General features: G+C 34.1%; 2 protein-coding genes and 4 long non-coding RNA genes across 8 annotated transcripts; all 6 read left to right on the top strand.

Annotated features, from left to right (window-relative positions):
- Positions 1 to 3,953: 3,953 nt before the first annotated feature.
- On the top strand, positions 3,954 to 5,141 carry LOC107944154 (receptor kinase-like protein Xa21). Its single transcript, XM_016877984.1, has 2 exons — positions 3,954 to 4,527; positions 4,783 to 5,141. Exons 1-2 carry the CDS (start codon positions 3,954 to 3,956, stop codon positions 5,139 to 5,141), a joined length of 933 nt encoding a protein of 310 aa, XP_016733473.1.
- Positions 5,142 to 25,741: 20,600 nt separating this feature from the next.
- LOC121204616 (uncharacterized) lies at positions 25,742 to 26,898 on the top strand. Its single transcript, XR_005899791.1, has 2 exons — positions 25,742 to 25,904; positions 26,321 to 26,898. It is a non-coding gene; the product is annotated as an uncharacterized lncRNA (long non-coding RNA).
- A 2,763-nt stretch (positions 26,899 to 29,661) lies between these two features.
- On the top strand, positions 29,662 to 30,697 carry LOC121202985 (uncharacterized). 2 transcript variants are annotated; one of them, XR_005899789.1, is made up of 2 exons: positions 29,662 to 30,088; positions 30,373 to 30,517. XR_005899789.1 is itself a non-coding variant. In XM_041074816.1 (2 exons), exons 1-2 carry the CDS (start codon positions 29,782 to 29,784, stop codon positions 30,680 to 30,682), a joined length of 645 nt encoding a protein of 214 aa, XP_040930750.1. In that variant the 5' UTR covers positions 29,666 to 29,781; the 3' UTR covers positions 30,683 to 30,697. The 2 variants fall into 2 exon arrangements, 1 of the variants encoding a protein (XP_040930750.1); XM_041074816.1 differs by having other exon boundaries at positions 29,666 to 30,088; positions 30,345 to 30,697.
- A 7,244-nt stretch (positions 30,698 to 37,941) lies between these two features.
- On the top strand, positions 37,942 to 38,978 carry LOC107933061 (uncharacterized). Its single transcript, XR_005899783.1, has 2 exons — positions 37,942 to 38,367; positions 38,650 to 38,978. It is a non-coding gene; the product is annotated as an uncharacterized lncRNA (long non-coding RNA).
- A 9,301-nt stretch (positions 38,979 to 48,279) lies between these two features.
- LOC107954846 (uncharacterized) lies at positions 48,280 to 51,294 on the top strand. Of its 2 annotated transcripts, none has more exons than XR_001699722.2 (3): positions 48,280 to 49,909; positions 50,712 to 50,783; positions 50,876 to 51,294. It is a non-coding gene; the product is annotated as an uncharacterized lncRNA (long non-coding RNA). The 2 variants fall into 2 exon arrangements; XR_001699721.2 differs by having other exon boundaries at positions 50,859 to 51,294.
- A 2,711-nt stretch (positions 51,295 to 54,005) lies between these two features.
- On the top strand, positions 54,006 to 55,354 carry LOC107956773 (uncharacterized). Its single transcript, XR_001700250.2, has 3 exons — positions 54,006 to 54,138; positions 54,497 to 54,713; positions 54,896 to 55,354. It is a non-coding gene; the product is annotated as an uncharacterized lncRNA (long non-coding RNA).
- The last annotated feature ends 16,735 nt before the right edge of the window (positions 55,355 to 72,089 follow it).

Genomic DNA, 72,089 nt, shown 5'->3' with positions numbered 1-72,089 from the left:
TTATTAAAAGGTTGCAAATTGAGTAGAAATGATCCCTTTTACAGTATTATTGTAAGTAAGAACATACGCATTGGAACCAGTAGCAAAGAGATCCCAAAGATAAGCAGAATAAGCAAATTAAAAAAAAATTAAAGACAGCATAACAAGTCTCTAAGGATAAACAGCATAAGCAAATTAAAAAAATAATCAAAGGACAGACTTGAAATAAGTTAAAAACATGATCCATTAATGATCCATTAAAAAATAATCTTACGATAAACAAGAATGGTAATTTAAAAAAAAGAAAATAAAAGAAAATAAAAGAGTAGCTAACCTTCTAGTTATCTAGGCTTTGTATTTGAGTAGTATTTGTACTTTGTATTTGGTTTCTTAGATCTCGAGTGGTAACTGATAGAGCAGTTGAAAGCTTCGGCTCTTTTTGCTATTGCTGATCCGGTCTTGCCCAATCTAACAATTCCAACTGATTACAATTATTACAAACATGATTAATTATTCAACATATAGCTATCCAAATGAAGAAGAAGAAGCTGACCTGAAGATAATTATTAGTACAACGACCAAATTGATTCAGACTTCCTCTACTGAAGTGCTGTCATCTACATCTATATTATTCTCCACACCTTTCTCACCCAGTTTGAAGCAGTTGGCAAATCTGTTATAAAAAAGCATATTAAAAATGCAAAAAGCAACTGTTACTTATAAACGCAAAAAGCAAAAAGCAAATCTATAAACCTTTTTTTATTATTAATTTTAAAACTTGCATGTTTTGATGGTTAATTATTTGAGTTACTTTGACATTTGACATTTAAATTTATTGTTTGAATAAGATGTGGAGTGTCACAAAATGATTCCTTCCCATACCCAGAGTTAACTTGTACTTAAAAACATGGATAATGAGAAAATAACAAGGTAAATCTCTCAACCTTGAAAAGGAAATAAATAAGGTAAATTGCTCAAAATTTAAAAAGAAGTAACATAGTAAAATTTATTAAACTAATAAAATATCTATTCTTTATAATGGTGAAGTAAGTCAGATATTTATAAACTCTTAAAAAATAATTAAAAATCTCCAAAATAAAGATAAAATTCTAAATTAAACTAAGATAAACATATAAAGCTACTTATTTTATGGCATTATTAGTTCTCGAAATCTTTATCTTAACATTAAACTGTGTGGAAACCATGTTATGAAAGGGTAAAAGCACAAAAGCAAATCACTTTTTTGATTCATCAAATAAACCCAAGTCATCCTAGTGCAACAACCAATGAAAGTAACAAATCATCGATTATCGGATAATTAGGTAGTTTGAATAGGATCTTAAACATTAGAATGAATAGTAAAAAAAAGACCACTACTTCTATTATTGCATAAAGGATTAGATTTTTTAATATGTCTAGCATACTGATGAGCCTCACAAAGTAATCTTTCATGTACAGAAAAAGATGGATGCCTTAATTGTAGATGCCATTGTATAATTTCATGGTTGACATCCTTATTTCCTCCAAAACATGCGTGATATGGAATAGAACCACTACTCCCCTCCAAATATATAAGTCATCATACAATCTATTGCTGTCAATCTTCCTCCTTGTTTGAAGGTTTTGAAAAACATAATGATTCAGAAAAAAAATTAGTTTTACAATTTAAGACTTCTGTGAAGGCACTAACAAATAAAAGGTTAACAGGGAACATAGAAACGTGGAGTACGTATGATCGATTAATATTCGCTGCACAATTAACAAAACCTATTCCATACATAAGAGGAAAAAGAACCATAACCTACTGTCACTCTATCCTTTGTTTGACATAGGGATTAATTAAGTAGACCTTTAGAGGATCCTGTCATGTGCCTATATCTTTCTTTCTCTTGTTTAGATATCAATTTGGCAGCTTCTTCTTAATCAGGAACATCCCAAAACACTTGGAGTAGAATTAACCCAATAAATCACTTGGTTTAACGATTGGTTAATTTTCACTATAGGGAGCTCGGATTAGTTTTAGTGGCAAGTTAAAAATTACCAACAGTGTAATTATTCAATTGGATTAGGTAGCAACGATTACCTTAAGCTTTCAAAAAAACTGAACACATACCTATATGAAATAACATGAAGAATAAAAACGCAAACAAGATGCTAGATTTCAGTAAATATTAGGAAAAAGAAAACAAGTTTAGAAAAAAAAAGAAAAGAAAAACCCAAATGATTTAACATGAAGTGGAAAACAAAGTACTCATCTGCCATGAACACTCTCAAAACTAGCAAATATTACTGATAAATTTTAAACCAAGTACTGAAAGTTACCGATTGGTTGTGGCAGAGAAGAGCGAAAGTGACGGTTGCAGTAGAAGAGACGGCGATGCAGCAGGTCGTCCACTCGGAGTCTTCAACGGAAATCGAAGTCTTCAACGACGGAAGGATATTTTGATTTTGATTCGGGGAAATATTTAGGGATTAGGGGAAAAGTTAGGGATTTGGGGAAATTTGGGTGGGGGAAAACTAAGTTCTTTCGGGTTTAACATTATGGATATACTGGATGGAAAAAAACGACGACGTTTTCGTATAAAACTGAATCAATTTGCGGCATTTCTAATAAAACGCCACTAAAAACAAAGAACAAAACACAGATGTTTTGTAAACATTTAACTCATATTTGTGGCGTTTCCGGATAAAACGCCGATAATGTATAGCTTATTGCGGCGTTTTGAACCAAACGCCACTAATAACATTTCCAAAACGGCGTCGTCTACTGAAACCTTAATACAAATTTGCGGCGTTTTATATAAAACGCCACTAAAAACAAAGAATAAAACGGCGCCATTTAGAAAACACATAACACAAATTTGCGGCATTTTTGTCAAAGCGCCACCAATAACAAGGATAAACGGTGTCATTTCTTGAACTCGTAATACATTTTTGTGGCGTTTGTACAAAGCGCCACTAAAAACAAAACATAGAACGGTGCCGTTTTGCTGCTAATATATAACCTATTGCGGCGTTTTGGAAATATGCCACTAACAACAAGGATAATACAGCATCATTTTTTGGACTCGTAATACACATTTGTGGCATTTTGAATGAAAATGCCGCTAAAGCATAACATTTTGCGGCGTTTTGGGGCAAACGCCACTAATTACGCAGCATTAAACGGTAGCGTTCTAATATCTTTTTAATGCATATTAGTGGCATTTTTAATAAAAACGCCACTATTGTTTAACTTAATTAAAATTTGATTCACGTTATACCCTAATCTAGATAGCCAAATTTTAATGCCCAAAGCTAACAACTAAAATGAAAGAAGAATATGATTGTTAAGACACTTGTTATTCGATAACTCAAATAAAATGTTTTAAAAGAACTAAATTAGAATGCTAACCATAATTTAAGAGAGATAATTGTAAGGCCCAAATTCTGCCCGGGCCCAACAACCAAAAAATCAAAATTAAAAACAAATAAATAAAACCAAATATAAAGTCCAAGTCCCAAGTCACAAACCCAATTACATAACCTAGACCCAATAACTAAAACCCCAAACAGCCCACTAAAATTAATACCCTAGCCCATTTACAAAACAGTCCAAAGCTTCAAGGCCCGATAGGCCCAAAAATACTAAAATTAGACAGAGCCCTAGCTGTCCGCTTGCGCCGCAACAGTCCGAGCCCCCCAGCGCCTCCGTCCACGCCAACCCTGGCCTCCGTACTGTCCAGCACAGCCTCCGTACGCCAACACTATCTCGTACCCGAGCGCCACGCACCTGTGCCTGCGAAGAAATGGAAAAAATGACAACAGACACAACAACAAATAGAAAGAAAGAAAAAACAATGTATTTTTTAGCATTTGGCTATAAAGCCCTACGGATTCTGATTGAAAAGGGGGTTCCCTTTTTAAAAACATACAGAAAACATATGCAATAGCAAAGAAAAAAGGCAATAGGCAAATTGCCAACTCAAGAAGACATGATACCTTTAGGAACGTGGAGACGGTTTTCAGACCACGAGCTTCGTCAAGCTACTGATGGATTCAATGATAGTAGGTTGCTTGGTAATGGAAGTTATGGTTCAGTATTCCAAGGCACTCTCCAGGATGGGACGGTAATTGCGGTAAAGGTCTTCAAGTTAGAGTTAGAAGGAGCTTTTAAGAGCTTTGATGTTGAATGTGAAGTTCTCCGCAACACTCGTCACAGAAATTTAGTCAAAGTAATAAGCAGTTGCTCTAATGATCTTAATTTCAAAGCCTTGGTGCTTGAGTTCATGCCTAATGGGAGTCTTGATAAATGGTTGTATTCCAACAACCAATATTTGGATATCCTACAAAGGTTGAACATAATGATAGATGCTGCATCTGCATTGGAATATCTCCACCATGGTAATGCAACACCAGTGGTTCACTGTGATTTAAAACCCAACAATGTTCTGTTAGATGAAGATATGGTTGCGCATTTGAGTGATTTTGGCATCGCAAAACTCTTATGTGACGAGGTTTCAATGATACAAACCATGACAATGGCAACATTTGGATATATGGCACCAGGTGATACTTCTAATCGAACTCCATGTTTATTTTTCCATTTTCAATTTAAGTGTAGCATGTGCATAACAAAAGGGATCATATATATTAACATTTGAGTTTCAAACACATTGAATGTGACTTTTTAAGGAAGCAACTAGATTAAATCCTAGTTTAATTATAACAGGCAAGCATATAATGTTTCAGATATTTTATAAGAATTTTTCATTATCAGGATATCTTTGAATGTTTATAATGTTGTTTTATATTTATACACAGAATATGGAATTGAAGGAATTATTTCGACCAAAGGTGATGTGTATAGCTTTGGTATTCTTTTGATGGAAATCATCACAAGAAAAAAGCCCACAGATGAAATGTTTGCAGGAGAAAAAAGCTTGAAGAGTTGGGTGATAGAGTCGATATCATCTTCGCTAAATCAAGTTGTAGATCCCAAGTTGTTGAGCACCATTCGAAGGGAACATTTAAAAGTCAAGAATTATGCCTTATCCATTTTGCAACTGGGCTTAGAATGTTGTGTAGAGTTACCAAATGAGAGGCTTCATATGAAAGAGATTGTTACAAAGTTAAAGAAGATCAAAGTGAAGTTATTAAGGGATATGGAACGAGTTCGATGAAGAGGCAGTTGTTAATTTGACTAAAATAAGCATGAGCTTTGCTTTCTAGCAATGTCTTTGATAAATATTTATACAGATGCTTTGTTTTCCTATAAAGTTTATTAATAGTTATTTTTGCATATTGTGAATTTTTAAAAAAAGAAACAACTTCAAGGAATTAGTTACAATAAGGTTGATGGGAGTGTATATTAATCATTGCTTGATGAACATTTTTTTTTAAACAAAGATCGAGCATGATTAGTTGGGTCTTCAAAAGTTGATAACCTGTTAAGACAACTAGGAACAATTTTGGCCATGCAATCCGTTAGTCTATTATGCTTTCGTAAGACATGTAGAAACTTAAGTTATCAATTTTGCTTGGATAAATTATGTATTAAACGAAGTTTAGAAAGATTATTATTAATTGCAAAACCGTTCCAAATTATATCAATTTACACTGAATTTTGATGATCATTTGTATCGGTACAAATTGTTTTTTTAAATAATATAGGTACAAATTATTAAATGCCCAATATCAAAACATAGGTAATTTTGATCTCATTTTTCAGTCTTTGCATAAGGTTTTCATTTATTTTATTTTAATAAAATTATTTTTTATAAGCCAAACAAATCTTATTAAAAGAACAAAAATATAAAGCAATAAATAAAAGGGATATCAACATAAAACACACTCGAAATGTATCTTTTTGGTCTTCAACCAGTATGAAATAGTCTAGGTTCCATTATAGTTAAGATTTTGATGCATTTTGACCATTGCAGTATGTTTCAACTCGTTTTAGTCAATACCAGCTTATATTGATTCATATCAGCTTGTACCAATTGATAGGAGCTGCTTGTCTTGAAACATTGTGCTGTGTGTCTAGAGACAATTGGTAGATTGTCTTGAGACATGGTTTGCCAACAACTATAAAACAACTATAAAAGCAAGGGGGAAGGTTGTATTTAAGCCTTAAGAAAAAAATAGTATTGTAAATATTATATCTTCTCCTTCAAAGGTATTAATTTTTACAGTGAATTGGGAAATCCTTGATTGAAGTATACTAAAATAGTGGATGTAAGCAATTAAAGGTGAACTACTTAAATTCAATTGCCTAAACTTTCTTTTCTTTATTATTTTGAAAAGTTTACATTTTATAAGAAAGATGATCGAGTTATCCAAAGAGTACAATGGGAATTGTTATCTAAACTTTTGTTTATTGAAGATCGTATTCTTCCTATTTTCACACACCTTCACATAATTTGTTGATTGCCATGAGATTTTTAAGCACTCTAACCTAACTCAAAATTTCCACCCGATGAAATATATTGAGAATCTTTTTATGGCAGAAATATGAAGATAACTCCCTCCATTGAATTTGCCACAATAGAAGTAAAAAGATTACTTGTTCAACAATACAACACATTGAGAATGTTTTTTCATAACAAAAAATATCAACAAAAAATATCAATAAATTTTTTTATTTGGAATTGATAATTTTATATATAATTTCTAAAAGCGAACAATAAATACTTGCATTTTCTAGCTAGCAAAAAATATTTTAAAAATAACACAAAATTGAAACATAATATCATTATCAATTTTCTAGTTGAGCTAAAAAAGACTTTAATCCCTTATAACACATTAATCCATCAATACTTAATTATACTTAGATTCCTATAGAATCCGAGAGATGATTATCAATTTCTTCAAGGCTTCCAATCTCAAATGGTACTCCATATTGAGGTAAGAAGACTTTGAGCTATGTCACTATTATGTCTAACTAGCCAAAAAATTTACAAACTACTAGTCAAATTTCAAACCCAAAGACCTTCTGCATATTAACCACGACTTCTTTTCCCTAATACAACAAGTTGTTTCTTTCTTTTCTTTTCTTTTTCCCTTTTAAATTCAACTTCTCCCTTTAGTCATCAATTTAGCATTGAAAAAATTGTTGAAATCGTTTTATGAACATAAGTGTTTTATATTGAAAAAACATTTTTTATTTTGAAAATATTTTTGTATTTAATAACACAGTAGTAGAAAGAGTACCTAGTGTATCTCAAATATATTTGAAATAATATAAATTGAAGAGAAGTACTTCAATATTTTAGAAACTATAAGTTAGAAAAATTGGTATATGCATTATTAATTAATAGAATTTTAATTAATTTAATAGCTACTGTTGAGACCATTTTTAAATCGAGTTTTGGAAAATGAGAATCGACTTCAAAAAACAAAAACAGGAGTCGCCACCAATCTTTTTAGGTGTGATTGGATCACCTTTAAAACATTTTGTTTTAAAATCATTAGTTCTGGTCTACGAAATAAAAGAACGGGTTCGGGAGTCGGTTACGTACGAGAAAGGATTAGCACCCTCGTAACGCCCAAAAATTAGTACCTAATTAATTATCAAATGTCTTTAAGGTCGGAAATTTAAAAAATTTTAAGATACAATCCTTTTTAAAATATCTTGATTTTGAAAATTGAAATTCACTTGTATCAAACATTGACACTAAGTTAACCTTTTGGAAATCCCTATCTCGAAACAACAAATCGCCACATCCAATAAGTTAGGACACAACGTTTTGAAATTCCAAGACAGTTGCTAGTATTTTGGAAATCTTAGAAAACTTAGAAGGGTACTTGACTATTCGAACTCAACGAGAAAAGTTGCAACCCAATAAGTTAGGGCACTACTTTTCTCGAAGCTTCCAAATACTAAGTGTAGAAGCCCAAATTGCCCGGGCCCGATTATATCAAAACCCAACCAAACCTCTAAACCCACTAAAACCCTTAACCCTTGACCCATTTACATCTACCCAAACCCATTACAAAACCCAAATATTAAACCCAATTCAAAAGCCCATTAAGCCTTCCCCCAAAAAAACCTAACCAAAAAAAAAAGAAAAAACCTAACCCAAAAAAAAAAAGAAAAACCTAACCCCCCAAAAAAAAACCAAGAAACCCTAGCCACCTAGCCACTTTCCCACTTGCCCCATTTTTGATATCCATTGCCTACCACCGCCACCTACAAAATAGAAAAAGAAATAATAGAAAATCATGTAAAAGATGGCTATAAAAAGCCATTCAAAAATCATGTAAAGAGGGGGGATTTTTACAAAGATTGAAAAAGGAGACAAACACAAAAATCCCTTCAAATTTTGAACACAAAAGAAACATCAATAAAAAGGTTGCATTTTTTTATTTTTTCCTCTTCTTTCGAATCTTTTTTCTTTCTTTTTTTTTGTGTTGCTTTTTTCTTTCTTTATATATACATATATTGTTAAGAAAAAAAATTTTACCTTTTCCGGCCACCGTGGGCGGTGGCCGGCGGTGGCCGGCGCCGGCGACGAGCGGCGGCCGACGATCGGCCGGTGACCAGCCCCCCTTAGTCGGATTTCCTTTCCCCCCTCCCTTCTCTCTTCTTTCTCCCTTCTTTTTTTTTCTTTCTCTCTTCAAAATGATTTTTTTGTCAAAAATTGGCCTTAAAGTATGTAGCGCTTTGTGATTTAGTCCCTCTTGCTATGTTATGTTTTGAGGGGAGGATTAATTGTGTTTTGGCCCCCCACTATTTCCGCGCATGCTCAATATAGTCCTTTCCTTTTATTTTTATTTCAATTTTGCCCCAAATATTTTGTTTTTAGTTCAATTTAATTCTTTTTAGTTATTTTACTATTTAAATTAATTATTTTAGTATTATTATTATATTTCATTTACTTTTGTAGTGTGTTAATAATTTTTTTATCATTTCTAATACGTATATATATATATATGTATTTTATATATATTATGTATATATATATTTTTAATGCCATTAGTTATATATTTCTTATGTGTATATTCTTAAATATTATTATATATACATATATATATATTTTAAATACCATATTGTGTATATATTATTATTACAAATTATTACTATTGCTAGTATTATTATAACTATTATTATATTAGTGTATATTTTATGTACATATGTATATATATATATATTTTTGTACATATCATTATTTTATATTATTGTTGTAAATTTTTTATGTATATATATTTTTTATGTATGTTTCCTAATATTTTCTTTTATTGTAGATATTATTATTATTACATACTTTTATTATATGCATATATATATGTATTTTTCTGTACATATTATTATTTTATATTATTATTACCAAATATATCATTTTTCCTATTTTATTATTAGTACATGATTTGTTTTTATTTTGTAAATATCATTATTACTGTTATTCTAATATTCTAGTATTCCATGTTAATATTTTTCATTAATGATATCATTTTTTTGCGTCCTTTATCTATTTTTAATTTCTCACTTTAGGAATATTTTTTCTCATGTTTTAATTAATTTCAAAAATAAGGCAATGTACCGATTTAATATTAAGCCATCGATTTCATAGCTATATTGGGTGAAATTCGTCGGCTTGTGTTAAAAAATGGGACACCCTTTCTAAAAAAAAATCGAAAACTAAAAATTCTCATTTTTCAATTGGATCACGATTAAATATTATATTGAACTCGTATTTTTGAAAATCAAGTCAACACATGTTTATGAGATACCAATTTTGGGTGTCGCGAGGGTGCTAATACCTTCCTCACGCGTAACTGACTCCTGAACCCCAATTTTCTCTGGACTTTCATGTAGACCTAAATTTGGCCTTTTTTTTGTTTTAAAATAATTTTATTAGGTGTCCGATCACACCTATAAAAAAGGATCGGTGGCGACTCCCTTTGTTAATAAAATCGAAAGTTGGTTTTCAAATGTTTAATAAATCGCCACAATTAGCGACCAAGCGAAACTAATTTTTTTTTACATCGCTACAGCTGGCGACTCCACTGGGCACGCTTTTTGAGAGTCGAGTCGAATTAAACTCGTGTTGTCAAAATTTTCAAAGTCAATTTTTAAATTAACATTTAGTCGTGATCCTCAAATTTTTTGTTTTAAAAAAAATCATGCATTTGCATCGTGTTGTATATATTCTAACTTGTTTTATCCGGTTGTTTTTCAGCTTTAAATTTTTGTGATTTTGGTTTTGGTTTAGTTTTTTAAATAAAACGTAAAGGTTTGCAAGTTTCTCCCCACACACCGTGCACATGCATTTTTGTTGCATAACATGAGCTCTATACCCGGGCTCCGTCCCTGTTAAGTGAAAGTAAACGCTACGCCTTTGTGAGTTAACTCGTTCCTCCGCATAGGCTAGTGAATACTTTTGGGTTACATATGACTTATGCTTTCGTGAGTTAAATTGTCCCTCCGCATAGGCATAAGTAAATGTAATCCCTCGAATTGATCTCGTAAGCCTATGATGGGCCATGACCGAGGCTCTGTACTAATCTTAGTAGATGACAGTGCAGACGATTCGAGTACCCATCTAGAACCAAAACTGCATATAGTGAACCATACGAGCCACCCAACTAGAGCCATGCCGAACCTCCGCTCGTTTAGTAGTCACCGAAATAAGTACACGGGAAAAGCACATTTTACCTTCTATTTCTTTTACATTTGTGCTTTCTAAGCAAGGGAATCGAGTCCACTGGATCAAGTAGCTTAATTTGTTAGATTTTCCACAGTTTTTCTCTGTTTATATGTGTTGCGCTAACCAATGTCGTTTGTCTGTATTTCTATTTTTCATCATGCATCGAAGGCATCTTGTTAGGAAGGTGTTGATTAGAGATTGGTTGCCAAAAACGAGTTTCTAATGGAGGAGTCAATTATACGAATGACCGAAACGTTGTGTAATAGACTCCTTTGATTAAGGAAATGCCTAAATAGGGGCTATCTTGAAATTAACACCAAATTTTTACATTCCTTGCATAACTAACATTTTGACATTCATGCATTCATTCATGCATTCATTCATACATTGCATATCCCATACTCGGTCGCTGAAGATAAAATATATAATTCGCAGTTGTAATACCACAAGACTGGAACCACGTCATCCGTATAAAATGCGCCGACAAGCTAGAGTAATGGAGGCTGAATTCAATGAGAGAATTGAAAGGATGGAAAGGGCTCAAAAGGAATTATAAGAGCAACTGGCCAAATCGCAACAAGAAACGAGAGACTTAATGGTGAGATCTCGAGAGGAATCACTCGAGCAAAGAGATCAGATGGCCAAAATGATGGAGATGATGACAACTTTGGTCAAAATAAAAGGACCCGTGCAAAACCCCGATGTTATGGAACCTCAGTCAAGAATTCACCACGATCAGGATCCACTCTATCCCTCGGGATTCACTCCACCACCTGCATATACAACACAAAGAGGGTATACTCAAGGGCAACCCACAGTCTTGGAACAACGACCTATGCCACCTGCTCCACCCACTAATCTGGGGCAAGGAATATTCGTGTCAAACCCAAGGGCAAGCCCTGCTGATCCACTAGTTCCAGATCTGGACGACCCAGTAGAGGTAGCCAAGTTGAAATTGGATAATCATGATGCAAAATATAGAAGTCTAGAGGAAAGACTGAAAGAAATAGAAGGCACTGAAGTCTTCTCCGCACTAGGTGCCAAAGAACTCAGTTTGGTACCTGATCTAATCTTGCCTCCGAAATTCAAGGCGCCTAATTTTGAAAAGTATGATGGGACAAGGTGCCCAAAAGCACATCTCATCATGTTCTGTCGAAAAATGACAGGTTATGTGAAGGAGGATAAGCTACTCATACATTGCTTTCAAGATAGTCTAACAGGGTCAGCTCTTCGGTGGTACAACCAACTTAGTAGAGAAAAGATTCGATCCTGGAAGGACTTGGCGTCTGCATTCTGCGAGCAGTACAAGCATGTATCAGACATGGTGCCAGACCGGATGACCTTGCAAATGATGGAGAAAAAGCCATCAGAGACCTTCAAACAGTATACGCAGAGATGGAGAGACGTCTCGGCCCAAGTGGAACCCCTACTAACAAAAACGGAGATAATCGTTCTCTTTATCAACACCTTAAAGGCGCCGTTTTATGACAAACTAGTGGGAAGTGCCACGAAGGAGTTTGCGGATATTGTAATATCTGGTGAGCTCATAGAGAATGCCGTCAAGAGCGGTAGAATGGAAGGTTCAGAAGGTTCAAAAAGGGCAGCGCCTATGAAGAAGAAAGAACCAGAAGCCCATATGGTGGGAATGGGAAACCGTTATGCCCCTAATTCATATCCAAATCAACCCCGACTCGAAATTATCCACCTCCAAATTTCTATTATCCTCCTCAAACCCCTTATTACCAAGCACCACCTCATTCCTTTCCCGTTTACGCCATGAACAATCAAAGACCCGTCACCTCATTCCCACAAAACACGGTACCCGCTCAAAGCCAAACCAGAAATGAACCAAGACCAGCAAGGCCTAATCCCGAGAGACTCAAGTTTAGTCCCATCCCTGTGTCGTATGGGGAATTGTACCCAAAACTTTTGGAGAAACAACTGATTTCTCCCCATTACATGGCACCCCTTAAACCTCCATACTCGAAATGGTACGATCCAAACGCTAGTTGTGTATACCATGCCGGAAACCAGGGGCATTCTACTGAGAACTGTCTTGCTTTCAAGAGGAGAGTTCAAGGGCTCATTGATGCAGGCATTTTGCAATTTGATGGTACTGGCGGTACGGCCGGGAATCCATTCCCAAACCACACCGAAGGGAATATGAGCGCAGTAAGAGAGGAGGACAAACGACAAAGTAGAAGATGGGTTACTAAAATAAAAACACCTCTGCAGAGAATCTGGGAGGTACTAGTTGAAAAAGGGTTGCTCTATCGTTTTAACGGAATATTTGAAGGAAAAGATGCAAAAGGTCACAGTTTTTGTGAGTTCCATGGCATTGAAGGGCACGACATTCAGTCCTGCGAGGAATTCAGAAATTTATTGTAAAATATGGTGGATAACAAGGAGATTGGGATTTTTTGTAAAGCCAAAGAGGTCGATAGTGGAGAAATATGTGCCTCTGACAATCAATCATCAGGTTTCCCATATAGTGCCGATCGACCGTTAATAATTTATTATGACGCGAAGAAGGAACCAGTGAAACCAAAAGTGATAATCGAGGTACCATCTCCTTTCCCCTACAAGGACAATAAAGCAGTACCATAGAAATATGACGTTAATATCGTCACACCTGAAGATGAAAAACCCAAAGCCATGACTGGAAGCGTTGGGGAAGTAGGTCATTTCACTCGTAGCGGAAGATGTTATTCAAAAGAGGTCGAATCAGTAAAGAACAGTGACTTGAAACAGAAAGGAAAAGCACCGATGCATGTGACTGAAGATGAGTATGAAACTGTGCCTGAATAAGAAGCTAAAAAGCCTGTGGACGAGGAAGAAGCACAGGAATTTTTAAAATTTATCAAGCACAGTGAGTACAACGTGGTAGAACAATTGAGTAAGCAGCCAGTGCGAATCTCGGTATTATCTTTGCTGTTGAATTCAGAACCACACCAGAACGCTCTGCTGAAAGTGTTAAATCAAGCTTATGTGGCAAACAATGTATCCGTTGAAAAACTGGATAGGTGGGTGAACAACTTGAATGCGGATAATTTTATTTCTTTTAATGATGATGAAATACCGCCCAATGGTAGAGGCTCAATGAAAGCATTGCATATCACAACCCGTTGTAAGGGCTATATAATACCGAATGTGCTCATCGACAATGGATCGTCACTCAATGTCATGCCTTTAGCCATACTTTCCAGGATTCCGATGGATTTGTCCTATCTAAGGCCTTGCCATTCTACAGTAAGGGTATTCGATTGAACAAGACGAGAAGTTATGAGAAAAATTGAGATCCCTTTAGAAGTGGGTCCCTACATATACAATGTTGAGTTTCAAGTCATGGACATTACACCATCATACAATTGTCTCTTGGGAAGACCTTGGATTCATTCTGCTAGAGCGGTCCCATCATCCATTCATCAAAAGGTGAAATTCATCATGGATGGCTGTTTGGTCACTGTCGAGGGAGAAGAAGACATTGTAACATCTATTTCTGCCGACGCACCATATATTGAAGTGAGTAAAGATGCTATGGAATGTTCCTTCCGATCTCTTGAATTTGTCAATGCCACATTTGTCGCTGAAGGAAACAGAATTCCCGAGCCAAAACTGTCGAGAAATACCAAGATGGGTGTCAAGTTGACTGTAGGAAAGGGAGCCCGAGCAAGGAAAGGTTTGGGAAGGTACCTGCAAGGAATAGTCAGGGCCCTAAAGCCAGTGCACCACAAGGCCCGATACGGTTTGGGGTTCTAGCCGGACATGCGTTAAAGAAAAAAACAGTGGAAGAAGGATCAAGAGAGAAGGATCACGAGAACTTTGGGCCGAGAAATAGAATGGGAGCCCATAACGTACCCTCCTTTGTCAAAAACATTTACATCTGCAGGAATGATATACCCCAGACAGGATAATATACAAAGCACGCTGTTATTAATTGAAAGGGGTCTTCAGAATGTCAGTATAAATGTCATTGACAAAGAAGCTAACGCAAGTAAAAACGTCTCAAGGATACGCCCTTGTCCCCTGGGTTTCAAGTTGAACAATTGGACTGTCGAGGATCTTCTTATAGTTTATAAGTCTTCAGAGTAATGCTCAAACGTTAACATTCTGTTATGTCCTTAGATATAATAGAATTCTTTTGTAAGAGCCTGCATTCGCTCTTTATCATTCAAATGAATATCAATGAAGATGCATTTCGTCATAATCTTTCACATTATCACTAATTTCATAATCATTTTCTCATGTCATAGCCAATCCTTACATTTGCCTCATCTCATGCCATAAGTTTCAATACTTGGATGCCCCTCTATAGTTCCCTTTTCCATTCAACTTTCAAGTGCTCAGATGTCAACAGCATGAACAAACCCGTTACGAGTCCTGAAATCGATTTTGAGAAGGCTGTTTGTTTAGGAGAATTCGAAGCCGAAGAAAACGCTGAAGACTATGTCTCGTCTCCTGATTTGCTAAGAATGGTGGAACAAGAGGATAAACAGATTTTGCCTCATCAAGAATCTGTTGAAACAATAAATCTGGGAACTGAAGAAAGGAGGCAAGAAGTGAAGATTGGAACTTCTATTTCAGGGGGCACCAGGCATAATTTGATTGCTTTGCTCCGCGAATACAAAGATGTATTCGCATGGTCATATCAGGACATGCCAGGATTGGATGAAGATGTAGCGGTCCATAAGCTCCCATTAAAGCCAGGATGCAAGCCTATTCAACAAAAGCTAAGACGGATGAGGCCTGAGATGTTGTTGAAGATAAAAGAGGAAGTCAAGAAGCAATTTGATGCTGGCTTCCTACAAGCCTCCAAATATCCAGAATGGGTGGCTAACATAGTCCCGATACCAAAGAAAGACGGCAAAGTACGAATGTGCGTGGATTATCGTGACCTGAATCGAGCAAGTCCTAAAGATAATTTTCCCTTACCACACATTGATACGTTGGTGGATAACACGGAAAAACATTCATTGTTTTCCTTCATGGATGGATTCTCGGGGTACAATCAGATCAAAATGACCCCGGAAGATATCGAGAAAACGACCTTCATAACGATGTGGGGAACATTCTGCTACAAGGTGATGCTTTTGGGTTAAAGAATGCAGAGGCAACATATCAGAGGGCTATGGTGACGTTATTACATGATATGATGCATAAAGAAATAGAGGTCTATGTCGACGATATGATTGCTAAATCCCGAGGGGAAGAAGAGCATGTAGTGAACCTGAAGAAGTTGTTCGACAGACTGAGAAAGTTCCAGCTAAAGCTAAATCCGGTCAAATGTACGTTTAGAGCTACCTCAGAAAAATTGCTTGGTTTTATTGTCAGCGAGAGAGGTATTGAAGTTGATCCAGATAAAATAAAAGCCATTCAAGAGTTACCACCTCCGCACACGCAAAAGGAAGTCAGAGGATTTTTAGGGAGATTAAACTACATCGCCCGATTTATCGCTCAACTTACCGACCAATGCGACCCAATCTTTCGACTCCTTTGAAAACATAATCCCGGAGAATGGAACGAGGAGTGCCAAGTGTCTTTTAACAAGATAAAACAGTTTTTGTCTAGTCCTCCAGTACTAGTACCGCCAACTCTGGGAAGACCATTAATTTTGTATCTGACAGTGTTCGAAAATTCAATGGGTTGCGTACTGGGGCAACACGACGAGTCAGGGAAGAAAGAAAAGGCGATCTACTACCTCAGTAAAAAGTTTACTAAATATGAGGCAAAGTATTCGTCCATTGAAAAATACTGTTGCGCTCTGGTTTGGGTAGCTCGGAGACTCAGACAATATGTGTTGTATCACACGACATGGCTAATTTCAAAGCTAGACCCAATAAAATACATGATGGAATCACCGGCACTCTCAGGAAGAATGGCACGATGGTAGATCCTCCTATCAGAATATGACATTGCCTATGTAAGTCAGAAGTCGATAAAAGGGAGCGCAATAGCTGATTTCTTAGTGACTCGAACGATGGAGGAATATGAGCCCTTGAAATTTGATTTCCCAGACGAAGACTTAATGTGCATCACAGAAATGGAATCCAAGTCATCAAAAGAGAAGTCATGGAAGATGTGCTTTGATGGTGCGTCAAATGCTTTAGGGCATGGAATTGGAGCAATCCTGGTATCACCAGACGGGAATCATTATCCGTTCACTGCAAGACTGAATTTCTTCTGTACCAATAACATAGCAGAATATGAGGCCTGTATCATGAGACTTCGTGCAGCTATTGAACGAAACATCAAAATCTTAGAGGTGTACGGGGACTCAGCCCTAGTGGTTTACCAAATCAGTGGAGAGTGGGAAGTGAGGGACCCAAAATTGATTAAGTATAGTGATTTAGTGGCTGAATTGATCAAAGAATTCAAAGAAATAACTTTTCATTACTTCCCGCGAGAAGAAGACTAATTGGCTAATGCCCTGGCCACATTGGCTTCAATGTTCAAAGCAAGTAAAGAAGCAGAAATAATGCCCCTCAAAATTAGCATATACGAGGTCCCTGCACACTGTTGTAGCATTGAGAAAGAGGCAGACGGACGGCCATGGTTCCATGATATCTTAGAATATCCTGTATAAAAGAGGAAATGATCAAGTACTTTTGAGATGCGTGGATGATGTTGAAGCCAGAAAGATACTTGAAGATGTCTATAAGGGAATCTGTGGGACACATGCCAATGGTTTCAGTATGGCCAGAAAGACTATGAAACTCGGTTACTACTGGTTGACGATGGAAAGCGACTGCATTAGTTTTGCCAGAAAATGCCACAAATGTCAAATCTATGGCGATAAAATTCATGTAGCCCATTCGCCCCTTCACGTCATGACTTCTCCGTGGCCTTTTTCTATGTGGGGCACGGATGTCATAGGGCCTATTTTCCCGAAAGCTTCTAATGGACATCGATTCATTTTTGTGGTCATTGATTACTTCACAAAATGGATAGAAGCCGCTTCGTTTGCCAATGTGACCAAGACTGCAGTTTGCAGGTTTTTGAAGAAGGAAATCATTTGTCGATATGGTTTGCCTGAAAGAATCATTTCAGATAACGCCATGAATTTGAATAACAAGATGATGAAGGAAGTATGCGAGCAATTCCAAATAAAGCATCATAACTCCTCGCCCTATCGCCCAAAGATGAACGGGGCTGTTGAAGCAGCCAATAAAAATATTAAGAGGATCATTGGGAAAATGACTGAGACGTTTAAAGATTGGCATGAGAAGCTTCCATTTGCTTTGTTTGCATATCGCACATCTGTACGAACATCTACGGGAGCAACTCCTTTCTCTCTGGTTTGTGGAATGGAAGCTGTGCTACCTATCGAGGTTGAGATCCCTTCTCTACGAGTCTTAATAGAATCAAAGTTAGAAGAAGCAGAATGGGTACAAGCTCGATATGATCAGCTGAACCTCATTGAAGAAAAGCGTCTCAGGGCAATTTTTCATAGGCAGATGTACCAAAAAAGAATGATAGCAGCCCATGACAAGAAGGTACGACCAAGAGAATTCCATGAAGGAGAACTCGTGCTGAGAAAAATTCTCCCAATACAAAAAGATCTGCGAGGGAAATGGGCACCAAACTGGGAAGGAACGTACGTCGTAAAGAAGGCATTCTCAGGAGGAGCTTTGATCCTTACCGAGATGGATGGGAAAGAGTTGTCGAATCCAGTGAACTCAGATGTTGTGAAGAAATATTATGCTTAAGATGAAAACCCGAAAAGGGCATTTTAAAAAAAAGGGGGGGATCAAGGCGAAAACCCGAAAAGGGCGTCTTGATTAGTACAAAAAGATTAGGATGAAAACCCGAGAGGGCGTCCTAATGAAACAAACCTGGCGGTCAAACGATAGGTCAAGCAGTGAGGCTACAGTATTTGAAGCATTTCTGAAAGCTCGAAATCTTCTACGCAAGAAGCCGCGCTCGAAAAGATTTTTGATTGAGGAACGAGGAAGAGTTCATGTGTTGAATATCTAGAGCATTTGTATCCGTTGAATACGATCCTTTCTTTCTTTTGACATTTTTTACTCTCATTGGTTAACTTGCTTTGTTTGCCACATTTGAAATAGATGAATATGAAATATCATTTTTGTCCCTATCTGACCTTTTTCATGCATCTCATTTTGTGTTTATTTACATGATAAATGGTGAAATGACATACTCTAAACAAAAGAAATGTTAAGCATTACCTGGATGAAAATTTGATAAGCACAAGAGTCTCAAAGTAAGAACAAAGTTCAATCGGGGGCAGAAGAGTGATATCTGAGAAACGTCGATTACTCGTGAAGCTTGAAGACAGGTATAAGGCCTGAAGAGAAAGTCGAGAATCAAAGCAATGAACACAGATCCTCAACAATCGTGGCTAAATAGACATCCGACAAACATGCTTAAGGAGCACTACATAATCATGTAGGCATAAAAGCATTTAAGACAAACATGTGCATATCATGATAACATCATACATGGCATATACAGGTACCCCAGCAGAGCAAGAAATCTTGAATGAGAGTCACACTGAATCAAAGGAAAAGACACCCTAGTTCTACCAAAGGACAGGTTTTGGTATTTTGATGTTTTTAATTCATGCTTTCAAGGGAAATCAACTCATATTGCGAGAGATGAGTTGAGCCTCAAGACACGTTGAGGTATTTTTAATTTTTGTTTTCAAAATCAACTCATATTGCGAGAAGTGAGTTGAGCCTCGGGGCACGCTGAGGTATTTTTAGTTTATGTTTTAAATTGACTCATATTGCGAGAGGTGAGTTAAGCCTTTTAATTTTGTTTTTCAAAATCAACTCATATTGCTAGAGGTGAGTTGAGCCTCGGGGCACGTTGAGGTATTTTCAATTTTTGTGTTTTAATTTTAACTCATATTGCGAGAGGTGAGTTGAGCCTCAGGTCATGCTGAGGTATTTTCAATTTCTGTTTTCAATTTACGTTGTTCAAGAATCAACTCATATTGCGAGAGGTGTGTTGAACCTTTTAATTTCTACTTTTTCAAAATCAGCTCATATTGCGAGAGGTGAGTTGAGCCTCGGTTCATATGCTGAGGTATTTTCAATTTCTGTCTTTCAAAAAAAAATCAACTCATATTGCGAGAAATAAGTTGAGCCTCAAGACACGTTGAGGTAATTTCAATTTCTGTTTTCAAAATTCAACTCATATTGCGAGAAATGAGTTGAGCCTCAAGACACGTTGAGGTAATTTCAATTTCTGTTCAAAATGAGTTGAGCCTCAAGACAGGCTGAGGTAATTTCAATTTCTGTTTTCAAAATTCAACTCATATTGCGAGAGGTGAGTTGAGCCTCAGGTCACGCCGAGGTATTTTCAATTTCTGTCTTCATTATTATGTTTTTGAAAGAATCAGCTCATATTGCGAGAGGTGAGTTAAGCCTCAGGTCACGCCGAGGTATTTTCAATTTCTGTTTTCATTATTATGTTTTTGAAAGAATCAACTCGTATTGCGAGAGGCGAGTTGAGCCTCAGGTCACACGCCGAGGTATTTTCAATTTCCGTTTTTCAATTTCTCTCTTTCAAAAAAAATCAACTCATATTGCGAGAGGTGAGTTGAGCCTCAGGACACGCTAAGGTAATTTCAATTTCTGTTGTCAAAAAAATCAACTCGTATTGCGAGTGGCGAGTTGAGCCTCAGGTCACACGCCGAGGTATTTTCAATTTCCGTTTTTCAATTTCTGCCTTTCAAAAAAATCAAATCATATTGCGAGAGGTGAGTTGAGCCTCAGGACACGCTGAGGTAATTTCAATTTCTGTTGTCAAAAAAGTCAACTCCTATTGCGAGCGGCGAGTTGAGCCTCAGGTCACACGCCGAGGTATTTTCAATTTCCGTTTTTCAATTTCTACCTTTAAAAAAAAATCGACTCATATTGCGAGAGGTGAGTTGAGCCTTGGCTCACGCGCTGAGCTATTTTCAATTTCTGTCTTTCAAAAAAATCAACTCATATTGCGAGAGGTGAGTTGAGCCTCAGATCACACGCCGAGGTATTTTCAATTTCCGTTTTTCAATTTCTGTCTTTCAAAAAAATCAACTCATATTGCGAGAGGTGAGTTGAGCTTCAGATCACACACTGAGGTATTTTTTTTTACTTCAATTTATATTTTTCAAAAATCAACTCATATTGCGAGAGTTGAGTTGAGCCTCAGATCACATGCTGAGGTATTTTCAATTTCCATTTTTCAATTTCTGTTTTCAAAATTCAACTCATATTGCGAGAAATGAGTTGAGCCTCAAGACACGTTGAGGTATTTTCAATTTCTGTTTTCAAAAAATCAACTTATATTGCGAGAGGTGAGTTGAGCCTTGGCTCACGCGCTGAGCTATTTTCAATTTCTGTCTTTCAAAAAATCAACTCATATTGCGAGAGGTGAGTTGAGCTTCAGATCACACACTGAGGTATTTTTTCAATTTATATTTTTCAAAAAAATCAACTCACATTGCGAGATGTGAGTTGAGCCTCGGGTCACATGTCGAGGTATTTTCAAAATCTGTTTTTCAAAATCTGTTTTCAAAAATCAACTCATATTGCGAGAAGTGAGTTGAGCCTTGGCTCACGTGCTGAGCTATTTTCAATTTCTGTTTTTTTTTTCAAAAAAATTCAACTCATATTGCTAGAGGTGAGTTGAGCTTTTTAATTTCTGCGAGAGTTGAGTTAAGTCTTTTAATTTCTGTTTTTCAAAAATCAACTCATATTGCGAGAGGTGAGTTGAACCTCCAGTCACATATTGAGGTATTTTCAAAATCTGCTTTTCAAGTTAAGTTTCAAAAAATCAACTCATATTGCGAGAGGTGAGTTGAGCCTTGGCTCACACGCTGAGCTATTTTCAATTTCTGTTTTTAATGTCTGTTTTTAGAGAGTCAATTCATATTGCGAAAAATGAGTTGAGCTCAGGATCACATGCCGAGTAGAGAATAAAGATTGAAGCTGATTGAAGACGTCAGATTCTGTCTCCTTAAACTTGCAGTGGAGTTGATCGAGGGCATCAGATCTTGCCTTTCTGGAGTCGCAGAAGAGAAGACCAAAACCTTATCTCACTGAAGCGATAGAAGAGCATATTGAAGTTGTAGATCTTATCTTTCTGAAGTTACAGTGAAGCGGATCGAAGCCACAAATCTCATATCCTTGAAGTTACATTGGAACAGATTGAAGCTACAAGGCATATCTCCGAATTTGCAGTGGATTGAACCAAAGCTACAAGATGCGGTGGACTGAAAATGGACTAACTAAACAAGAAGAGTTCCAAAGCAAGTCAAGACCTAGCAAGACCGGGCAAGTTTGGTCTTCCTTGAAAGTCTTTGCTCTATTATCGTTGCACGATAATGAGCAAAGAGGGGCAGCTGTAGAAGCCCAAATTGCCCGGGCCCGATTATATCAAAACCCAACCAAACCTCTAAACCCACTAAAACCCTTAACCCATGACCCATTTACATCTACCCAAACCCATTACAAAACCCAAATATTAAACCCAATTCAAAAGCCCATTAAGCCCTCCCCAAAAAAAAACCTAACTAAAAAAAAAAGAAGAAAAAACCTAACCCAAAAAAAAGAAAAGAAAAACCTAACCCCAAAAAAAAAACCAAGAAACCCTAGCCACCTAGCCACTTTCCCACTTGCCCCATTTTTCCTCCCATTTTTGATATCCATTGTCTACCACCACCACCTACAAAATAGAAAAAGAAATAATAGAAAATCATGTAAAAGATGGCTATAAAAAGCCATTCAAAAATCATGTAAAGAGGGGGGATTTTTACAAAGATTGAAAAAGGAGACAAACACAAAAATCCCTTCAAATTTTGAACACAAAAGAAACATCAATAAAAAGGTTGCATTTTTTATTTTTTCCTCTTCTTTCGAATCTTTTTTCTTTCTTTATATATACATATATTGTTAAGAAAAAAAATTTTACCTTTTCCGGCCACCGTGGGCGGTGGTCGGCGGTGGCCGGCGCCGGCGACGGGCGGCGGCCGATGATCGGCCGGTGACCGGCCCCCCTTAGCCGGATTTCCTTTCCCCCCTCCCTTCTCTCTTCTTTCTCCCTTCTTTTTTTTTTCTTTCTCTCTTCAAAATGATTTTTTTTGTCAAAAATTGGCCTTAAAGTATGTAGCGCTTTGCGATTTAGTCCCTCTTGCTATGTTATGTTTTGAGGGGAGGATTAATTGTGTTTTGGCCCCCCACTATTTCCGCGCATGCTCAATATAGTCCTTTCCTTTTATTTTTATTTCAATTTTGCCCCAAATATTTTGTTTTTAGTTCAATTTAATTCTTTTTAGTTACTTTACTATTTAAATTAATTATTTTAGTATTATTATTATATTTCATTTACTTATGTAGTGTGTTAATAATTTTTTTTTATCATTTCTAATACGTATATATATATGTATTTTATATATATTATGTATATATATATTTTTAATGCCATTAGTTATATATTTCTTATGTATATATTCTTAAATATTATTATATATACATATATATATTTTAAATACCATATTGTGTATATATTATTATTACAAATTATTACTATTGCTAGTATTATTATAACTATTATTATATTAGTGTATATTTTATGTACATATGTATATATATTTTTGTACATATCATTATTTTATATTATTGTTGTAAATTTTTTATGTATATATTTTTTATGTACGTTTCCTAATATTTTCTTTTATTGTAGATATTATTATTATTATTACATACTTTTATTATATGCATATATATATATGTATTTTTATGTACATATTATTATTACCAAATATATCATTTTTCCTATTTTATTATTAGTACATGATTTGTTTTTATTTTGTAAATATCATTATTATTGTTATTCTAATATTCTAGTATTCCATGTTAATATTTTTCATTAATGATATCATTTTTTTTTGCGTCCTTTATCTATTTTTAATTTCTCACTTTAGGAATATTTTTTCTCATGTTTTAATTAATTTCAAAAATAAGGCAATGTACCGATTTAATATTAAGCCATCGATTTCATCGCTATGTTGGGTGAAATTCGTCGGCTTGTGTTAAAAAACGGGACACCCTTTCTAAAAAAAAATCGAAAACTAAAAATTCTCATTTTTCAATCGGATCATGATTAAATATTATATTGAACTCGTATTTTGAAAATCAAGTCAACACATGTTTATGAGATACCAATTTTGGGCGTCGCGAGGGTGCTAATACCTTCCTCACGCGTAACTGACTCCCGAACCCCAATTTTTCTCTGGACTTTCATGGAGACCTAAATTTGGCCTTTTTTTGTTTTAAAATAATTTTATTAGGTGTCCGATCACACCTATAAAAAAGGATCGGTGGCGACTCCCTTTGTTAATAAAATCGAAAGTTGGTTTTCAAATGTTTAATAAATCGCCACAATTAGCGACCAAGCGAAACTAATTTTTTTTTACATCGCTACACTAAGCATTGCCTTTTTTATTTTTGAAAAACTTTGAAGTCTCTTTTTTTTTAAAAACCGATACATGATGGAACATATTATCATTATGGAATAGAGTATTGCAATAACGAGTGAATAAAACATGCATTTAAACGATACAATAGCAATAATACAAAAATCATATACTAGATACATACATATTTAAGATTACATAACATCATATATACAAAGATATTCATAGCATATATTGAAGATGAATAAGCACAACATACAAACATACATAGTAATAATTAAGAAATGATGCATGATACACAATTAAAAAGTAATATAATATCAATGTACATGTTCATAAAATATAACATCAAATTATAAAATAAAATTTAATACATACATGATATATATAAAATATATAAAAGAATTAGTATATATAAAAATATAAAATAAAGTGAGTAATTGTTAACGAAATATACAAATAAAATATGATATTTACTAATACTTTTAAAATAGTATTTAATATACAATATATAATACATAATAACAAAACTATATAAAAGGGTAATAATTATATAAAAAATATATTGGTTTAGAAAAATAATGTATAAAATACTTAATATGTAAAAGAATTTATATTTATAGTAAAATAATTATATAATATATATAAATATAAGTATAAAATAAGTAATTAATGATGAAATATACGAATTATACAAATTATAATATTATAATATCTTCAAAATATATAATAATAGAATATAAGTAAAGTAATTATTAACATATGAATAAAAATAAGTATATAATACAAGTTAAAACTTTTAATGATAATAACATATAGATAAAAAAATTATAATGGTATAAAAAATGACATAATATAAAATAATTATAATTTATAATATGAAAGTGTATATATGTAAAAATAATATATAATATGTATAAATAATTAATAAATATACAATACAAGTAAGAAATATATAGATAATAATGTAAAATAATAATAATTTGTGAAAAATAATATATAATAAATAATAATAATATGAAATAATATATTGTTAAAATGTAGAATAATATAATAGTATAAAGATATATAAACATTATGTGATAAAAATATACTATAATAAATAATAAGTAATGGTATATGTTAAAATATATATTAATATAACAATAGAAAAAAACATGAAGTAGTATAATATAATAGCATATAAGTAAATAATTATAAAATGTATATAATATGTATGCTCATATTAAAATAAAATAATACATGTATATAAAAAATAAGTTATAAATAAATTAAAATGGGTAAAAGGGACTAAAATTAAACATAAACAAAAGTCAGTGGCTGATTTAATAAAAACTGAGATAGGGCCTAATTGAAACGGCCATTAAAAACCTAGGGACTCATCGAGAAATTTTCCCTTGTCCCTAAACGGCGTCGTTTTAATCCAGGACTTAAAACATTTACTACAAGGTCTAAATTAAAACTGAAGCAAATATCAGGGCTAAATCATAAATAAAATAAAACAAAATTGAAAACATAAAAAAAAGTGGAAGACTAATTGGGTAATTAATCCAATTCTCAAAAACACGCGGATCCTCCCCGGGTAATCGGGTCAACGCGCGGATCCTGGGAGCCTAAAACGTCGTCGTTTTAAGCTTATCGGACTAAACTAAAACGATGTCGTTTCTGTAGGGCTATATAAATCAAAACCTAAGCCTAAAATTCATTTTTACACCAGTCTCAAAAAAAAAAGTTTGTAAATCCTCTGAAGAAGACTGGGGGTTGGTCTGGCCTTCGGTTCTCGACCATGGTGCAGTACCTGCACACTCACCACACGCGCCTCACGCGCCGTTGCATCCGGTGGTCTGAGGGTTAAAACCCTCGTCCTTCCACAGGTAAATCGTTTTCCTTTTAATCGTTACTATTTAAAAAAATGATTTATATATTCGTAAAAGAGAATAAAAAAAAGGTATGAGGGAAAAAAAATCACCTTCTGAAATATTATTGCAAAGGTTTGATGTACAATGATTTTGTGATGTGTTTCTCTCTATCTCTTTTGTGTATTCTCTCTGTTTCTATCTATGTATGTTTTTCTCTCTGTCTCTCTACTCCTGTGTATCTATCCCCTCTCTCTTTACAGATTTGCGAAAGGCTTTATAGCCTTAAACTACTGCCTATTTTGGAAAGAAATCGGAGGATTTCTTTCCATTTCCTGTTCTAGTATATCTGCTGTCTTTTTTGCTTTGATTTCTTTCCTTTTCTTGCTCTGCTTTTTTTGTGTGTATTTGCTGTTTGTTTCCTTTTCTTGTAGGTGACTCGCGAATATTTCGGTGGTTGGGCTTGCTGTCATGGATTTGAATCTCGGCAGATACCCATTTGTGCACTGATGACCACGAGATAGTCTCTTTTACGGAGATCTCGGCGTCAACGAAGGTACCAAGGTCGGAGATGAGGCCTGAGATCACGGTGCTGGACGGTCGTGAGAGGGACAAGCTACTGGACAACGCATTGATGGTGCGTCAGTGTGCATTGATGGCCTCGATTTGGGGAGTTGAACAGATGCTCCCCGAGGCTTCCAGAAGCTGATGCGGCGCTATAGTCTTCAGGAAACCCTAGGGTTTCCTGTTTCCCTAAAGTCACTTGGGCTTTTGGGCCGTTTTTTATTTGGGTTTGGTTTATTGGTATTCTGTTTGGGTCAAGGGTGTAAATGGGTCTGCTGGGTAGTTTTAAGCCTGATGGGTAGTAAATGGGTCTGCTGGGTAGTTTTAGGCCTGCTGGGTAGTAATCGGGTACACGGGTAATGGGTCTGAGGTATTTGATTTTGGGCCTACTGTTTGGGCTTTGTAACCTGGACTTGAATTGTTTAATAAATAAATATTTATTTATTTATCTATTTTTATTTGGTTTTAAGGCCCGGTTAAATTTGGACTATTACAGTTACAAATATTTGAATTTTAATAATTTCTTTTCCTTATAAATTTGAGATTGTAGAAATGCATGAAAGATTTGTATATATTTGCATAAAACATATAAAATATGTGATAGGCATAACATAAATATAATGTGCATCAACAATTATGCATTGACATCCTATTTCAATTTTATTTTCAATTATGCAAAAATGATGTCCTTAAATCTTTTGGTAATGGAAACAACACGTAGATAAGGAGTTTTTTGCGAGTTTCTATAATCAGATCTTTTACTACACAGTGTTAGTAGAGTCATGAAAAAGCTTATTAAGATGTGATAGAACGTGATCCAACTATGTTATCGAGAGTTAATGATAAAATTAAAGACATTTTTACTACAAATTTATTAGAATATGATAAAAGGAATCTTTGAATAAATTCTTATGTGACCTTACGATAATCCACTTGTTCGGTCAATAGGTGCTTCGTATTGGTGTGTCTCTCCTTGGATCCTTGGTTTCATATAGTAGATCTAATATACATAGATATGTGTGTGTTTGATCCCTTAAAGCTTTATATTATTTATTTAATTATATATTTAAAAAAAGTTATAATGAAGAAACACAGAAAGATACATTCAAACTTTGCTAAATGCTAGATACATACATACAACTTTATAACTACACAATTCTTTTTTGTTTATTACAAAAATTTATTTTTCAATTCTACCAAGCAATAGATGAAAAGAAAATTATATTTCATTCAAATTTTTCATATTTCCTACCAAGCACATCTAGAGAAGGAAAAATAATATTTTTCATCTTTTTATTTTTCCACCCCTTCAATTTTTCATATTTATAATTTTCTTTCCACACAAATTATTTTTCATTTTTAATTATTTTGAAAAATATCCTAAGTGTCATTAATTTTAGTATTAAAAAAAAGTTATAGAACATTTATATCGCACAAAAAGAAAGTTATAATAATTTCACACTAAATATAATCTATATCTATAATTATATTTAGATCTTTGATTGTGTTGGTGTCATGAGTTAAGCGAAGATTAATTCTGTTAGAAAATTATTAAAATATTTTTCTATATGCAAAATAAATTATATTTTTGTAATGATGCTTTTATGTATATTTTTTATTTTTATATAAAATTAATAAAGCTCAAAAATGATAAAATTTAAACTTGTGACATAATTACTCCTATAGATATAATTTTACCATTCTAACTAAATGTTGACACCATTTTTTTTTGGATAAAACGGGGTCGACTTGGATTTTGAAAAAAGAATGAAAACGGGAGTCGCCACCAATCCTTTTTTTGATGAGGTGTGATCGGGTCACCTCAAAAAGTGGTTGTTTTTAATAAATGATTTAATTTTATGAAAACAACGATTTTGGTCTACGAAATTCAGAAAAAAAAGGTTCGGGAGTCGGTTACGCACGAGGAAGGATTAGCACCCTCGACACGCCCAAAATTGGTACCTTAGTTGATTATTTAATGTCTTTATGTCGAAAATTAAAAACTCAAAAAGAATTTAAAATACGATCCCTCCTTATATTATTATTTTAAAATTACTCAAATAAATCAGAATGGAAAATGCTTCCTTATCTCGAAGTAACAAGATGTCACGTCCAGTAAGTTAGGATACAACACATCGTATCTTCGAGAGTAAGCTTGCCTTTATTTTTTGTTTAAACCTCATTTATTTTAATTTCAAAAGGATTTCGGTTATTTAGGATCAACGCGAGAAGAATCGAAGCTCAGTAAGTTAGGGCACGATTTTCTCGAATTTTCTAAATACGAAATATTACCTTATTTTGAAAGTTTAAAAAGGATATTCGGCTATTTGGTCGAACGAGAAACCGAAACCCAGCACGTTAGGGCACGTTTTCTCGAATTTTCCAAACGCAAAATATTTCCTTAATTAAAAAAATTTCTTTTTGATGTATGGTGTTAATATGCATAGCAAAACAATAATGAATATGATGGCATAAAAACAACACGAGTAATAGCAACGGAAATAAGATTATTAAATATAAATAATAATGAAAATGAAGATAAATAAATAAATAATGAATAGATGTAAAGAACGTATATACATGAATGTACACAAAATTATGAAAATATGAAAAATCTATGTATGTATACGTATTGTGAGATTATTAAATACAAAAATATATGTAAATATGTATACATGTATAGGTATATGAATTAAAATATGTAAATAGATAAGTATATATATATGCATGTAGAAAATATGAAATATAAAAAAATATATTTAAAATAAATAGAGAATATGTACGTGTATATATATATAAATTATAAGATATAGTAAGAAATGTATATGAGTATATATATATACATATATATATTAGAGAAAAATGTGTACGTGTATATATTTATGAAAATGAAAATATGTATATAAATATATAGGTATGTACATAAGTTGTAAAATATAAAAAAAAAATATAAGTATATATATGTACCGAAATTTTAAATATATAAATAAATAGATAACAATAATAATAGTAATGTAATATAATAGTAATAATAATATCTACAACAAAAGAAAATATTAGGAAATGTGCAAAAATATATATATATAATATTTACAATAATGATGTAAATAAACAACATATAAAATATTTGAAATAACATATAAATGAAACATTTAAAAAAGGTTAATAAATGAATTAAATAGATTTAAGACATGGTTAAAAATAAATGAAAATTTGGGATATAAAAGTATAAATATTGGATAGTTAATTAGGGATCAAAACGAAAACCAAACAAGATCTGAAGGCCAAACTTAAAAAAAACAAAAGAAGATAGAAAATGGGGGTTAATTGAATGAGGTTGCGAGGGAGGAGGACTAAACACATAAATTTCCCTTTTAGGGAAAGTGCACAGACCCCACCCACCAAACAAAATAGTGCCGTTTCAACACCATTATTTAAAAACAAAGATTTTTTTTTGTGTTTCATTTTCAACCCCCAATCTAAAAAAACAAAAAAAAAAGCTTCCATGCTCTCTTCCCCTCCCTTAAAATCCTCTCAAGCCTTTTCTTTTCCGGTGAAATCCCGGTCACTGAGCCACCGCCGTTGGTCGCGCCGCCACCGTCGCTGGCCACCGCACATGGTGGCCGGAAGTTCAAAAGGTAACTTTTTTTATTTTTTTTAATAATATATATATGTATATGTATATAGAAAGAAAGGAAAAAAAAACAAAGAAAAAAAAATTCGAAAGAAGAGAGAAAAAGAAAAAAAATGCAAACCTTTTTATTGATTTTTTCCTTTGTATTCGAAGTTCGGAGGGATTTTTGTGTTTGTCTCTTTTTCAATCTTTTAAAATCCCCCCTCTTTTACACTAGTTTCCATGGCTTTTATAGCCCTTACACTTTCATTTTCTATTAGTTTCTATCTCTTCATTGCTGCTTGCAAGGTATGGAGGTGCCAGGCATGCGGGGATGGTGTTGGCAGAAGCATGGGGCGTGGTAGCCGACATGGTGGTGACCAAAGATGGTGCTAGTGTCAGAGGAAAGTGGGGTGTGGTAGCCAAGGTTTCTTGTTGTCTGTTTCTCTTTTTTTTTTATTATGTTGGGCTAGTTGAGTATTGGGCTGGTGGTATTTGGGCTATGGGATTTGGTTTATTGGGATTAAATTTTGGGTTTGTTGTATTTTATTTCATTTGGACAATGGGCCCAGCAAATTTGGGCTTCTACAGCTGCCCCTCTTTGCTCGTTTTCGTGTAACGAGAACAGAGCAAAGACTAAGAAAGACCAAATTTGCCTGTTTTCGTTGAGGCTTAACTTCTTTGGGTGCTTTTCTTCTTCAAGTAGTCTTATTCCAGCCTGCTACGTCTTGTTGCTTCGATCTACTCTACTGCAATTTCAGATACGCCTTGTAGCTTCAATCTACTTTGTTACGACTCCATGGGGATGAGATTTGTGTTTTTAGTCTGCTCCACTACTGCTTAGGGAGATAAGACTTGATGCGATCTGCTCCACTATTGCTTAGGGAGATAAGATCTGTAATCTTCACTCTATTCCACTGTTGCCCAATGAGATAGAACTACTGGCTTTAATGTACTCCACTGTAATCGGAAAGGTAAAATCCGCCATCTTCGACCTGCAATCTATTCCACTGCTAAATACAGGGAGATAGAGTCTGTTTTCAATCCACTTCCTACCAATATAGGAAGGCAGGATCTGCTATCTTCGATCTACTTCACGCCAATATATGAAGATAAGATCTGCTTTCTTCGGTCTATTTCGCCACCAGTATGGGAAGACGAGATCTGCATTGTCGATCCACTTCCTACCAGTATAGGAAGATAGGATCTGCTATATTCGATCTACTTCACGCCAATACATGAAGACAAGATCTGCTTTCTTCGATCTACTTCTTGCCCCGGGAGATAGAACTATCAGCTTCAATGTACTCCACTGTAATCAGAGAGGTAAAATCTGCCGTCTTCAACCTGCTTTGCTGCCAAATACAGGAAGGCAAGATCTGCAATCTTCAATCTATTCCACTGCCAAATACAGAGAGATAGAGTTATCGGCTTCAATGTACTCCACTGTGGTCAGGGAGGTAAAATCTGCCATCTTTGATCTGCTTCGCTGCCAAATACAGGAAGGCAAGATCTGCAATCTTCAATCTATTCCACTGCCAAATACAGAGAGATAGAGTTATCGGCTTCAATGTACTCCACTGTGGTCAGGGAGGTAAAATCTGCCATCTTTGATCTACTTCGCTGCCAAATACAGGAAGGCAAGATCTGCAATCTTCAATCTATTCCACTGCCAAATACAGGGAGATAGAGTTATCGGCTTCAATGTACTCCACTGTTGTCAGGGAGGTAAAATCTGCCATCTTTGATCTGCTTCGCTGCCAAATACAGGAAGGCAAGATCTGCAATCTTCAATCTATTCCACTGCCAAATACAGGGAGATAGAATTATCGGCTTCAATGTACTCCACTGTAGTCAGGGAGGTAAAATCTGCCATCTTCGATCTTCTTCGCTGCCAAATACAGGAAGGCAAGATCTGCAATCTTCGATCTACTTCACGCCAAATACGTGAAGACAAGATCTGCTTTCTTCGATCTACTTCGCCACCAATATGGGAAGACAAGATCTGTATCTTTGATCCACTTCCTACCAATATAGGAAGACCGGATCTGCTACCTTCGATCTACTTCACGCCAATACATGAAGACAAGATCTGCTTTCTTCGATCTACTTCGCCACCAATATGGGAAGACAAGATCTGTATCTTTGATCCACTTCCTACCAATATAGGAAGATAGGATCTGCTACCTTCGATCTACTTCACGCCAATACATGAAGACAAGATCTGCTTTCTTCGATCTACTTCGCCACCAATATGGGAAGACAAGATCTGTATCTTTGATCCACTTCCTACCAATATAGGAAGATAGGATCTGCTACCTTCGATCTACTTCACGCCAATACATGAAGACAAGATCTGCTTTCTGCAATCTACTTCGCCACCAATATGGGAAGACAAGATCTGCATCTTCGATCCACTTCCTACCAATATAGGAAGATAGGATCTGCTACCTTCGATCTACTTCGTCACCAATATGGGAAGACAAGATCTGTATCTTTGATCCACTTCCTACCAATATAGGAAGATAGGACCTATTTACGCCTAGTGTTTAGGATGACATGATCAGAATGAATCAAATGCTCCTAACTAGATGTGTATGTATTATATTTGTAGAATGTCATGAGAATGATCCATTTTTAATGCTTAGGTTGTCATTCCTCATTGTTCATCAAGGTTCTATCACTGATGCCTTCTTGTTCAGCCAGTTTGACAGAAAACCCAAAGAAATAGACGCTATTTAGACTATCATTTCTCAAATGTTTCCAACCCTTAGGTTTGGTTAGTTCTAAACAATAGTCCTGTTTCAGGTCCTCGTATTATTTAGAAACTTTCAGAGTAATATGCAGAACTCCTTCTGCGTGTGTATTGTCAGTCCATTAATCGTTATTTCAATGAAAAATGCTTGAAAAAGATTATCAAAATGGACAAAATGAAATTTTGTTGAGAGGAAAGCTCTAAACAAACAAATCAATCAAGATAGCAAATTTTGCTGAGATACGAGATGAATAAGATGGAAAATATTATCACAATGGATAAGATGAAAATTTGTTGAGAGCAAAGCTCTAAATGAACACATTAATCAGGATAGCAAATTTTGCTAGAATACAAAATGAGAATAAATTAATCAAGATGATGTATGAACAAAATGGGAATAGGTGCCCCAGATATCGTAGCATGAGCTTCTCTGCCCCAAACTTCTTAAGGACCCTTTTGAACTTGATATATGTTTAGAAGTCCTAGAAGGCTTTGTTGATGCCCCAAGATGTAACATCTTTCCTTCTTGTTAATTCGGAGAAGACAAAACTACTCTATGCCTCATCTTTGATCGAAAATTTGAATTGCCCATTCCTGGGTTTTCAATTCAAAACCCCTTTGGTCTCAAGGCGCCCTTTGCGGGTTTTCACCTTGGCCTCTCCTTTTTCTTTTTCTTTTTATTTTCTTTTTCATTTTTTCATTTTTCTTTTCGTTTTTTTTTCAAGTGAAGTATTTATTTCTTGAATCAGAATTCTCGAGATTAGGTAGGTTTTTGCCATCCATCCTGTCAATATCAACGCTTTTTCAGATAAGGCCTTCCACATAAGGTCCTTTCCAGTTCGGCATCCATTTTCTTCTGAAGTCCTTTTGTATGGCAAGAATATTCTTCGATATCAGGTCTCTGGGGCGAACTTTTTGGTTAGCTCGCGTATTTTATTTTTGGTACTTTTGACCAAGACGGATAACCTTGAATCTTTCCTCTTCAATCAAATTTAACTGATCATATCGGGTTTGGATTTGCTTCATCCAGATTCAGCTCTGACAAGACTTGAAGGAAAGGAATATCAACTTCGATGGGTAAAACTGTCCCTATTCCATATGCCAATGAGAAATGAGTTGTCCTGGTAGAGTTTTTTTTCTTTTTGCTTTTGTTTTTTATTTGGTTTTTATTTGTTCTTTTTTTTTGGCCTCCACTAAACTGTTCATTTTGAGGGCAACATGGTGTTAATCTTGAACAAACTGCAAACTTCTGATGTCGTGCCGTTGTTCAAATTCAATGCATTGTCTAATATGATCCTTTTTGGCATTCCATATTGACATATGATTCTTCAAGAAATTTGCCGAGTGTCGACTTTATGATATTGGCATATGAAACAACCTCTACCCACTTGAGGTAGTAATCGACGAACACAAAGATAGATCGATGACCGCCAGAAGGTTTTGGCGAGGTCGGCCCAAATAACATCCATGCCCCTCATAGAGAAAGTCCATGGAAAATTCATAACATGAAGAGATAAAGGAATCACATAAATCTTGTCTCCGTAAATTTGGCACTTATGGCGTTCCTTGGTATAACTGGTGCAATCCCCTTCCATGGTGGGCCAGCAGCACCCAAATCTCATGATTTGCTTGGCCATTGCAAAACCATTAGCACGTGTTCCTCGTCCAAGATCTTCTTAACCTCAAGAGCATCCACTTGTCTAAAAACATCTTTGAGTTCTTAGAGTAACTCAATGACGTATTGCTTTGTCTCTGCAGTGATACAGGCTTTAATCTTCACCTTTTTCTCTTCTCCTAAGCTCACAATTCCCCACTGAATTTTTTTGTAAGGTTGGATCTATTTTTCGACTTGCCTTACCATCCTTAACAAATCAGGAGATAAACTACAGTCTTGATCATCTTCGAAGTCTTGAGGATCCTCTAGACACATATCTTGCTTGAAAGAAAGTTCTGAGTCAATAGTAGTGTCGCTCATATCATTGATATCTGGAGACCTATTCTAGGGACGAAGGAAGTCTCAAAGAGCTAACGAATCAAAGGGTAATTACCTGGTGGTATGAGTATGAATGAATTGGAAGGAACAAAAGAATATTTGCCAAAACAAGACACAAAGATGCATTTCGTTGAAATAAAGAATAGTGGACATGTGCCTTTTCACAAAAGGATTTTCTATTGCTCCCAGGCTTAGAACAATAAGAGCGTTCCAAATATTACTCTGAAATGGTCCTAAAAATTACAAGAATCTCCTCCACGGTCCAGTTGTTTAAAACGCCTCTAGGGATGTAGAAACAAATTCAAGATAGGTTTTTTATTTTTTAGTTCTTTTTCAAAGGCATACACATCTTCACCTTTCGAACCATCGATATATCCAAAGAATTCCAATCCATCTGGTTTTGTACTAGAGTTCTAAACTCGGCGTACTTTTGGATTTTAGGAAATTTATTGTATGTAATAAAATGTAATGTTAATGCATGAACGCGTATTTTTGGATTTTAGGAAATTTATTGTATGTAATGAAATGTAATGTTAATGAAGGAAGAGATACGTGCAATGAAATGTAATGCAGATGTATGAATGCAAAAAGAGACATTGATTCTTGATTCAATTCTATTAGAACAACTTTACTAGAAAACAAATCTCTTTACATAAAGCGGATACATATACGGCTTTGCCCTCATATGCGGAGACATTCGATCATTTTCTTCGTTCGAGCGTTAAGATAAGTCTCACGAACTCTTCAAAAGGGACGTATCTTATATCTCCTTTTTACTCAATCCGGGCCGTGACTCGTTGCTCACTAAACCTCATGGTGCTCGTTGGCTTCTCTTTTAAGAAAGTTCAGCGGCTCTCGAATAATCCTTATCACATTAAATTCTCGGGCCACGGAGCAATGGTTGTGTGGTCCTCCATTAAACTATCATCCTTCTCTTATCACGTTTTCTTGGACCACATTCGGACAACCGTATTATTATCCACTTTATCAAGAAGCCCATTTCCTTATGACAAGCTCTCTATTTAGCAATTGAACGTGAATCAACACCTCTTTTTATGATGAAAATGCAATGCAATCATAACAAAAAGAAAACATGTTAGTACAAAGCAAAAGCAAGCAAGAATAAATAGAACACCTATTTGGGTGAATACTAGGGGTTCGAAGTGGTTCTACCTAGGGTGGGCTCCTAAGGTTCACTACATGAGGTTTGGTTCTAAAGTAAGGGTACCCGAACCAGCAGATTCCTCGATCCTCACCCATTATAGGCTCATGCGGACTGAGTTCGGTTCAGGGGGATACATTTCTCTATGGCCATGCGGAGATGAAAATCTCACGAAGACATAGGTACGGATGTATCCCGGAAGCGATTCACTATCCCATGCGGAGGTGAAAACCTCACGAAGGCGTAGTTTCTCACTCCCACTTAAAAGGTGTGACCAGCGGTCATGCAATGCAATGTGCAGAGGTATAAAATAAAATACAGAACACGATAAAAAAATATAACTCAAAACAAAAAGAGATGCAATGAGAGGATCGTAAATTTAAATCGAATTTTCCACTTTCAACAAAAGACAAGAAATAATCAACACGTGGCTTGACTCTCTTATTGTCCCCAGCGGAGTCGCCAAGCTGTTGACACCATTTTTTTTTGGATAAAACGGGGTCGACTTGGATTTTGAAAAAAGAATGAAAACGGGAGTCGCCACCAATCCTTTTTTTGATGAGGTGTGATCGGGTCACCTCAAAAAGTGGTTGTTTTTAATAAATGATTTAATTTTATGAAAACAACGATTTTGGTCTACGAAATTCAGAAAAAAAAGGTTCGGGAGTCGGTTACGCACGAGGAAGGATTAGCACCCTCGGCACGCCCAAAATTGGTACCTTAGTTGATTATTTAATGTCTTTATGTCGAAAATTAAAAACTCAAAAAGAATTTAAAATACGATCCCTCCTTATATTATTATTTTAAAATTACTCAAATAAATCAGAATGGAAAATGCTTCCTTATCTCGAAGTAACAAGATGTCACGTCCAGTAAGTTAGGATACAACACATCGTATCTTCGAGAGTAAGCTTGCCTTTATTTTTTGTTTAAACCTCATTTATTTTAATTTCAAAAGGATTTTCGGTTATTTAGGATCAACGCGAGAAGAATCGAAGCTCAGTAAGTTAGGGCACGATTTTCTCGAATTTTCTAAATACGAAATATTACCTTATTTTGAAAGTTTAAAAAGGATATTCGGCTATTTGGTCGAACGAGAAACCGAAACCCAGCACGTTAGGGCACGTTTTCTCGAATTTTCCAAACGCAAAATATTTCCTTAATTAAAAAAATTTCTTTTTGATGTATGGTGTTAATATGCATAGCAAAACAATAATGAATATGATGGCATAAAAACAACACGAGTAATAGCAACGGAAATAAGATTATTAAATATAAATAATAATGAAAATGAAGATAAATAAATAAATAATGAATAGATGTAAAGAACGTATATACATGAATGTACACAAAATTATGAAAATATGAAAAATCTATGTATGTATACGTATTGTGAGATTATTAAATACAAAAATATATGTAAATATGTATACATGTATAGGTATATGAATTAAAATATGTAAATAGATAAGTATATATATATGCATGTAGAAAATATGAAATATAAAAAAATATATTTAAAATAAATAGAGAATATGTACGTGTATATATATATAAATTATAAGATATAGTAAGAAATGTATATGAGTATATATATATACATATATATATTAGAGAAAAATGTGTACGTGTATATATTTATGAAAATGAAAATATGTATATAAATATATAGGTATGTACATAAGTTGTAAAATATAAAAAAATATATAAGTATATATATGTACCGAAATTTTAAATATATAAATAAATAGATAACAATAATAATAGTAATGTAATATAATAGTAATAATAATATCTACAACAAAAGAAAATATTAGGAAATGTGCAAAAATATATATATATAATATTTACAATAATGATGTAAATAAACAACATATAAAATATTTGAAATAACATATAAATGAAACATTTAAAAAAGGTTAATAAATGAATTAAATAGATTTAAGACATGGTTAAAAATAAATGAAAATTTGGGATATAAAAGTATAAATATTGGATAGTTAATTAGGGATCAAAACGAAAACCAAACAAGATCTGAAGGCCAAACTTAAAAAAAACAAAAGAAGATAGAAAATGGGGGTTAATTGAATGAGGTTGCGAGGGAGGAGGACTAAACACATAAATTTCCCTTTTAGGGAAAGTGCACAGACCCCACCCACCAAACAAAATAGTGCCGTTTCAACACCATTATTTAAAAACAAAGATTTTTTTTGTGTTTCATTTTCAACCCCCAATCTAAAAAAAACAAAAAAAAAGCTTCCATGCTCTCTTCCCCTCCCTTAAAATCCTCTCAAGCCTTTTCTTTTCCGGTGAAATCCCGGTCACTGAGCCACCGCCGTTGGTCGCGCCGCCACCGTCGCTGGCCACCGCACATGGTGGCCGGAAGTTCAAAAGGTAACTTTTTTTATTTTTTTAATAATATATATATGTATATGTATATAGAAAGAAAGGAAAAAAAACAAAGAAAAAAAAATTCGAAAGAAGAGAGAAAAAGAAAAAAAATGCAAACCTTTTTATTGATTTTTTCCTTTGTATTCGAAGTTCGGAGGGATTTTTGTGTTTGTCTCTTTTTCAATCTTTTAAAATCCCCCCTCTTTTACACTAGTTTCCATGGCTTTTATAGCCCTTACACTTTCATTTTCTATTAGTTTCTATCTCTTCATTGCTGCTTGCAAGGTATGGAGGTGCCAGGCATGCGGGGATGGTGTTGGCAGAAGCATGGGGCGTGGTAGCCGACATGGTGGTGACCAAAGATGGTGCTAGTGTCAGAGGAAAGTGGGGTGTGGTAGCCAAGGTTTCTTGTTGTCTGTTTCTCTTTTTTTTTATTATGTTGGGCTAGTTGAGTATTGGGCTGGTGGTATTTGGGCTATGGGATTTGGTTTATTGGGATTGAATTTTGGGTTTGTTGTATTTTATTTCATTTGGACAATGGGCCCAGCAAATTTGGGCTTCTACACTAAAAATTCATCATTCATCACCAATAATGCAACATAAAATTAACTTTCTATATAGCCTTTTATTTATGCCAGCAGCCGTCAGGTGTTGTATTTGCATTTTTACGTATTCCATTGATTTCATTTGTGAGTGTGGTAGAATCAAATTGAGATGTGCAATATGAGAATACTACTTAATTGGGAAAAAAAAAGAATTTTATTAACCAACTAGCTACTAAATAGTTGTGATAGTCTCTTTTCATGTCTCGGTCCACCATTAATAAATTGTTAACTTTGATATTCTAAGGTTTTGATATAATAACATTTAAGGTAAATTTTATATGTATTATATGTTCTACATCGTTTAATGAAAATATGATTAAAAATTTTATCAAACATTTTCAAAGACTTGCAAAATACTCAAAAATATGTTTTAAATGTATTTTATTTATCTAAGTATATTTGGGTTAATACCAAGGTGTTATAAGGCGTTTAAAATGTTTTGAAAGGGCTTTGATATGCAAGTCTCAAGATATACAACTATACATCTTGAGACATGAAAACTTCGAAGCACAAATCTGCTTTGGGAGCTACCCGTCTTGAGACATTTTGCAATGTGTCTAGAGACAATTGATAGATTGTCTCGAGACATACTATTCATGTCTCTAGACATAGCTTGCCAATGATTATATAACGGCTATAAAACCTAGGAGGAAATGTTATATCTAAGCCTTAAGAAAAAAATAGTATTCTAAATGTTATACCTTCTCCTTGAAAGGTACTAATCTTATAGTGAATTGAGAAATACTTAATTGAGGTATACTAAAATAGTGGAAGTAGGCAATTAAAGGTGAACCACTTACTTTCCTTTTCTTTCCTTTATCATTTACAAAAATTTACATAATGTAAAAGAGATGATAGAGTTATTCAAAATTGTAAAAATGAATGAAAGACTTGTATACTAAAATTTTAAAAACATAAAGGTAAGAATTGAGTCATCGCTACGAGAATTCTAATTTTCCTGATTTTTATTTTGTTACTATTTGCAAAAAATAACAAAAAATATGTTTTTTCTGTGACTTTTCTAGAAAACGTCACAAGAAACAATATTACTCACGTCATTTTCTAAAAAGGTACAGTTAAAAAAGTCATGAAAGAATGCATTTTTAATGTCACTTGTGTTGGTTAGTGACGGTTTGAAATGTCACGAAATGCCAACCTTTTTGTGACGCTTGCGAAGATCTTTTCGTAATATTTGTGAGACCTTACCAAATTAGGATTTTTTAAAATCTTTTTGTGACGTTTTGTAGGACATTTTTTGTGATGTTTTTAACATCTATCCGTGACGCTTTGAAACCTCACAAAAGTAAAACATTTTTTGAATGTATTTTAACATTTTCTTGTGATGTTTTGGAACCCACGATTTTAAAAGTTGAACCGATTATACTATCGATTCAATCACTTCAACAATTGGTCCACTTTTAATTAAAAAATATATAAAAATAGAAAAAAATTAGAGAATTAAAAAAAACTATTAGAGAAATTTTTAGAATTTTTTAAAGAATTTTTTAAAGAATTTTTTATAATTTTTTATAATTAACCTAAGTTGAATCACTCAACTTAGGTTAATTTTTTTAAGGATTTTATGACTTTTTAAAACATTACATAATTACAATTAAAAAATATTTTTTTTATAGTTTCAAACAATAAATAAATATTTTTTGATTTTTTTGGAATTATCATTAAAAAAAAGTTGTAGAAGGACCAAGTTGAGTGTTTTAACTATACTTCAAAGATCAAATTAAATATTAATCCTTAAGTTACGTGCCACATCATTTTTTCGTTAAGGATGTAACAACTGTTAACGGACGAGTGGCCAAAACATTATAATTCGATATTGTTAGTGACCAAAATATAATTTTTCATAATTTAGTGATAAAAAAATAAATTTAACCAATTTTGAGTGACTAATTTTATAATTCACCTAAAGAAAGAATTTAAATTGCATAACAAAGTCCGTGAAAAGACAAAAGGGGTTAGAAAAAGAATAAGCATTGAAAATTGGGGAGCATTATTGAATCTATAGAGATTGAAAAATGGGCAAAACCTTGAAAAGAAAATGGCCAAAAAGTCATGGCCGGACCCGTCTTAATTATCCCAATAATGAAGTTTCTCATCAAGTAATAAGCAATTGTTGATGTTTTTAAACTACTTTAGATTTCACAAATAAAGTCAAGTCAGTTGGTCCCAAACCCAAGAAAAGGGTAAGAAAATGGAACAATCATGCAAAATTGGGTAACCATTATTTAGGACAAACCCTAAATTATTAGTATATTTCTATATTATAAGGTTTCACATCATACGATCATAAGTAACTGTTGATGTTTTCAAACTAACACAGTTGAAAGACTTTTAGATTGCACAAATAAAGTCAAGCCACTTGGTCTCAAACCCAAGAAAGGGGTAAGAAAATGGAACAATCATGCAAAATTGGGTAACCATTATTCAATCTATGGCAAACTATAAAAATATTCACTCGATTATTAGTGTGTTTTTATTTTGATCACTTCAGTTTAAAATTTTCTATTTTAAACACTAATATTATTGAAATTTAATATTTTGGTAGTTCCTCTTTTAAATTACTAATGGTGGCATTTTTATTGGCCTAATAACAAATTTAACCCTCCAATGTTGACATATTCTATCAATTTAGCCTTAAATCTAAAAAATCAACAAATTTAGCTCTCAACTTTACACATTCTGCCAATTTAGTTTTACTTCTTAAAGATTCAAAATTAAAAATTAAAAATTTTAAAAATTTTAATTTTTGATAAAAGTACATAAAATTTTATAAAAATATATTTGCAATTATAAATAAATAAATACCCATGTTCTCTTTTTTCTAACATAAAATATATATTAAAATAATTTAATAAATAATTTTTTTTAAAAGCCTCACAAATATTTTATGTGGAAAATCCCTTCTGAGGAGGATAAAAAACCATAGGTAAATATAATTTCACTAAAATGACAAAAACGAAGAGTACAAATATGAAAATAAAACTAAATCCCAAAACCCACAATAGAAACTCTCAAAATGTAAACACAAAAATTCTCTAAAAGCTTATAAAAACTAATAGCTAAGTGTGTGATGAATTATTTTTCTAGGGTGGAAAAATGACCTATTTATAGGCTAAATTCTTATGTTAAATAATATTAAAATAACGTGCACTGATCAGAGTTTATGAGGGAAACTAAAAACAAAGCTTAATTTGGGAGAAGACAAGTCAAAAAATACAAGGCATAACTCCGAAAATCTTCACCTTGATTCGTATTTTCAAAATTCCTTGTTTGCTAAAGCCCACCACAGGCTAATCTCAAACTATGAAGGATATTAACTAAGTCGAAGTTGTGCTTAGAAGCTGGAAGCCTTCTAGTGTTTGACTTGTGCACTGCTAAATCAAAACTGACCTAGGTTTAATTACCACGAATGCAGTACCCTATATTTTCAAAACTTGCATCCAAAAGAGAACATCTCTTATACCTTTTTCCTTCCTATGACCAATTTTTGTCCTCTTCAAATGAGTCAACTTCGACTCCTTAATAGAGGAGGGACGTCGTGTTTCACCGGTCATCGTTGATCCTTCCAGAACATAAAAATTGCCAATATTTTTTCCTTTCATCAAAACAAGAGCCCTACGAGATACCTTAATTCCATTTGACTTAATGTTAATTCTACAACCATTCGAGTCTGAAATTCCCAAGAAGATGAAATTTTTATTTAAGTCAAGCACATGCCTGACATTTGACAGTGTCCTAATTATCTTGTTGTGCATCCTGATCTAAATAGTACCAATATCAGTTATCTTACTGCATGAATCATTCCTCATGCACACAACTCCACTTCAACTGAATTGTTTGTGGAGAATTAGCCCTTGTTGGGACACGTGGAAAGAACACCCCAAACCCAAGATCCACTCAGACGTAAGCTCGGAGCTTTCACTTGTTGATACCAACAAGAAATCATCAGCTTTGTCATTGGCTAAATTAGCACCAATTAAATCTTCCTCGTAGCTCTCAACAACCCTTTTATGTCGTAGTTTGTAACAATCTGTTTTGACATGATCTAACTTCTTACTATAGCGACATCACTTATCTGACTTGTTATTCGAACCAAACTCATTTTTGAGTTTATCTTTACTCAATCGATGACTCTTCACATCCTCGAATGAGAAATTATCTTTGCCATAAATTAAGGTTTCCTTGAAAGATTTGTATGAAAGGGGTAAAGAGCACAATAATAGAATAGTTTGATCTTTATCATCAATTTGAACCTCAACATTTTTTAAATCATTTAAAAGAGTAATAAATTGACTGATGCGACCTTTAAGATGCTCACTTTCATCCATGCGGAACGTGTATAGACACTGTTTCAACACCAATCGATTAGCTAGAGGTTTTGTCGCGTAGTGAGTTTCTAACCTTTTCTATAAGGTGAATGTTGTTTTCTCCATCAAAACCTCCTGCAACATATTATTTGTTAGATATAATTGAATCATAGATAGAACTTTTTTTATCTAACTTATCCCATTCTGATTTATCCATGTCTGTAGGCATCTCAAGATCGCTCTGAACCATAATTGCCGTCATTCGAACTTGCCATAGATTGAAACTTGTGATGCCATCAAACTTATCAATATAAAACCTTATTGTTGCTGGATAAACTCGATTAAGCAACAAAAAAGTAAAAAGTTCGAACACAAATAGTTTACGTGGAAAAACTTCTTTGAGGAGGATAAAAAACCACGAGCAAAAATAATTTCACTAAAACGACAAAAACGAAGAGTACAAAGATTAAAATAAAACTAAACTCTGAAACTCAAAATAAAAATTCTCAAAATGTAAACACAAAATTTTTCTGAAAGCTTGTAAAAGCTAATACCTATATGTGTTATGAGTTGTTTTTCTATGTTGGAAAAACAACCAATTTATGAGCTAAATTCGTGAGTGAAATAATAGTAAAATAATATAAACTAATCAAAGTTTATGTAAGAAACTAAAAATAGAGATTAACTGAGAGAAAGAAAAACTGAAAAATACGAAAAATAACTCTACATACTTTCAATTTCACAGTAATATATAATTCTTTCTCAATTGTTTTATTCTCCTAGATGCAGACTTTTAAAATGACAAAGTAGAAAGACTTTAGATTGCACAATGAAATCAAGCAGCCGTCCCAAACCAAACCCAGCGAAGGGGTAAGACAATGAATACCTAGACAATGAATCTATAGAGATTTTTTTTAAAAATGGTCAAAAAGTTCTGAAAAGTTGGTGACGGGATATGTTCCCAGCACGAATATTGTAAAATTGCTTATATTTTTATTCCAATAATTTAGTTTAATGCTTATCATTAACCTAATTACAGTTTTGATTTCTTAGATATAAAACCAAATTTAATCTATCTTGGATAATTGTAAAGAGACTGCTCCTGCTGTTATGATTTAAATTTAAGATTTTTAAATTAAAAATTCTTGATTTCTTTATTCTATAATTTCCTAAAATAAAAATTGCAGATTATTTTCTAAGCCTTTTTTATATCAATTTTTTTTAAATGACTGGAATTATCCATAATTCTTTGCTAATGCTTATATAAAAGGATAAATATTATTTTAATATATTTAAACCTGTGTCCTTTTATACTAAAAAAATATTAATTTTCTTTCTAGAAATCTAGTTAAATTACTTTATATTCTTACTGTATGGTGGCGTGTTGTCGAGGGTATTGATAAGACAAGAAAAAAAAGTATAATAATTTTTTGACCCTCTTATTTTATATAAAAATTTATTTTAGTTATATATTTAATTTTTTATTATTTTTAATTTTTGAATTTGTATTGTTTGTTAAATCACTTAAAATGATTGGAAAAAATTAACATTTGTTAACTTTACTAATGTGGCATACATGTGAATTGTCATGTGTATGTTACGTTAATAATTAATTAATTTAAAATTATTTGTCATTTATTTTGTTTTTATTTTTATTTTTTATACTTTTTTAGGTAATTTAAAATTATTTATATCAGTAAAGTTAATAAACATTAAATTTTTTCATTTATTTTGGGATAATTTGACAAATAACGTAAATTTAAGGACTAAAAAATAATTAAATGAAAATTTAAAATATTTTTTTATAAAATTAGAAAACCGAATAAATTATTATTCCAAAACAACAAAAATTAAAAAAAAATTGAATGTTCTAAGAAATTTCATGGTTTATTTTAATTTTTAGTAAATATCTTTTTTGTTCAAAATTATTTGTCAATAGAAGCACAAATTAATTAGTGTTTAGATACTGCTAATTAAGCAAGCAACAGGGTTGTTTATATTCTTCGAACTGACTGCTCAATTGTCACTATATATACTTTGTATTTGATAAAAAAAGTTATCATATAATTTTATTATCATGTTCTCTAATAATTTCAATAATCTAAAATAATTTAATAAAAAAGTTGCAACATTGGTACAAGTGCAATTAAATTACATTACTATATATTATTTCTATGTAAAATTTAATATTGTAATTTCTTAAGAGAAAAATGAAATTTAGAAAGAAAATTTTTAAGCAATAATTACATAATTATATTTATCACATTCTATGATAAATTACAACATAAACTCCCTTTCTATATACACACATATCATGTAAAAGAAGTGTGGTCATACGATTAGTGCTCATTCAATTATCTATCTAGCAATCCCAGTTCTGCCTTTTTTGGTAGCTTGATAAACACCCAAAATCAAATGGGGAATACTTTCCTCAACTTAGCTCTACTTATCATCTTCCATTTTTCTATGCCTATTTTCTCTATGAAATTTGTCGTAACCATTTTTTGAAAAAACGAAATTGATTTGTATTTTGAAAAATGAAAACAATAAATGGGAGTCGCCACCAATCCTTTTTTATGAAGTGTGATCAAGCCACCTTTAAATTAACCATTTTAATAAAAGTTAAGATTTACTAAAATGATAATTTTTGATCTACGAAAATCAGAAAATGAGTTCGGGAGTCGGTTACGCACGAGGAAGAATTAGCACCCTCGATACGCCCAAAATTGGTACATAGTTAATTAATTAATGTCTTAAGATTGAAGATTGAAAACTTTGAAAGACTTTTGAAATACGATCCTTCTTTATAAAAAGAGCTCAAGTGTTAAAGACTTTTTCGTCTCAAAATATGAAATGTCACATCCAGTAAGTTAAGACACGACATCTTAAATTTTCGAGAGCGAGTTTGCCTTTTATATAAAATTTGCGTTTTTAAATTTATTAAAAGGGTATTCGATTATTTAGAAGAAACGAGAGAAATCGAAACCCAGTAAGTTAGGGCACATTTTCTCGAATTCTCAAACAATGAATATTGCCTTTATTTTAAAATAAATTCTCATTTCGAGATGACAAAATGTCATACCCAATAAGTTAGGACACAACACTTCGTATCTCCGAGAATAAACATTTTTCAAAACTCGTATAGCGATTTAAATGAGTATTTCGCTATTTAGGTTAAATGAGAAAAATCGAAACCCATTAAGTTAGGGCACGATTGTCTCGAATTACCAAATACAAAATATTACTTTTATGAAAGGATTATTTTGAGGTATCGAGCAAAAATATAATGCAATTTATAGTAAAATATAAAAACAAATTATGATATTAACACGTATAATAACATAATGATGGGTGCGATAATGTCAAATACAATAGTATGAGCAATTATAAAAGATGAAATAATAGCAAGGCTAGTAATATGTAAACATAAACAAATGCATGAGGAAAATAAAATGATCGAATACATAAGTAAATAAATAAATAAATAAATAAATAAATAAAACATGGCGAAAATAAAAATGACAATGATAACGGAAACGATAATAATAATAACAATATAAATAATAATAGTATAAAATGATAATAATATATATGGTATTAAACATTGTAATATTAGTAATAATGTAAATATGAAATAGTAGGGAACATATATAAGTGAAACATATAATACTAGATTGAAAATATATACAATATTTATTGAAAATAGGAATAATATGTATAAAAGAACTAATAATAGCGATATACAAATATATACAAATATGTATTAAAATATATAGGAATAAAAAGTATATACATAATATTAAAAACATGCATATAACATAGCGTCTAAAAATACATACATGATGTAGTTACTAAAAATATAGTATTAAAACATAATGCTTATGAGTATTGATTAAAGAAAATGCTAATACTAATAATTGTAATAGTAAAATACTAATAAATAGTAGATATAGTATAATAATGAAAATATATGAATAGATAAGAAACATAATAGGTGAGTAATAAGGAAATAAAAATGCCATAATAGTCATAATACAATAGTAATAGTAATTATAAAAATGATGATAATAATAATAATATTAAAATAAAGTAAATAAAGATAATACTATACATGAATATATATACATGCGTACATAATAAAAATATACACTACTATATATAATAATAATAATAATAATAATAGTAATAATAATAATAATGTAGAAATACAAAAAGTAAATATAATAAAATATTGAATTGAAATAATAAAAAAAACAATGCTATATATAAATATAAAAAAATACACTAATATATGGTGATAATAGTAATACTAATAGTAATATTGAAATGCAAAGAATAAATATAATATGATAATGACATTAAAATGAAGTAATTAAAATAATATGTACATACATATATAAATAAACATGCACTAATTTTAATAATAATAACGATAGGAGTGGCATCAAAATAAAAATAATAGTAATAAATAATAATAAAAATAAAAATACCAAGGACATGTTAATAATAACAGATAAATAAATAAATAAATACACAAAAATGAAATATAATCATAATATTAATATTAGCAAAATAATAATAATAATAAGTTAAAGTAATAATAATATATTAAATACGTTAATTTAGTATATAATAAAAAAAGGACCAATATGTAATGAGCCCAAATGTATAAGGACTAAACCTGGAAATAATCCAAGTCCTAAAACATGACGCTGAGATGCGGACTAAACTGCAACAGTATACAGATTTTGGGAAAAATTGAAAATAAATAACACGCAAACAGGAACCAATTGAAAGCCGGCGCGAAAGGAGAAGGACCAAGTGTGTAATTATTCCCTCACCACAGAAAAAGGCGGATCCCAGGGGCAATCGGGTCGGGTCAAAACCGGTCAGCCAATACGGCGCCGTTTGCGCTGTGATGTTGGTCCCCCAAACGGCACCGTTTTGAGCCTGTATAAAGACCCATTTTTTATTTCAAAATTATTCTGCTGCTTCAAACAAACAAACAATAAAAACAGAAAGGGCTCTCTTTTCTTCTCTGCTAGGGTTTCGAAACCCTAGCTCTTGCGCCGCCATCGCCTTTCATTCCTCCACCATGGACGGTGGTTGTGACAGCAACAAACGGGCTTTTCAGCCCTTGATTGAGCCACGTTTGAAGGCCAAATCTTCAAAGTTTGGAAAATCGAGATAGGAAGACACCTCCCCTCCTTCCTTAGGTTCGAACTCGACGGTAGAGGGAGGAGCCCTGGCGAGGCATTCATGGGAAACCCGAGTAAGTTCCCTCTTCCTTCTTTTTATTCTTTTTTAAAGTAGATAAAAAAAGATAAATAAATAAAAAAAGATCGTAACGAATAAAAGGAGAGAACGATATTCCAAAATCAACCTCTTTTCTGTTTTTGCTTTTTCTGATTCTTTAATCTGTGTTACAATTTTTTTTTAAAAAAAACGCCCTTTTAGAATACAATCGGCCCCTCTTTAAAAAACCCCCCCGTTCTTGAGAAAAAAGTGGCTCTTATAGCCGAAAGATATCATTTTTTATCATCGTTTGCTTCTTTTTGCTGCTGTTGCGTGTTTTTGCTCTCTGTTTTTGTTTTGCAGGTGATGGGACGGGTCGGTGGCAGTAGACTCAGAAACCCTAGGGTTTCTAAGTTGGCTTAAGGCCTTGGGCCTGGTGTTGGTTCATTGGGCTTAGTTGGTTTAGTTTGTTTTTGGGTGTAATAGGGTGTAATGGATTTGGGTTAATGGGTTGGCAATTTGGGCTTGGTATTATTTTGTTTGTTCATTGGGCCCGGTAATTTGGGCATTTACAAAATTAACCACTATACTTACAGATCAATCAGCTCTTCTAGCACTAAAAGATCATGTTATTCATGATCCTGAAAATGTCTTGACAACTAACTGGTCAGCCTCTGCCCCTGTTTGCTATTGGTTTGGTGTAAGTTGTGTCCTGGGTTGGGACTCGTAGACATCCTTCCACCTCAATTGGGAAATTTATCATTCCTTTCTCTCCTTCGTATCAGAAATAATAGTTTCTATGGCATATTACCTGTCCAGTTATCCAATTTGCATCGGCTGAAATATTTAATCTTTGGTAACAACTCCTTCAGTGGAGAAATCCCATCATGGTTGGGATCATTAACTGAACTTCGAAGGTTGTTTTTGCACCACAACAACTTCAAAGGTGTTATTCCATTCTCTTTAGGCTATTTGCCAAAGCTACAGACCTTGAGCTTGTCTCAAAACCAGATTTCAGGTTCAATTCCCTCTTCAATCTTCAATATATCTTCATTGCAAAATATTTATCTAAGTGATAATATGCTCTCTGGCTCCATACCCTCTGTTCCACGTGATTTGCTTTCGCTACAATTGATTGATTTCACCTCCAATAATCTCGGTGGTCATATTCCAAAAGATATGTTTGATATCTTCCAAACTTGAAAGAATTGCACTTGAGCGTTAATCTGCTTTCTGGTAGAATTCCTGCCAGTCTATTCAAGTGCAAAGAGTTACAGATGTTATCTTTACCGTACAACCAAATGGAGGGGAGCCTACCAATAGAAATTGGGAATCTGAGTATGCTTCAATACTATTATATTGGTCGGAACCACTTTGGAGGTAATATATGCTAACCCTTTTTTAAACCTTTTGAAGTGTGTACTTCTTTTTAATTAAGTACTTTGAGATGCAAGGAAGGAATTTTTTTTTGGAAAAGAAATTAAGTTAATGAATATAATAATTTAGATCAATCTTCTATTGACATTTAAATATAAATTAATTTATTAAAGGAATACATAGTTGAAAATTTTCGAAAGAAGATTGAAGAATAAACAACGAGAAAATGATGAGAGAAATATTCTTTAATTTCCAGCTCGACTTGGAAATGCGTATGACATATAATATAATGTGTAATACCTTTCTAATGGTGCTTTATTTACTTCGGGAATAATGATTGATTTAGAGTTTTGCCCTCTATTTAATTTTTCGCTTCTTTTTAACTTTTGAACTTGTATTATATTACTTGTCAAATTACTTAAAAAATAAATAAAAAAATTAATATTTATTAACTTTACCGACGTGACATACACGCGGTTGCCACATATATGTCATGTTAGCAATTAAATAAATTTTAAAATTTTTTATAATTTTTAATATTTTTAATGTTTAAATAATATTTATATATTTTCTTGAATTTTTGAAATTTTAAAAAATTATTTGCTAACATCATACACGTAGACTTTTTGATCCATTTCGGGGTGATTTGATAAACATAATAAATTTAAGGGTTAAAAGAGACGAAAAATTAAATGAAATGTTATAGAGTTGAAGAACTATATAAGTTATTATGCTTTTATTTTATTCTTGTAATCTTTGATAGGAGATTAATTTTGAATTTGATATGTAAATTTTATAATTGCAGGTGAAATTCCTAAACAAATTGTGAATTTAACTCTTCTTATGGAGTTTGATTGTTCCCAAAACAATTTTACAGGTGAACGTATAAGAAAGAGTTAAATTATTTCCAAATTAATTTTACTAATTTGCAACTTTTACTGATATGAAATAGGTTATGTTTAATAATAGCTGGAAACATTTGTTAGAGGCCTGATCAGGAAACGACGCCGTTTAATAGGGTGAGGATCCGCGCGTCAACCCGATTAGCAGCCCGGATCCACACCCTTTTGCTTAAAACGGGAAATTTGCACGATAAGTCCTCTGCATTCGCGCGGGTCTTCAATTACATCTTTTTCGCTTTGCTTTTTTTTTCAATTTGGCTCATTGATTTGGGCGCGTTTTCATTTTAGTCCATGATACAGTGATGCGTTTTGGGCCTGGGAGGATTTTCAATTTCAGTCCCTATATATTTACGCGTGTTGTGTATTGATCCATTTTATGGTTACTTTATTTACGAATTATCCTTCTTATCTTGTTGCATTTTTAATTGGGTCTTATATTTGTACAATCAGTTAATTTAAAATACATTTAATATGTTTATGCCTTAATCCATGTTAATAATTTTGTTTGTTACATTTGTACAATTATTTTTGGATTGTTTTTTCACATTATGCATCCTATTTCTTTAAATATTTTATATATATTTGTATACTAATCATTCTTATTAGTTTTTTTATAATAACTATTATTTTGCAGGTTGTAAATTTTTTTTTATATTACATTGTTTTAATACCTTATTAATAAGTGTTGTCAATATATTTATATACATAAATTATTTAAAATATTTCTTGACTTATGTCTCATATTTAAATGTCTGTATATACATATGATTATGTTTTGGAACTCCATTTTTGTATTTATAAATGTTATCCTAGTATGTTATTTAGTATCTCTTCTAAATATTTTTAAGTAAAATGGTATGTATATAATGTATATGATAATCTAATTTCACATGTATTTATTTTTATATGCATTTTTTTAAAAAATAAAAAATAAAAAATCTATTATGTGTGTTATACCTCGCCATGTATTATTATTTCTTCATATTTAATATATTATTTAAGTTATCATTAAGCATATATTTTTGTACTTATTTAAAAATAACATGGTTTTAATAACGTATGTAAATTAAATATATGTAGTTTTTCAAATTTGTACCTAATTATCTTTATTAAATGTATAGTATATGATAAAGTTAAGTTAATTTTATAATTCACATTTTTATTTCATGATATTCTAACATTTAATTATTTCTTCATATATACATTACCCATATTAAATTATTCTTGCTATAGTACATGTTATTATTTTCATATAACTACATGTAAATATTTTTCTATGTATATATCCTCTTTTAAAGTTATTTATGTGTATAATATATTTCTTTTAAGAACCATATTTTAAATCATATAACTTATTTATTGTAAACACTCTCATATTATCCTTATGTAGGTATTATTTATATGTTCCATCAATTCAAATCGATTTGTTACGTGTAAAATTATATTATGTATTATTTGTTTTAAATTTCCCTTTATAAACATATTTTTATGAATATGCATCACTAAATTTATGTATTTTACGAACATAGTTTTTTTTACCTTTTTATGATTATATTTTTTATATTCCGTTACATGTATAATTTATATATTTACTTTTTTTTAATACATTATTAATTTCATATTTTTTTAAAAAAAGAATTACTCCCAAATTTATTTCTATATACATGTTTTATGAATTTATTATGTATATTATATTTTATCATGTGTTTTATAATTACTTCATACATTATTTAAGTTACTATGTACATTGTCATTCTTTTAGATGAATTTGTGTTTAACATAATGTGCATATAATTTGATTCAAACTTTTACTCCATAAGGTTTATTTCAACAATCGTATAAATTATTAGTTTTTTTTTTACAAATATATCAACTTGTAAATTAGTATGAGTTCATTAATTCATTGTTATTTTTGAAAATATCCTATACTATATTGACCTTTAATTCCATTTTATTTTGTACATATTTTGTGGATTATTTATATTGTGTCATGTTAATTATTGTTTTATATTATTTTTGTATTGATTGTTAACTATTCATGGTTAAGAATTTAGTTACATTTTACTTAGAATAGTTGTAGATAATTATTGGATTTATTAATTGTGACTTGTTATATTCTATTATTTCATGTTCATTAATTCCTTCTTTTGCCAATGTTTTGATACAATTCATTAAGCATTCCATTTTAAAACTGATAAACGTGTTTTGAGCAAATTTTCAATTTTCTTTATCATTCAAAAATTTTGAAATAAGGCAATATCCAATATTTGAGGAATTCGAAAAATCGTGCTCAATCGTACTGGGTATGATTTTTCCGGTGAACTAAATATTTGGATAACTTTTTATAATTTTAGTGTATGAGTTTTCAAAAGTCAAAAATCAATTGCGTTTTTAAAGGTATAAGGGATCGTATCCAATCGTGCTGGGTATGATACTGCATATCTTTGAAATGAGAGAATTTTGACCACTAATTTAACCTATTCGAACATCTTAAAAAGAATCATACTTTGGTAAATCTTTTCTTTCAAAAAACCTTTTGACATAAAGATAGCATCAAATCAATTTGGTACCGATTTTTGGGCGTAATGAGGGTGCTAACTCTTCCTCATGCGTAACCGACTCCTGAACCCACTTTTTGATTTTACATGAATAAAGCGTTTTAGTAGGTGGCCCAATCACACCTAAATCAAGAGATTGGTGGCGACTCCACATTTTTGTTTTCAAAGCCGATTCCCATTGTTTTTAAAATAAAAAAGGGTTTTGACAATAATAATATTAAATAATATTAAAAGTAATTAATTTAATAATAAAGAAATGAAAATAAACCAAAAAGGACTAAAATTGAATGAAAAACAGAATTCTAGGGCAGATTTAAAAAGAAATAAAGAGAAAAGGGCTTATTTGAACACACACAAAACTACAAAGGACCAAAAGCGCAATATTCCCAAGCCTTTAAAACAACGTCACATCAACGAGGATTCATTTGAATTCCAAACAAAATTATGGGGCCAATTTTAAAAATACAGAAACTTAATTGCAAAACATAGAAAAAGCGGAAGGGCCATTTGCGCAATTAGGCCATTATACAAAAACATGCGGATCCTGAGGCGGGTCGGGTTGGACAGATTGGGTCATGTTCAAAACGACGTCATTTTGGGGGCTATAAAAGGCCTTTTTTCTTCAAAAAAAATTTATTTGCAGCGGAGTGAAGAAAAAAAAAGAGAGGGGAGGGGGAGAGGTGCGATTTTTGGCGGTATGGTCGGTCACCGTCCGGTCGTCGGACCGTCGCCGGCCGCCGCAGTCGGCCACCGTGCACGGTGACCGGAAAAGGTAAAAGTTTTCCTTTTTTATTTTTTTATTTTCCTTTTTATTTATTAAATATGTATAACAAATTTGAAAGAAAAAAGAAGAAAAAAATAAAAGAAAAAGAAAAAAAATAAAAGAAAAAGAAAAAAAATTGAAAATGAGAAAATAAATGATAAAATCACCTCTTTTAGTGCTTCGATTTGATTTTTTGGTATCGTGATTCTCTGATTTTTGTGGTGTTCGAATCACTGCTTTATGTTTAAAACTATGGTTTTTGTATTCATGAACTGCCGACCCTGTTTACAAAGTTTTAAATCGGCTTTTATAGCCTTTTACAGAATGTTTTTCTATTATTTTTGTCACTTCCTTTCTTTTCTTGCAGGTACAACTTGCTAATGGGACAAAGGCAGTGCTGCAGAGCTGGTAGAGGCAAGTGGGGAGGTTGATTCAGCTAGGTGGTTAGGGTTAGGGTTTCGGGATTAGTTGGGTTTTGATGTAAATTGGCTTAGGGTATTAATGGGATTTTGATGTAAACGTGCCAAAATTGGCCAACAACATTCATTATCCAACTTTCTTGAGTTTTTGAGAGTGGAATATAGGTAAGGAATGTTATTTAATGATAATACAAGTGAAGCTTTTTGCTAAAATAGGTTTCTCTGTCTCTTGGACAGGTGTGAACTCTTAATATGGATTAAGTTTTTCATGGTTTATTTCTCCATGTTATATGTTTGCTTGTGCCAATGAATCTTTTACTAATTATATTTTGTTTCCTGATTTGTAGATATTGAACAGATTTTACTAGAAGCGCAGCATTGATGGTTAAGACCTGCTTAAATTTGTGAAATTCTTTGTAATTATCAGAAGTTCCATATTACGTCAGAGCCTCCTACCAGACCTCCAAGTATGAACATTAATGTTTATTGTGGATATTCTTAACTATATTATGATTACTAAGTGCTTGGTAAAAGCATACAGGAATAATAATTTCAGAAGTATATTAATGTTGTTCTGTTGTCAGCTTTGGTTGTTGCTTGCCTTTTTTCCTTTTATTTTTTTATAGATATATATTTTTGCTTTCTTATACTTTACATTCCTAAAAACCTTGTGTTGTTTAATCATGAAAGGTGCACAGAAATGTTTTAAACATGGATGTTATCATCGTGAAAGTTTTTTTTTTTAATAAATGAAGTTATGGTTGATTTTAGGGTTAAACAACCAGACATATTGACATGAACTTAAAATTTTCTGGTGTTTCACTCTTTCTTTTTGATCAAAAGGTGTTAAGATACTTTTACCGATAAGAAAGGGGATAATATCAAACTTACTTTTGTATACTTGAGCATTCAACAATGGACATGAGACCCAAAGGAAATTGTGCTTACAGACCAATAAAGAAAAAAGTATTTTGCATGTTTTTAGACACGCACAGTCATGTTGCACATTACTTCACTCAAGATTTTTGCACCTTGTGCCTCAGAAAAGATAAGGGTTCTAGTGCCAAATTTATGCCTTGTGCCCTTGACAACATAATATTTACCTCTGGCCTGCATGTTGATGTAAATCTGATGATCAAGTTATTTTTTATCTTTATAATTGGTGTAGCGACGTAAAAAAAAATTTAGCTTGGTCGCTAATTGTAGCGATTTATTAAACATTTGAAAACCGAAGTTTGATTTTAAAATAAAGAGGGAGTCGCCACCGATCTTTTCCTAGGTGTGATCGGACACCTAATAAATTTATTTTTAAAATAAAAGGAGGCCGAGTTTAGGTCTACGTCAAAATCCAGAGAAAAATAGGGTTCGGGAGTCGGTTACGCACGAGGAAGGTATTAGCACCCTCGTGACGCCCAAAATTAGTATCTTGTTAAACACGTGTTGTCTTAAACTTCAAAAATGAGAGTTCAATGTAACATTTAATCGTGATCCGATTGAAAAGACGAGAAATTTCAAATTTTGATTTGTTTGAAGGACGTTCCGTTTTCAACACGAGCCGATATGATTCATCCAACATAGCGATGAAATCAACGACTTAGTGTTAAACCGATACGTTGCCTTATGTATTGAAATTAATTAGAAAACAAGAATAAGATTTTCGAAGTATGCAAAGCAAAATTGATATAAATGGGCGGGAAATAGAAAAATAAAAGAGTTAGAAATACATTGAAGAAAATAATGAATATGAAAATAATATTAAAAGCAACGACGATATATGCGATATTAAACATAATAATAGTATCAAACACGAAATAAAAACAATGAATATATATAAACATATAACAATAACAAATGAAGTAACATAAACATAATATTAAGAATACTAATAGTTCTATATATACATATATATTAAAGTATGTGTAATGATAAGAGTGAAAAGTGTATACATAGTAATACTAAAATACATATGTAATATATACATACATAATATATAAAATGAACATACAAGATACATTATAAATACTAATAACACAAAAATTATATACCTTAACAATACTACACAAATATATACATATATTTTAAAATAAATACATAGTAATATTAGAATAAAATAATAAGTATAATAATAAATATAAGAATATATGAAAATAATACTATTTATAAAAAATATATATATACGTATAATAAAATACATATTCTAATATTAATAATAAATATACTAGGAATAAAAATAAATAAAATAATAGTATATATATATGATGTGGTATTAAAAAGAGATATATATATATGTAATATTATTCAAGAAGATATGAAAAATAAAAATATACAAATAATATGGTATTAGAGGTATATACATAACATATATAAAAAATGAAATATTTAAAGATACATACACACAATATATATAAAAATGTTAAAATATTTACATAGTATATACATATTGGAAATAATAAAAACCTATTACAATACTACATGGATATATACCTATATATATATATATATACTAGAGATATATACGTACATATATAAAACATGTGCTAAGATTAACAACAATAGTAATAAAGATAAAAATATATACATAAAATAGTAATAATATATATAACTAATATAAATAAAAATAAAGAAACATGTATGATATGTATATAAACCTATATGATATATATATATTTATATTAGAAATGATAATAAAAAAAGACTATTCGTACGCTATATAGATACGTACATATATATATATAAATAATAATGATGTTATAATATATGATGGTATTAGAAATGTACATAAGATAGTATGAAAGATAGATAGCTAATAATATTAAAACATATACATGATAATATAATATTAAAAACATATATATATTAATATGAAAAATGCATATGTATATATGATATAGTATTAGAACACTTACATAATATACAAATATAAATACTATTAATGTTTAAAAAACTTAGTAATTATATTACATAGATACAATATAAAAAATATATATACGTAATATATATATAGTAGTAACTATAATAATAATATATATTAATAATAAATATAAGAGGAATAAAAATAACAGTAATAATATATAAAAAAAGAAAATAAGGACAATACGAAAATAAACTTAAATCTGAAGAAAGGACTAAATTTAAAACAAAAACAAAGTTTTGGGGCAATTTTAAAAATAAAAACAAAGAAAAGGACTTATTTGAACAAGGGCAACACTAAGGGGAATCAAAAGCACAACATTACGAATTTTTCCAAAACGCTATGCAGCACGGGCTAAATCGAAATCCGTGAAAAATTACAGGGCCGAATTAAAAAACATGTAAGACTTAATTGCAAAACGTTTAAAAAGCGGAGGGTTAAACGCGCAAATAACCCCTCCCTAAAAAACACGCGGATCCTTGCTGAAGCGCGTCTGGTCGACCCGACTCGGGGCCCAAAACGGCACCGTATTTGGTTAAACCGGGGGGACCAAAACGGTGCGTTTTGGTCCCCTATAAAAGATAAAAATTTTTGAAAAAAATTCATTTGAGAGGGGAGAAGAGAAAAAAAAGGAGAGAAGGGGAGAGGGAGAGGGAAACCCGGCCAGGGGGCCCGTCACTGGACCCTCACCGGCCGCCGTCCGTTGCCGGCGCCGGCCGAGAAGGTAAAATTTATATTTTTTATAATATATGTATATTTGTAATTCTTTTAAGTATTTATGTGTAAAAAAAACCCAAAACAGTAAAGAGAAAAAAAATTACCTTAGGTCTTATCGTTTTTTGTTTCTTCAATCTCTGATATATTTGTTTGATTTGATGATATTATTGTATTTAAATGCTGATGGAAGTGATATTTGCTAAAAACGAATGGGTTTTGTATTTTCTTTGATTGAACTTGCCGAATGTTCTTTCTCTTTGTATTTTTTCAAGAAAAAAAATCCCCCTGTTTTGATTTCGGTTCAGGCTTTTTAAAGCCAAATCACATACAATTTTCTATTATTATTTGTCTCTTCTTTGCAGGTGAACGGTGGTGCTTGCAAAGCAGTTGGCCGACAGTCAGAGGCATGGGGGCGCAGAGGGTAGGTGGCCAAGTGGGAATAGGGGTTAGGGTTGTTTGGTGTTTTCTGATTTGGGTCCTGGGGTTTTGGGCTTCTGGGTTTTGGGTTAGGTTGGGTTAGATTAGGTGGGCTTCGGGTATGGGTTTGAAAATAGGTTAAGGGGTTTGCGTAATGTATTGGGTTCTGAGTTTAGAGGTTGTTAAGTGGGTAATTTGAGCTGTTTTGTATTGGGTATTGGTTTAATGTAAATGGGCTTTTGTAATGGTATGTCAAAATTGGCCTGCAACAGCTGCCCCTCTTTGCTTATTGTCGTGTAACGGGAATAGAGCAAAGATATAATGACAGGAAAATTTTGCCCTGTCTTGCCGAGTCTTGACTTCTTTAGTGCTCTTCTTGTTCAGGTAGTCTCCTTCCAGTCCACCGCATCTTGTAGCTTTGGTTCAATCCACTGCATCTTCTGATATACGCCTTGTAGCTTCAATCTAATCTTCAATCTGCTCTTCTATCGCTTCAGTGAGATAGGGTTTGTGGTCTTTTCTTCTGTAACTTTAGAAAGGCAAAACCTGATATCCTCGATCAGCTCCACTGCAACTTCAGGGAGGCAAGACTTGCAACTTTGACCTGCTCCACCGCAACTTCAGGGAAGCAAGACTTGCAACTTTGACCTGCTCCATCGCAACTTCAGAGAGGCCAACTCTGGTGTCTTCAATCAACTTCAATCTTTATTCTTGCTCGGCATGTGATCTTGAGCTCAACTCATTTCTCGCAATATGAATTGACTCTTTCAAAACAGACATTAAAAACAGAAAATGAAAATAGCTCAGCACGTGAAGCCAAGGCTCAACTCACTTCTCGCAATATGAGTTGGTTTTTTTGAAACTTAATTTTGGAAAGCAGATTTTGAAAATACCTCGACATGTGACCCGAGGCTCAACTGACCTCTCGCAATATGAGTTGATTTTTTGAAAAAATATAAATTGAAAGGTTCAACTCACCTCTCGCAATATGAGTTGATTTTTGAAAAACAGAAATTAAAAGGCTCAACTCACCTCTCGCAATATGAGTTGATTTTTGAAAAATAGAAATTAAAAGGCTCAACTCACTTCTCGCAATATGAGTTGATTTTTGAAAAACAGAAATTAAAAGGCTCAACTCACCTCTCACAATATGAGTTGATTTCTTTGAAACATAAATCGAAAAATGGAAATTGAAAATACCTCAGCGTGTCCTGAGGCTCAACTCACCTCTCGTAATATGAGTTGATTTTTTTGAAAGGCAGAATTTGAAAAGCAGAAATTGAAAATATCTTAGCGTGCCCTGAGGCTCAACTCATTTCTCGTAATATGAGTTGAATTTTGAAAACAGAAATAAAAACATCAAAATACCAAAACCTGTCATCTGGTGGAACTCAAGTGTCTTTTCCTTTGATTCAGTACAGCTATCATCATATCCTCTTGCTCTATTGGATTAGCTGTATATGTCATGCATGATGTTATCATGATATGCACATGTTTGTCTTAAATGCCTTTATGCCTACATGATTATGCTATGCGCCTTAGGCATGTTAGTCATATGTCTCTTTTTGTTATGATCCTTGTGATGATCTGCATTCATTGATTCAACTTTTGACTTTCTCTTTAGGCCCTGTACCCGTCTTCTGGCTTCACGAGTAATCTACGTTTCTCAGATATCACCCTTTTGCCCCTGGTTGAACTTAGTCCTTGCTTTGAGGCTCTTGTACTTATCAAATTCTTATCCAGGTAATGCTTAACATTTCTTTTGTTTAGAGTATGTCATTTCACTATTTATCATGTAAATGAGCCATATAATAAGATGCATGAAAATGGTCAGGTAGGGACAAAAGGATACCTCACATTTATTCATTTCAAATGAAGCAAACAAATAAAGTTAATCAATGATAGTAAAAAAATGTCATAAAGAGAAAAGGGATCGCATTCAACGGATACAAATGCTCTGGATATTCAACGCATGAACTCTTCCACGTTTCTCAATCAAGAATCCTTTCAAGCATGGCTTCTTGCGTAGAAGATTTCGAGCTTTCAGAAATGCTTCAAATACTGTAGTCTCTCTGCTTGACCCACAGTTCAAAATGCCTTACTTTTTTAACCAGTGCTTGCTTCAGTAGAACGCCCTTTCGGGTTTTCATTCTAATCTTTTGTGCTAATCAAGACGCCCTTTTTGGGTTTTCACCTTGATCCCTTTTTTCTAGGCATAATATTTCTTCACAGCATCTGAGTTCACTGGATTCGGTAACTCCTTCCCATCCATCTCAGTGAGAATCAAAACTCTACCCGAGAATGCCTTCTTTACGACGTATGGTCCTTCCCAATTCGGCGCCCATTTTCCTTACAAGTCTTTTTGTATTGGGAGAATCTTTCTCAGCACGAGTTCTCCTTCATGGAATTCTCTTGGTCGTACTTTCTTGTCATGGGCCACGATTATTCTCTTCTGGTACATCTGTCCATGACAAATTGCCTTCAGACGTTTTTCTTCGATAAGGTTTAACTGGTCATATCGAGCTTGAACCCACTCTGCTTCCTCTAATTTAGACTCCATTAAGACACGTAGAGAAGGGATCTCAACTTCGATAGGTAGCACAGCTTCCATTCCATGGACCAAAAAGAAAGGAGTTGCTCCCGTCGATGTCCGCACAGATGTGCGATATGCATACAAAGCAAATGGTAGCTTCTCGTGCCAATCTTTATATGTCTCGGTCATTTTCCCAATAATCTTCTTAATATTCTTGTTGGTCGCTTCAATAACTCCGTTCATTTTCGGGCGATAAGGTGATGAGTTATGATGCTTTACTTGAAATTGCCCATACACTTGTTTCATCATCTTGTTGTTCAGATTCAAGGCGTTATCTGAAATGATTCTTTCAGGCAAACCATACCGACAAATGATTTTCTTTTTCAAAAACCTGCAAACTACAGTCTTCGTCACATTGGCAAACGATGCGGCTTCTATCCATTTTGTGAAGTAGTCAATAACCACAAAAATGAATCGGTGTCCGTTAGAAGCTTTTGGTGAAATTGGCCCTATAACATCCATGCCCCACATAGAAAAAGGCCACGGAGAAGTCATGACATGAAGGGGCGAAGGGGCTGCATGAATTTTATCGCCGTAAATTTGGCATTTGTGGCATTTTCTTGCAAAACTAATGCAGTCACTTTTCATCGTCAGCCAGTAGTAACCGAGTCTCATAATCTTCCTGACCATAGTGAAACCATTGGCATGTGTCCCACAAATTCCCTCATGGACATCTTCAAGTATTTTTCTAGCCTCAACAGCATCCACACATCTCAAGAGCACCTGATCTTTTCCTCTTTTATACAGGATGTCCCCATCAAGAACAAATCCCGCTGCCATTCTTCTAATTGTTCTTTTGTCATTTTCATTTGCTTGTTCGGGATACCTTTGATTCTTGATATATTCTAAGACATCATGGAACCATGGCCGTCCATCTGGCTCTTTTTCGATGCTGAAACAATGTGCAGGTGCTTTATATATGCCCATTTGAAGAGGCATTATTTCTGTTTCTTTGTTTGCTTTGAACATTGAAGCCAAAGTGGCTAGGGCATCAGCCAATTGGTTTTCTTCTCGCGGAAATAATTAAAAGTTATTTCTTCGAATTCTTTAATCAGCTCTGCCACTAGATCACTGTATTTAACCAGTTTCGAATCTCTCACTTCCCAATCTCCACGAATTTGGTATATCTCCAACGCTGATCTCCGTATACCTCTAAAGTTTTGATGTTTCATTCAATTGCTGCACGAAGTCCCATGATACAAGCCTCATATTCCGCTATGTTATTGGTGCAGAAGAAGTTTAATCTGGCAGTGAATGGATAATGGTTTCCTTCTGGTGATATTAAAACTGCTCTGATCCCATGCCCCAATGCGTTTGATGCACCATCAAAGCTCATCTTTCATGACTTCTCTTTTGATGACTCACACTCTTTTTCTGTAATGCACATCAAGTCCTCATCAGGGAAATCAAACCTCAATGACTCGTATTCCTCCGTTGTTCGAGTTGCTAAGAAGTCAGCTAATGTGCTTCCTTTTATTGACTTTTGACTCACATAGGCAATGTCGTATTCCGATAGGAGAATCTGCCATCGTGGCATTCTTCCTGATAGTGTAGGTGATTCCATCATGTATTTTATTGGGTCCAACTTTGAAATTAACCATGTTGTATGATACAACATATATTGCCTGAGTCTTCGAGCTACCCAAACCAGAGCGCAACAGTATTTTTCAATGGACGAATACTTTGCCTCATATTCAGTGAACTTTTTGCTGAGGTAGTAGATCGCCTTTTTTTTCTTTCTTGACTCATCGTGTTGCCCCAGTACGTAACCCATTGAATTTTTAAACACAATCAAATACAAAATCAATGGTCTTCCCAGAGTTGGCGGTACTAGCACCGGAGGACTAGAAAAATATTACTTTATCTTATCAAAGGCCACCTAGCATTCCTTATTCTATTCTCCAGGGTTATGCTTTCGAAGAAGCCGAAAGATTGGATCACACTGGTTGGTAAGTTAAGCGATGAATCGGGCGATGTAGTTTAACCTCCCTAAAAATTCTCTGACTTTCTTTTGTATGCGCGGAGGTGGTAACTCTTGAATGGCTTTTATTTTATCTAGATCAACCTCGATACCTCTTTCGCTGACGATGAAGCCTAGCAATTTTCTCAAGGTTGCCCCAAATGTACATTTGGCCGGATTGAGCTTTAGTTGAAACTTTCTCAGTCTGTCGAACAACTTCTTCAAGTTCACTACATGCTCTTCTTCCCCTCGGGATTTAGCAATCATATCATCGACGTAGATCTCTATTTCTTTATGCATCATGTCATGGAATAACGTCACCATAACCCTCTGATATGTTGTCCCAGCATTCTTTAATTCGAACGGCATTACCTTGTAGCAGAATGTTCCCCACATTGTTATGAAAGTAGTTTTCTCCATATCCTCAGGGGCCATCTTGATTTGATTATACCTCAAGAATCCATCCATGAAAGAAAACAATGAATGTTTTGCTGTGTTATCCACCAACGTATCAATGTGTGGTAAGGGAAAATTATCTTTAGTACTTGCTCGATTCAGGTCACGATAATTCACACACATTCGAACTTTACTGTCTTTCTTTGGTACCGAGACTATGTTAGCCACCCATTCTGGATATTTAGAGGCTTGTAGGAAGCCAGCATCAAATTGCTTCTTGACTTCCTCTTTTATTTTCAACAACATCTCAGGTCTCATCCGTCTTAGCTTTTGTTGAATGGGTTTGCATTCTGGCTTTAATGGGAGCTTATGGACCACTACATCTTCATCCAATCCTGGCATGTCCTGATATGACCATGCGAATACATCTTTGTACTCGCAGAGCAAAGCAATCAAATTATGCCTAGTGTCCTCTGAAATAGAGGTCCTAATCTTCACTTCTTGCTTCCTTTCTTCCGTTCCCAGATTTATTGTTTCAATAGATTCTTGATGAGGTAAAATCTGTTTATCCTCTTGTTCCACCATTCTTAGCAAGTCAGAAGACGAGACATAGTCTTCAGTATTTTCTTCGACTTCGAATTCTCCTAAACAAATAGCCTTCTCAAAATCTATTTCAGGACTCGTAACGGGTTTGTTCATGTCATTGATATCTGAGCACCTGAAAGTTGAATGGAAAAGGAAACTATAGAGGGGCATCCAAGTATTGGAACCAACAAAAGAAATGTTATGGCATGGCATGAGGCAAATGTAAGGATAGGCTATGAAATGAGAAAATGATTATGAAATTAATGATAATGCGAAAGATCGTGACAAAATGCATCTTCATTGATGTTCATTTAAATGATAAAGAGCAAATCATAAGCTCTTATAAAAGAATCCCTACTATTACTTAGGGGCACACAAAAAGAGTGTTAACATTGAGCATTACTCTGGAGAGGACTTAGAAACTACAAGGAGATCCACAGCAGTCCAATTGTTCAAAACGAATCCAGGAGGACAAGGGCGTATCATTGAAACATCCTTAATTGCATCACTTCCTTTGTTAATGACATTTATACTGACATTCTGAAGACTCCTTTCAATTAATAACAGCGTGCTTCATGGATTATCTTGTCCGGGGTATATCATTCCTGCAGATGTAAATGTTTTTGACGAAGGAGGGTATGTTATGGGCTCCCATTCTACTTTTCGGCCTAAGGTTCTTGCGATCCTTCTTCCTTGATCTTTCTTCCATTGTTTTCTTCTTTGACGCATGTCTGGCTGGAACCTCAAACCGTATCGGGCCTTGTAGTGTACTGGCTTTAGAGCCCTGACTGTTCCTTGCAGATATCTCCCTAAACCTCTTCTCGCTCGAGCTCCCCTTCCTACAGTCAGCTTGATTCCCATTCTGGCATTTCTCGACAGTTTTGGCACTGAAATTCTATTTCCCTCAGCGACAAAAGTGGCATTGACAAACTCAAAGGATCGGAGGGAACATTCTATTGCATCTTTGCTCACTTCCAGGTACGGTGCATCAGCAGAGATAGATGCGACAATGTCTTCTTCTCCCTCGACAGTGACCAAACAACCATCCATGATAAACTTCACTTTTTGATGGAGAGAGGACGGAACTGTTCCAGTAGAATGGATCCAAGGTCTTCCCAAGAGGCAATTGTATGATGGTGTAATGTCCATGACTTGAAATTCAACATCGTATATATAAGGGCCCACTTCTAGAGGAATCTCAATCTTTCCCATGACTTCACGTCTTGTCCCGTCGAATGCCCTTACTGTGGAGTGACAGGGTCTTAAATAGGACAGATCCATCAGAATTCTGGAAAGCGTGGCCAAAGGCATGACATTGAGTGCCGACCCATTATCGATAAGCACGTTCGGTATTATGTAGCCCTTGCAGCGAGTCGTAATATGTAGTGCTTTCACTGAGCCTCTACCGTTTGGTGGTATCTCATCATCACTAAAAGAGATGAAGTTGTTAGCGTTCAGATTATTCACCCACCTATCAAGCTTTTCAACAGATATGTTGTTTGCCACATAAGCTTGATTTAACACTTTCAGCAGAGCGTTCCGGTGTGGTTCTGAATTCAACAGTAGAGATAACATCGAGATTCGTACTAGTTGCTTACCCAATTGTTCCACCACGTTGTATTCACTGTGCTTGATAAATTTCAGGAACTCATGTGCTTCCTCCTCATCCACAGGCTTTTGAGTTTCTTGCACGGATGGAGCTTCCTGTTCGACTTCGGCCTCGTACATTACTGTCTTTCCTTTTTTCTTCGAGTCGCTGTTTTTCTTTGCAGGTTCGATTTCTTTAGAATAGCACCGCTCACTTCGGGTAAAATGGCCTACCTCCCCAACATCTCCAGTTATGGCTTTAGACTTTTCACCTTCTGGTGTGACGATATTAATGTCATATTTTCATGGTACCGCTTTATCGTCCTTATAAGGGAAAGGAGACGGTACTTCGATTATCACTTTTAGTTTCACCGGCACCTTCGTCACGTCGTAATAAATTACTAACGGTCGATCAGTGCTATAAAGGAGACCTGATGACTGGCTATCAGAGGCGCATACTTCTCTTTCGTTGGCCTCTTCCCTCTTGTTAAAGACCTTGATCTCCTTATTATCTATCCGGTCTTGAAGCAATCTTTTAAAATCCTTACATGACTGAATGTCATGTCCTAAAATTCCATGAAAATTACAAAAACTTTGACCTTCTTCTCCGAGAATTCTATCGGGGTGACAGAGCAATCATTTCTTAACCAGTACCTCCCAGATTTTCTGCAGAGGCGTCCTTATTTTCGAAACACATCTTCTAACTTGCCATTCATCCTTTTTCCCCACTGTGTAACACCCCAAACCTAGCCTAGACGTTATGACCGGATCTGATGCACCACATCGAAGCGTTCAAAACATTCCGTATTACTTAGTTTGGAAAGATTTAGTTGGTGTTGTAAAAGACACTTTTAAAAGTAGGTTAAAGTGAATGGAAGCTGTGCACCAAGTAGGAAACCAGGAAGAAGAGGAGGTGAGTCCGTCAGACTGCTTAAGTACCAAGCTCCCTTCGGATCCAATCCTAGACATGCACACCGCCATTGCCACACTCTAACATCTCGTATAATTTTGAGAAAACCGTTTGATTATGTCCATCTTAAGAAAGTGATTAAGGTTGAAAAACGTTTGCTTAAAATATTTATTTTCTTGGAAAAATATTTACTTTGCGGAAACTTTACGCGTCATCGTGATCTTTTAAAAACAAGTAGTTTTTATAAAACGAACCCTAGTGCTGACCAGTTTAATAATCCCCAAAATAAAATTAATTAAAAAGAGCGGCCTTATTACAACTTTAAGCACAATAAAAATAATCCAAATTAAATAATAAACTTATTTAAAATCGGCAATCAATCTTCATGGCCACTCTGAATCCCGCCCAGCTCCAAGTCCACCAACTAGGGCTCACCTGCAAGGATGGAAGAGGAAGGGGTGAGTTTGGGAAAACTCAGTGTATACAGAAACCCATCCAAAGCCCAAATCAGCTCGAGCCCATTGGGCCTAAGCCCTATTCAGATGACAGTATATAGTGGACCGAAACCCTTTTCAGAATACAGTAGCAAGGCCTTAGCCCTTTTTAACATAACAATGTGGCCCATAGGCCCAGTTCAGTAACATAGGTAACAATAGTAGTAATGCATGCAAGCCCAACTGGGGAGACTACTCAACCCACCAACCGCTACACTGCTCCGTACCAGCCCTACACTCCATGTGGGGAATATCTCAACCCACCCAGCCCTACACTCCACAGTTGCAGCAACGCTGCTCAAATATCAGTAAGTTGAGGCAAAGCCTCCAGTACGTGGATGAACCACTTTCAATACTTCCTCCATCAATAACCCAATCCCATGCAACAGATATTAATAAAGCATATCATGTACAATACAGTATTAATCAATCATGCAGTTTAGCCAATTTAAACCCTAGGGGTATTTCGGTAATTATGCTATTTAGGGGTAATTTCGTACTTACGCAACTACACACGTTATTTCAGAAATTTTTAGCCGTTTTATGCAATTTGGTTCCACCATCTAACTAACATGCTACTTTGCCCATCTCTTACCCATATTGGTCCGTAAGCCCATTGGGCCCAGTTTTGGCCCATCTGGCCCCTTTTTCCGAAGTACGCTAAAATGTCACACGAACTTACCTACCACTTTGCGGTGCTAGATCTAACAATTACTCTATGTCTTGAGAGCATTCGCATACTCACAAGCCTATGAAATGCCAGAATTTTGGCATTTCAACTTTTGCCGAATTGAACTAAGAAAGGGTGTTCGGTACACACCTGATTTGCGACGACTGCTACTGAGATCTCTTCCGATGTCCTACAATTGATTAGCACAGTTCTTATTTACAAACCATAATCACTAAACCCCGAAACTTACTTATCCATGATCGAACCATGTCCCTAAAAGCCTTTGAAACCTTACCTTTTTGCCAAAATCGATAGCTATCTCCGAATCCGATTGCTCCAACAACCCACGCCTTCAATCCAACACTTAAGAAGACACTAATCATTGACAGAAAATGTCAGTTAAAAACCCTTAGAGCCACATGCGCAAGTCGACAGCCTCCCTAGATTTTAGGGACTTCGGCTTTTCCTATCTTTGTAAAATATGACCAGATCTGAGATGATGAACACTTACCCCTTACTCCTTTTTGATCTCCACGCAATCTGGTGTAGATTTATCTATCAAACGACGGTAGAACTCGACTCCCAAAGTCTTGAAGTTTCGGCTATAAGCCCCCAAATCTATGGTTTTTCGACTTTTGGGTGATGAAGGAGATGACAATATGGAACTATAACCTTGAAGTAAAATTACCGTCAGGTATCTAGGATTAAGAAAAGATAATCGTAGATTTAATAAAAATAAAAGAACATAGAAGGACCTGGCTTTGAAGAAATCGGCACAAGCAGTGATCACAGGATTTCGGCTTTTGCGACTTTGGCAAAGGTGCTGATGAATAGCAGGTATGATGAATGGTTTTGAAGAAGAAAAATAGAAAAAACAAGAATATGGGAGGTGGTAGTTTCGGCTAGAGAGGAAGAAGAGAGAAAAAAAACCCTTGTGGTGCCTGAGCAGAAGAAAACGGCACCTCACAAAGCCCTAGGTGCCGAAATTTTACCTAAACCCTCTGCCAAATTTTTCCTCTTCAATTCCCTAAATTCGGCCAACTCTTAGCCTCTCTCCATATCCCTTAAATCTCTCCCCTTATCACTCCTTAATCCAAGCATTTGGACTAATCCAAACTCTCCTTTAGCAAAATCTACCTGGACTCCAACACTACCCCTCCTGCACTTAAAAATAAATGCATCTATTTGTCAACACAGGGAATCGATCCCATGCCTCCCTCAAAGCTCCACACGCCACCTTTTTAGGAGCCTAGTGGCGTCACCCTGGCCACTTTACCAAGGCTCTTTTGTGATGCAATTTACCCATCACTCCACTTAAGGCCACTTAGCCAGAACCCCTAACCTTTTAAGTCCAAAATTCAAAAATTCAACTGGGTTTTGGCCAACACATGGGCCTTCTATAAGCCCATTTACCTACTCAAAATATTAATTTCACATCCAAATACAAGATTTTAAAATCTTCACAAAATATTGAAAACCGCGAATAAATCCGAAAATCAGGATGTTATACACTGTGCTCGCATTCCCTTCGGTATGGTTAGGGAACGGGTTCCCAGTTGCATTACTGGCACTATCGAATCGCAGGATACCCGCATCAATGAGTCATTGAACTCTCCTCTTAAAGGCTAGGAAATTCTCCGTGGAATGTCCCTGGTTCCCCGCATGGTATGCACAACTAGCGTTTGGATCGTACTATTTCAGGTACGGGGGTTTCAGGGGTACCATATAATGGGGAGAAATCAGCTGTTTCTCTAAAATTTTTAGGTACAATTCCCCATACGACACAGGGATGGGAGTAAATTACGGTCTCTCAAGATTAGGCCTTGCTGGTCTTGGTTCATTTCTGGGCTGGCTTTAAGCGGGTACAGTGTTTTGTAGGAATGTGGTTACGGGTCTTTGGTTGTTCATGGCGTATACGGGGTAGGAAGGAGGTGGTGCTTGGTAGTAAGGGGTTTAAGGGGGATAATAGAAATTCGGAAGTGAATAATTTTGAGGTCGGGGTGAATTTGGATATGGATTAGGGGTATAACGGCTTCCCACTCCCATCATATGGGCTTCTGGTTCTTTCTTCTTCATGGGCACTGCCCTTCTTGAACTTTCTTGACCTTCCATTCTACCGCTCTTGACGACATTCTTTATAAGCTCACCAGATATTACAATATCCGCAAAGTCCTTCGTGGCACTTCCCACTAGTTTGTCATAAAACGGTGCTTTTAAGGTGTTGATAAAGAGAACAGTTATCTCTATTTTTGTTAGTGGGGGTTCTACTTGGGCCAAGATGTCCCTCCATCTCTGCGCATACTGTCTAAAAGTTTCTGACGGCTTTTTCTCTATCATTTGCAAAGTCATCCGGTCTGGCACCATATCTGATACATGCTTGTACTGCTTACAGAATGCTGATGCCAAGTCTTTCCAGGATCGGATCTTTTCCTTATTAAGCTGGTTGTACCACCGAAGAGCCGATCCTACTAGACTATCTTGAAAACAATGTATGAGTAGCTTATCTTCGTTCACATAGCCGGTCATCTTCTGGCAAAACATGATGAGATGCACTTTTGGGTATCTTGTCCCATCATATTTTCAAAATCAGGCACCTTGAACTTCGGAGGCAGAATTAGATCGGGTACCAAACTGAGTTCTTTAGCACCTAGCGCGGAGAAGACTTTAGTGCCTTCTATCGCCTTGAGCCTTTCCTCTAGGCTCCTATATTTCTCATTTGCATCGTGATTATCCAATTTCAACCTGGCTATCTCTGCTGGATCGTCTAAATCTGGAACGAGTGGATCAGCAGGACTAGCCCCCGAGTTTGATACAAACATTCCTTGCCCCAAATGAGTAGGTGGCACTGGCTGTTGCTCCAGGTCTGTAGGTTCCCCTTGGGTGTACCCTCTTTGTATTGCGTGGGCGTGCGGCGGAGTGAATCCTGGGGGATAAAGCGGATCTTGACTGTGATTAACTCTTGACCGAGGTTCCTCGACATTAGGGCTCTACATAGGTCCCTTTCCCTTAACTAAGCCATTTGATCCTTCTATTCGAACGATTCTTCTCGAGATCTCACCATTAAGTCTCTTGTCTCTTGCTGCGATTTGGCCAGTTGTTCTTGTAATTCCCTTTGTATTATTTCTATCCTCTCAATCCTTTCATTAAATTCAGCCTCCATTGTTCTAGCCTGTTGACGCGTTCTATACGAATGGCGTGGTTCTAGATTTGAAGTCTTGCGACTGCGAATTATGTATTTTAACCTCAGCGAACAATTATGGGATATGCAATGAATGAATGGATGAATGAATGAATGCATAAATGTCAAATGAATGTTAGTCATGAAAGAAATGTAAGAAATTTGTGTTGATTTCAAGATAGCCCCTATTTAGGCATTTCATTCATCAAAAGAGTTCATTACAAAACATTTTTCCATTTTCGATTCAGCCATTACACGAACTTCCTAGCTATATCGCCATATTTCTTTACTCGTGCTAAGAATTCTGATATGTTCGATCTTTGACTTGGTGGGAATTGGCAACTGAGATTCTCTACTTCATCTGATAGTTGTACCACGTGCATGGCTACCCCACGAATTTCATTGATCAAGTAGCTAAGTTGCATTTCTTTTTCTTGGAGGCCCTCTTCGTAAGCACGAACGTCTCTATCATATTGACTATTCTTTTCTTCCAATGCTTCCAAGAGAGTATTTAACTGTTGTTGACGATCTTGCAGCATATCTTCTAATTCCCGTATTCTCTCTTTTAACTCTCGATGTTCGGACCGACTAATCGTAAGTTCGGCAGACACAGTTTCATATTCAGCGTTCTTCCTCCTTAGCTCTATCATAGAACTTGCAGCTTTTTCCTCCTCTTTCTTCGCTTTTCCTTTCCAAAATTCCATCCCGCCTTTGATGTTGCTTATTTCTTCTTTCCATTCTGCCGACGACTTGCCTAGCCCACTGTTCTTTATTGTGCCTCTTAACTTCTTATTTTCCAGATGAAGATCTCTTAAGTCATTTCTTACGACTTCAGCCTCTTTTTGCACTTTCTCGGTTCTGGATCTTTCAATCTAAACGTCGATCTTTAATTGGTAGTTTTCCTCTTGAAGAGCATTAAGGTCTCGAGACATCTTGGCCTTTTCTCATTCAAATTCTTGTCTTGCCATTTCTAGCTCAGACGGCATTTCTTCCGTGAAAGGATTCTGGACGGTGTAGTTTGTTGACTAGATTTGCTGACTATTCACCTGTTTTTTCCTCCATATGTCGTAATCTAAGGTTAGGGTATCAGCATATAGGGCCAATTCCATCAGATAAATTTTCT

The sequence above is a fragment of the Gossypium hirsutum genome, chromosome A01 (genome assembly GCF_007990345.1).
Source record: "Gossypium hirsutum isolate 1008001.06 chromosome A01, Gossypium_hirsutum_v2.1, whole genome shotgun sequence".
Taxonomy (NCBI): domain Eukaryota; kingdom Viridiplantae; phylum Streptophyta; class Magnoliopsida; order Malvales; family Malvaceae; genus Gossypium; species Gossypium hirsutum.
The sequence above is the reverse complement of the archived record's forward strand: the minus strand, read 5'-3'. Positions and strand labels throughout refer to the sequence as shown.

Coding starts and splice junctions, on each gene's coding strand:
- LOC107944154 (XM_016877984.1), top strand. CDS start 3,954: ATGATACCTTTAGGAACGTGGAGACGGTTTTCAGACCACGAGCTTCGT. Junction 4,528..4,782: donor ATTTGGATATATGGCACCAG/GTGATACTTCTA, acceptor ATTTATACACAG/AATATGGAATTGAAGGAATT.
- LOC121202985 (XM_041074816.1), top strand. CDS start 29,782: ATGAGGTTGCGAGGGAGGAGGACTAAACACATAAATTTCCCTTTTAGG. Junction 30,089..30,344: donor GGTGGCCGGAAGTTCAAAAG/GTAACTTTTTTT, acceptor ATTTTCTATTAG/TTTCTATCTCTTCATTGCTG.